The sequence below is a fragment of the Nicotiana tomentosiformis genome, chromosome 12 (genome assembly GCF_000390325.3).
Source record: "Nicotiana tomentosiformis chromosome 12, ASM39032v3, whole genome shotgun sequence".
NCBI lineage: Eukaryota > Viridiplantae > Streptophyta > Magnoliopsida > Solanales > Solanaceae > Nicotiana > Nicotiana tomentosiformis.
Window position 1 is genome coordinate 121,197,109 of NC_090823.1, and position 72,089 is coordinate 121,269,197.

General features: G+C 38.9%; 2 protein-coding genes across 2 annotated transcripts; one reads left to right on the top strand and one right to left on the bottom strand.

Annotated features, from left to right (window-relative positions):
• Positions 1 to 2,332: 2,332 nt before the first annotated feature.
• Positions 2,333 to 27,523, bottom strand: LOC138903316 (uncharacterized). Its single transcript, XM_070191262.1, has 2 exons — positions 26,708 to 27,523; positions 2,333 to 2,713 (listed from the first exon to the last, which is right to left on the bottom strand). The coding sequence occupies exons 1-2, from the start codon at positions 27,521 to 27,523 to the stop codon at positions 2,333 to 2,335; spliced, it is 1,197 nt and encodes a 398-aa protein (XP_070047363.1).
• A 31,246-nt stretch (positions 27,524 to 58,769) lies between these two features.
• Positions 58,770 to 64,119, top strand: LOC104117438 (factor of DNA methylation 1-like). The gene is made up of 7 exons (XM_009628493.4): positions 58,770 to 58,934; positions 60,267 to 61,158; positions 61,533 to 61,714; positions 61,958 to 62,047; positions 62,311 to 62,598; positions 62,745 to 62,963; positions 63,538 to 64,119. Exons 2-7 carry the CDS (start codon positions 60,267 to 60,269, stop codon positions 63,763 to 63,765), a joined length of 1,899 nt encoding a protein of 632 aa, XP_009626788.1. The 5' UTR covers positions 58,770 to 58,934; the 3' UTR covers positions 63,766 to 64,119.
• The last annotated feature ends 7,970 nt before the right edge of the window (positions 64,120 to 72,089 follow it).

Consider the following 72,089-nt stretch of genomic DNA (forward strand, 5'->3'; position numbering starts at 1 on the left):
CCCGCTCCAGAAGAAAGGAGGACATTTTCTTATGAACATCCGTAATGAGAAGTTATTATAAAGCTAAAAAATAAGGATGTACAATTTCTTTTAACAAATAAATAATTTACACAAAAATTCAAGTATATAAAATTTCGATCTTTTACTATTTCCCCTAACAATTTACAATATAATCCCAATATTTTAATTATCACAAGTATTTCATAATTTTAGTCCTAAACTACCCGAACATAGCATACTTAGTAGCTACGCACGGACTCTCATCACCTCGTACGTACGTAGCCCCCACAATTAACAATAATTTTTAATTAAAATCACCTATGGGGTAAATTCTCTCTTACAAGGTTAGACCAGAGACTTACCCTGTCTCAAGGCCCACTTCCCGATCACAATGTCGCGTTAAAATCAAAAATCGATGCCGAAAAATCCGAAACTATCCAAAAGTTATATAAAATAATTAATACATGCTCAATAATTCGAAATTAGACTATTAAATAAATTATCCGACCCAAAATGGAAAAATTCCTAAAATTCACCTCGGGCCCACGTGCTCGAATTCCGAAAATTATCAGAGGAAAACATTACCCATAATCTCAAGAACTCAAATATACAATTTCCATTTAATTCCATAACCTTTTTCGTGGTTAAAATCTCATTTTTGTCAAAATCTAGGTTTTTCATCTAAACCCTTGATTTCCACGATTTACAGGTTATAATCTACCCATAATCTATATTTTTAACTCAAAATGTGTTGAATTAACTCACCTTCAAGTTGCTAGTTGAAATCCCCTCTCAAAAAGCTCCAAAATCGCAAAAATATGAAAGAATTATGGGCTAAAATGGCTGAGTCCCGCCCCTTTAAAACGTTCTACCCAGCAGTGTTTTCGCACCTGCGGACAAAGGGACCACTTCTGCGAAACCGCATCTGCACCCCAAGCCTTCGCACCTGCGAAATTTTCCGCTTCTGCGCGCCAAGCTTCGCACATGCGCGCTCACAGGTGCGCCCAAAAATCCCTCTTTTGCGGCTTGTGGCCTGCCCTCCCTTTCTACTTGTGCAAGCTAAATGTCGTGCCTGTGATTCTTGCACCTACAACTGCCCAAGCATTGGTGCGATCGCACCACAAGCAGAAAGCTTCAGCTTTTCTCCCAAGTCCAAAATTGGTCTGAGTCTCATCTTGTTAAGCCTCGAGGCCCCCGGGGGACCGTCCGAATATACCAACAAGTTTCAAATCATAAAACGGACTTGCTCGAACCCTCGGAACGTGTAAAACAACATCAAAACTATGAATCATACCCCAAACCAAATTAATTCAACTTAGAAATTTCAAATTCTTCAAACTTACTCCGAACGCACCGAAAGATACTTTAACTACTCGGAATGACACCAAATTTTGCGTGCAAGTCTTAAATCACCATACGGAGCTATTCCAAGGCTCGAAATTCCAAACGGACCTCATTTACTCCAAAACCTTCTCCAAACCAAATTTTAAGAACCTTAAACCTTTAAATAGTTAATTTTCACTATTAAGCATTGAAATGCTCCCGGGTTGTCCGAAACCCGATTTGAACATATGCCCAAGTACAAAATCATCATATGGACCTATTGGAACCGTCAAATCCCGATTCCGGGGTCATTTTCTATAAATTTTGACCGAAGTCAAACTTGGCCTTTTAAAGCCTAATTAAGGAACTAAGTGTTCCGATTTCAACCCAAACACTTCCAAATCCCGAACCAACTATCCCCGCAAGTCATAAATTATTAAAACCACATACAGGGAGTTTTATTTAGGAAAACAGGGTTCTATAAGTCAAAACGACCGGTTGGGTCGTTACACAACGTCACGGTTTTTGCATGACAGTCCAAAATAGCATGGCATGGGGACAACCAATCAATACCTAGGATTACATCGAAATCAACCATACTAAGCAATAAGAGATCAACTCTAGTCTCCAGTCCCCCAATAGTTACCACACACGATTGATACACATGATCCACCATAATAGTATCGCACATCGGTGTAGATACACGTACATGTGACACTAAGTACTCGCAGGGCATATCCAGATAATGAGTAAAGTATGATTATACATACGAATAAGTAAAACCATGGTCAAATAATATAGAAGCTTCTTTGTGGCACACTAAGACAATACATGTGATCACTGTATCTGAAGCAACATCATCTGGCCTGGCAGGAAAAGCATAGAATCGGGCTTGACCGCCACCTGATCGGCCTCCCCCTCTTGGGCGATCCCTAGCTGACTGAGCCCCAGCCCGAGCTGGCTGGGCGGGTGGCGTAACTACTGGTGCTGGTGCCGTCGGTCGATAATTCTACTGTGGATCCCCACTCAACAGCCTAGGACAATCTCTCTTGTAATGATCAAATTTTCCGCACTCGAAACAACCCCTCCTTTGACGAAACTGCTGCTCCTGATAACCCGAGGAATTACCTGTAGAAGCCTGAACGGACGAGGCATGATGAGAACTCTGCGTTAGTAGTGCACTGGATGAAGACTGGCCTGAGTGAGCACTGTAAGAACCGTGGCTAGCTGATGCATCACGATGAGCTGGATGAGTCGTTTGAGCGGGCCTATAAGGGCGACCCCTGTTGTGGTAGGATTGTCCCCCAGAAGGTATCCCACCAAAACTGCCCGAACCTCGAGGCCTCTTAGCCTCCATTTCACCACGCTCCTGGCTACGGACCACCTCTATCTGTTAAGCAATGTCAACCACCTTGTCAAAAGTGGCACCAGATACCCTCTCCCTAGTCATAAGAAACTGTAGCCGATACGTTAGGCCATCAATGAACCTCATAATCCTCTCCCTATCAGTGGGAACCAACCAAAATGTGTGATGAGCCAATTCAGAAGGCCTCATCTCATACTGGGTCATAGATATGCCATCATGCCGAAGTTTCTCAAACTGTCTGCGTAGCTCCTCCCTACGAGACTACGGCACGAACTTCTCCAAAAAGAGAATAGATAATTCCGGCCACCAATTGGCCATGCACCGACCGTCCTGCACCTCTCATAAGCCTCCCACTAATTGAAGGCAGCTCCAAAAAATTAAAAAGTAGTTAACGAGACCCCACTGGTCTCCAGAATACCTGTTGTCTGAAGCATCCACTGGCACTTATCTAGAAAACCCTAAGCATCCTCTAACTCAGCACCGCTAAATGATGGAGTTCGAAGCCTCCAAAATCTCTCAAGTCTCATTTGCTCATCATCTGCTATAACAGGGACTACCGGGGCCTGAGCAGCCGCAACTAGCTGGGCTGGTAGTGCCCCCGGTATCTAAAGTCTTTGCACTACCTGATCTTGAGTACGGGCAACAGGGGTATGAGTACCTCCCTCGGCCTGAGAGGTGGCTGGTGCGGCCTGAGCCGAAACCACCTGAGCAAGGCCAGTGCAAAATGTCAATATCTGGGCCAAAGCCTCCTGAAGGACTGGAATCACAATGGGCACAGCCGGTGCCTGAGCTGGTCCCGCCGGCTCAACTATCTCTGGAATCTTCTCCTGAGCTGGAACAACTGGTGGTGCTACAGGTGCTGCTCTAACTGTTGTACGAGCTACACCTCGACCTCTACCTCGGCCCCGGCCTCTACCACGGCCCCAACCTCTCGCGGCCCTAACTGGTGGCTGACCATCTGATCTTGTAGTACGTGTCCTCACCATCTGTGAGAGAATAGAATAATAGAAATTTAGTTTCCGAAATCAACAAATTCACACGACGGAATACAAGAAGGTGAAATTTTCCTAAGGGTTCGGCAGCCTCTCGAAGATAACTACAGACATCTCTGTACCGATCCGCAAGACTCTACTAAACCTGCTCATGACACGTGAGACCTATGTAACCTAAGCTCTGATACCAACTTATCACGACCCAAAATCTCACCCGTCGTGATGGCGCCTATCTCAATACTAGGCAAGCAGACAATCTCAATAAACCATATATCTTTTAAATTTGAAAACATAATAATTAAATTCAGCAGAAGAAATCTCATAAGTACAAATATAAACACTCCCAAAACCTGGTGTCACTGAGCACATGAGTATATAATATGAATACAAGCCTAAAAAACACGGTCTATAATAGTTTGAGACCAAATACAGTAAACAAGGAGATAGGTAAGGAGAGACAAGGTCTGCGAAACACAGCAGCTACCTCTGAATCTCCGAAAAATCAAATATGCAAAAGAATCAACACCCACTATGTCCGGGAACACCTAGATCTGTACACGAAGTGCAGGGTGTAGTATGAGTACAACCAACTCGGCAAGTAGCAATACTAAATAAAGAACTGAAAGTAGTGACGTGCTTTACAGCTGAGTCCAATTACAGTAATTTCCAACATAATAAGATAGGCATGCCTTCAAGTTTAACATTTAAGGCCCAAAACAGTAATTTCATGTCAAGTTCAACTGAAACATAATATAATATCTCTCAGAAATATCCAAAAGAGTGATATATTATAGCTGAAGTGCAACAGTAATGAAATCAAATGCATCCTCTCAGGACCATAGTCACTTAGCCAGTCCATTCACTCAGCACTCGGCACTCAGCACTCGCACTCAGTAGGTACATGTGCTCACTGGGGGTATGTACAGACTCCGGAGGGGCTCCTACAACCCAAGTGCTATAATCTGCATGAACAACTTATGTGTTGCACGGACAACTCACGTGCTGCACGAATAACTCATGTGCTGCACGGACAACTCACGTGCTATAGTATCAATATCTGGATCTGCACGGACAACTCACGTGCTGCACAGACAACTCACGTGCTATAGAATAATATTTGGATCTGCACGGACAACTCGCGTGCTGCACGGACAACTCACGTACTATAGTATAATATCTGGATCCGCACGGACAACTCACGTGCTATAGTATAATATCTCACAATCAAGCCATCGGCCTCACTCAGTCATAAATCTCTCCAGTCTCTCGGGCTCTCAATAATCATGAAAATCAGCCCAAGCAACAATGATATGATGCATCAATAATGGACAATAGAGACTGAGATAAAATAAATAAGTAAATTATGACTGAGTACAAAACAACAATTTAGCATATAGTTCAACATGTACATGACCTTTGTGGGTCCCTACAGTGCCAACATATAATCTAAACATGATTTGTGGTTCAATTACTATACTACATGGAGAATATACAGATAACAACAGATTATTCAACTATACAGTTCCATGTAATTTGACCAAGTCACAATTCCTACGGTGCACGCCCACACGCCCGTCATCTAGCATGTGTGTCACCTCAAAACCGATCACATAATACATAATTCGGGGTTTCATACCCTCAGAACAAAATTTAGAACTGCTACTTACCTCAGACCATGTAATTCTTTATTCTGCTATTCCTTTGCCTCGTGAATTGGCCTCTAAACACCTCGAATCTAGCCAAAAATAATTTGATTCGGTCAATAAAATTTATTAGGATTACTTCTATATGAAAATACAAATTTTCCAACAAAATCCGAAATTTAGCTAAACTAACTCGCCTTTGGGGCCCACATCTCGGAACCCGACAAAAGTTATAAAATCTGAAAACCCATTCAACCACGAGTCTAACCATATCAATTTTACCAAATTCCGACATCAACTCGACCTCCAAATCATCAAATCTTATTTCCAAATCCCTAGGCCCAAATTCCCGATTTAAACCTCAAAAATACATAATCTAGTCGGATTATTCGATGATAATTCAATATTATGGAGTAGAAATGATCACAAGTGACTTACCTCAAGATTCCTCGTGATTTCTCGCTCAAACATCGCCTCAACCCGTGTTTGGAATGTCCTAACAATGAGAAAATCACGGACCCCTTTGTTTTTGTACAATGTCCAAAGGTTCCGCACCTGCAGAATTTTTAACCGCTTCTGCGGATTTTCCCCCGCTTCTGCAATACCCCACGCGCAGGTGCATGTCCGCACCTACGAGATGCCTCATGCATCTGCCCTCCATAGTCACCAACCCAGCCTCCGCTTCTGCGCATCCCAGCTCGCACCTGCGAGCTTGCTTGTGCGAGTTTTCTGTCCGCTGTTGCGGACCTTGCACACCTGCGATGCCCATTGCGCTTCTACGTGCTCGCACCTGCGAGCCAAGTTCCGCAGGTGCGATTGCACCAGAAGGCAGTAACTTCAGGTTTTTCTTCTAAGTCCGAATTCGATCCGTTAACCCTCCGAAACTCACCCGAGGCTCCCGGGACCTCAACCAAATATACCAACAAGTCCTAAAATATCATACGAAGTTAGTCGAATCTCAAAATCACATTAAACAACGCTAAAATCACGAATCACACCCTAATTCAAGCCTTATGAACTTTGAAACTTTCAATTTCTACAAACGATGCCAGAACCTATCAATTCACATCTGATTGACCTCAAATTTTGCACACAAGTCATAAATGAAATAACGGACCTATTCAAATTTCCAGAATTGGATTCCGACCTCAATATCAAAAAGTCAACCCCCCGGTCAAACTTCCTAAAATTCGGTTTTCGCCATTTCAAGCCTAATTCCACTACGGACCTCAAACTACTTTTCCGCACACGTTCCTAAGTCCAAAATCACCATACGGAGCTATTGGAATCATAAGAATTCAAATCTGAGGCCGTTTACATATAATTCAACGTCTGGTCAACTTTTCCAACTTAAGTTTTAAATTATGAGACTAAGTGTCTCATTTCACTCCGAAATCCTTCCGGACCCGAGCCAACTAACCTGGTAAGTCATAAAATAACTGTAAAGCATAACTTGAGTAGTAAATGAGAGAACGGGATTATAATACTCAAAGCGACCGACCGGTTCGTACAGAATCCTTCTGGGTTAGACTGGAATTTAGTTGTGGAATTTAAGGCTTTATCATTAGTAAACTTCTGTTGCACTGACCCGACTTTGGAAGCTTATATCTCGCAATCTATAAGGAACTTGGAGATTATCTAAAAATGAAAGTTGTAGCTCTTTGTATCTAGTTTTCATAAAAGTAAACCATTTGGAATTTAAAGTTGTGTACAAAATGTTATGATTGGTACACTACAGGCTGTCCGGGAAGATATTTGGAAATCGTGAAGAATAAATTTGTGTTACACAGGTCTGACTTTGACATCTTATATCTCAAAATCTATAAGGAATTGGGAGATGACCAAAACATGAAAGTTGTATATCTTGGTGTCTAGTATTCATAAAGATAAACCATTTGTTAATTAGAGTTTTGTACAAAAAGTTATGACTATTATACTAGAGGCTTTTCGGAAGAGTTGGAGAAGGTTGTTGGAAAACGTTCTTCTTCGCGATCGTGGGATAATGGCCGCGATCGCATAGAGTAAAACAATGCTAGAAAATTTTTGTGATTCGCGATCATGGGAGTTTGGTCATGATCGCATAGGGTAAATGACTGGGCAACAGAACTTAAGTTCTGGAAATGGGATTTCGCCCCATTTTTCATTATTCACGATTTTGAGCTTGGGTAAGGCGATATTTGGGTGATTTTTACGGTAAAATATTGGGGTAAGTGTTCCTTATCCTATATTGATTATATTTTATGATTCCAAACTCATTTACATCATGAATCCGTAAATTTATGGAAGAAAAATTAGATTTTTATAAAATCTTCCAAAAATGTAAAATGAAGATTTGAAGGTCAATCCGACGTCGGAATTCGATAATTTTTGTATAGTTGAACTCATATCGGAATAGGTGTTTGGATTTCGTGAGTTTTTTTGGGATTTGAGATGTGGGTCCCTCTGTCAATCTTTAAAATGAATTTTGGATTTTAATCAGGAAAATTAGTAAATTCATATGGAATTAATTCCTACAATTCGTGTTGAGTATATTGAATTGTTTGTGACTAGACTTGAAGCTTTCGGACACGAATTCGCGAGGTAAAGGCTTATTAAAATCTTGAAATTGGTTGCGAAGCGAGTTAAGTGTCGTGGTTAACCTTGACTTGAGGGAATAGAACCCTTGAATTATTTGTTATGTGAAACTCATGTGGACGACGTATAGGCGAGGTGACGAGTGTCTATACGTCATCAAATTAGTTGTTTGCATAATTATTTAAAAATCATAACTTGTTTTAAGACACGAATAAATTGTTAGAATAATTGTTTCTCTCATATTCCTTGTCAAATATTAATTCTTGAATTCATGCAATAATTGTTACATGCTTATTTGATTTATGTGTCTTAATTGTTACTTGACATTTAGTATATTAAATATGAAATTACCTATCCTCTCCCTGATCTTTCCACAATTAATTGCTACTTGTCATTACTTGTTTCCTGAATAAATTATAATCATTGTATGCTTTGTAGCCTAATAATTTCTTATTGAATGTGGTAGTTATTGGAGTATTTTTATTACATTTAAGAGTTCTTAATTTATATTGTTGGAGCGGGTCGCATGCCGCAACGGAAATGAAAAGGAATATATTGGGGGATCGGGTTGCACGCCACAACAGATTATAGTTAAAAGTTTATATTGTTGGAGCGGGTTGCACGCCGCAACGGAAATTTATTGAAGAATTATATTGTTGGAGCGGGTTGCACGCCGCAACGGAAATTGATTGAAATAATAATTGGTTATGACTGCGGAGTTGGCTTCAACTATTGAAATGAGTTACCTGTTTTATTTTTATTATTGTTGTTATTACTATTATTGCGTACAGGTTAATGTAAGTGACCTACCTTAGCGTCGTCACTACTTCGTCAAGGTTAGGCTCGGCACTTATATAGTACATGGGGTCGGTTGTACTCATACTACACTCTGCACTTCTTGTGCAGATTTTGGAGTTGGTCCCAGCAGCGTACCATAGACTTGCTCGAATTTCAGCTACCCAGAGGAGACTTGAGGTATAACTGCACAGCGTCCGCATTTCCGAAGTCCTCTTCTACTTTATTTTTTTGATGTGTGCATTCTTTCATACAGCTTTATTTTATTCAGACCCTTATTTGTATTATTTTGGAAGCTCATGCACTTGTGACACCATATTCGGGGATGTATTTGGATAGTTCGTTTGTTATGGTCTCCCACGCTTTATTTCAGTAATGAACTTCTGTTTAATTTAATTTGTTTAAAAATGGTTAAAATTATTCAAATGTTGGTTTGCCTAGCAAGTGAAATGTTAGGCGCCATCACGGTCCTAAGGGTGAAAATTTCTGATCGTGACAAGTTGGTATTAGAGCACTAGGTTACATAGGTCTCACGAGTCACGAGCAAACTTAGTAGAGTCTGAAGGATCGGTACGGAGATGTCTGTACTTATCTTCCAGAGGCTATAGAGTTTAGGAATAATTCCATTTCTTTCATTCCATACCATGCGATATTGATTTAGCTTGAAACATATATCTCATATTCCTTTGTATCCACTCGTGTATGACATTGCGCACTCGGTATCAGTTGTGCGTCGACGGTTCGTGATGCCGCAGATGGACTACGAGGGAGCCAGAGATGCTCATACATTGCCTCAACGTGTGGTTCCGACTGAAGATGCGGACGTATTAATAGATCACCCAGTGAATCATGTGGGGGTGCAACGGACCTTGGCATCTGGTTGATTTACACGAGCTGTGAAGGTTAATATTGTGGATCATCGGACGTTGTGACCTATGACTTCGCACTGAGTGGGGGAGTCCACTATCAATGGATGGATTGCGGGGTCATGTGTTATATCAGTTTTGGCCTGAAATGTATATATGTGGTACTGAAAGGTTCCCCAAAATTTACACATGTTTAATGCCTGAGATTTTGTAGAGGATAAGGTTGGGACTTGCGGTATGTCCGCTTCCTTAATAATCCTATACTTCAGTACCAAAGGAGTTAGAGAAACAACTTTAAATTTATAAAGGGTCTACTCAGCGTGGACGTCACGGTTGCGAATTTCTAGGTGCTTCGGAGGAAGTACAGTGGTTGACGAGATTCTGGACTATGTGGTTCGTGCCAAGATTTGTCTGTATGAAGCTCTAATTTTGTGATCGTTGTGTATAAATAGGGGTAAGGGTTACCCCAAAGAAGAATCGAAGAGTGTGTTAATAAATGGGCCAGCTCAGCAGTGTTGAGTCAGCATAACAAAAAACAACTGGCCTTGGGAGAGATAATTCTCCACCGGTGTTCGTGGCAAGCTCATGAAGAGGGCAGACCATCCAATGCAACACTGCCCACTTGGCTTAGTTCTCAAAAACGCTTGAAAGAGTTTGTTTCCTAGACTCTCTGTAATGCGTGGCACATAGGGTTTGAACGATTGCGTCAGGTCACCATGACGGTGTTAGAATATGCCATCAGGTTCAATAAGTTAGCCCGTCATACTCCTACTTTGCTTCCTACAACCAGAGAGGGAGTCTACAGACTCATTAAAGGACTCAATTATGATCGTAAAATTTTGCATGACTCGGGAGCTACAGGCTGATACTTCATTTCCACTAGTGGTAGAAATTTCAAGGATATTAGAACGCGTTCGGGGTGAGGAAAAAGGAAACTAAGGAGACCAAGAGGTCTCGAGGTTTTGGAGAATTCAGTAGATTCTACTCTGCAAGTATAAATCATTATGGCGGGGGCTCGGGTAGTCGGCTAGCCTAGTCCGCACATCGGATAACTCGGGGTGCTCCAGTAAGTTCTTTTAATGCACCACCGACATGAGTTTCCTATAATGGTTATTCCAGTAATCTGACACAGACTCAGTATGAGTAGCCAAACCCACAAATGGGTTGTTATAAATACGGTGATACTAGGCACATCATGAGAAAATTATCCCAGACTTGGGAGAGACATATTTCATCAAAGCACTCAGGTTACGTCCCCCGTTGCAGTTACTACACCACCCACATGACCAGTTAGGGGTGGAGGACGGGCGGGTAGAGGGCGTCTTAGAGGTGGAGGCCCAGCCGTTGATATATTTTTTTATGGTTTGGCTGAGGTCGCTACATCAGATGGTGTCGTTACAGGTACGACCTCGATTTAATATAAAGGAATAATTTTCTTAACTTGATTCGGTTATGAGTATCGAGACGAGTCCTCCTATTGTGCTCCACTTATGAGTGAGCTTCGTAATTCTATAATCTACTTATGTGTTTACTCCTGTTGGAAGGTTCTATAGAGATAATTATGCCTATCATTCTGTGTTGGTCACTAATAAGAGCTGTGAGGCTAAAGGTGGCTTTTTATTACTCATTTCGGTAAGTTTTGATGTAATTTCCAGATAATTAATTACAAATTGTGAATTATATGCTCTACTGGTGTGGGGTTCATTATGTGTTGTGATTTTGTTTAACAAAAATTATTTAAAAGGAGAAAATGGAAATTTTCAATTGGCACAATGTGCGTATTACTTGTGATTCAGAACTGAGGATGAGATCCTCGCATTTTAATATAAATTGATATGTTTAAATCGGGCTACGAGCTGCGGTGGAAGTTATATAAGGACGAGATCCTTGTAAGGAAAATTTGTGTGTTTAAGTTTTCCCTTGTGAAATTAAATGTGTACTATAGTACTAATAGGGAGTCATGCATGTTAGGCTTATTTGAAAATTCTTGTATGAAATTCTCTGTGCATACTTTCCAAATTCGTGTTGTAATTATTGAGTTTTAACCTACGAGGTAGGTGCCCGCCCAGGTGGCGTTAAATGTGACTCGTTAATTCGGGTAAATAATAATGAGATCTCCATGCCTCGCATCTCGTTATCAGTATTATGAAGGTTTGAAATGAGATTTTTGTTAACATGAAGTTAATTGACGATTCTATAATTGATTATGAACAAGTATTAAGACCAGATTGACCCAGAAGGGTGCTCCGTTTAGGTGGACTGAAGAGTGTGAGGAGATCTTTCAAAATCTCAAAATAGTTTTGACTACAGCCCCAGTATTGGTATTACTTACAGGTTCAGGGTCTTACACAGTGTATTGTGATGCATCTCGTATTGGACTGGGTGCAATATTGATGCAGGATGGCAGGGTGACTGCATATGCGTCGTGGCAGTTGAAAGTTCACGAGAAGAATTACCATGTTCATGACTTAGAATTGGCAGCCATTGTTCATGCGCTGAAGATTTGGAGGCAGTACCTTTACGGTGTCTCGTGTGAGGTATTTACTGATCATTGTAGTCTACAGTATCTGTTCAAACAAAAATATCTCAATTTGAGGCAGCGAAGATGGTTGGAGATGTTGAAGGACTATGATATCTCCATTTTGTATCACCCCAGAAAGGCCAATGTGGTGGCTGATGTTTTAAGTAGAAAGGTCGTGAGTATAGGCAGCCTTGCGTATATTTTGGTTAGTGAGAGGTCGTTAGCTGCAGATGTTCAGACTTTGGCCAATCAATTCGTGAGGTTAGATATTTTAGAACCCAATCTGGTTCTAGCCTACACAGTCACTCAGTCTTCTTTATATGAGCGCATGAGAGAGCGACAGTTTGATGATCCTCATTTGCTTGTCCTTAAGGACATGGTGCAGCACGGTGGTGCCAAGCAGGTTGATGTGGGAGATGATGGAGTTCTGCGGATGTAGGGTCGTATTTGTGTTCCTAATGTGGATGGGCTTCATGAATTAATTCTTGAAGAGGCCTAAAGTTCCCGGTATTCTATTCATCTGGGTGCCGCCAAAATGTATCAAGATTTGCGGAAATATTATTGGTGGAGGAGAATGAAAAAGTATATAGTTGCATATGTAGCTCGGTTTCTGAATTGTCAGCAAGTTAAGTACGAGCATCAGAGACCTGGTGGTTTGCTTCAGAAGTTAGAAATTCCTGAGTGGAAATGGGAGCGTATCACTATGGATTTTTTGTTGGACTCCCACGAACTCAGAGAACGTTTGACGCAGTATGGGTCATTGTGACAGGTTGACCAAGTCATCATATTTCATTCCAGTGGCAATTACCTATTCTTCAGAGCGGTTAGCTGAGATTTATATCCGCGAGATTATCCGCTTTCACGGTGTGCCCGTGTCTATCATTTCTGATCGAGGTATACAGTTCACCTCGCACTTCTTGAGGGTTGTACAGCACGAGTTAGGCACGCGGGTTAAGTTGAGTACAATATTTCATCCACAGACAAACGGACAGTCAGAATGCACTATTTAAATATCGAGCATAGAGGGGGCTCCATATGAAGCATTATACAGGAGACAGTGTCATTCGCCCGTTGGCTGGTTTGAACTGGGAGAGGCTAGGTTGTTGGGTACCGATTTGGTGCAGGATGCCTTAGATAAGGTCAAGATTATTCAGGATCGTCTTCACACAGCTCAGTCTAGGCAAAAGAGTTATGCCGACCGTACAGTTCGTGATATTGCATTCATGGTGGGAGAAAGAGTATTGCTCCGGGTTTCACCTCTGAAGGGTGTAATGAGATTTGGAAAGAAGGGAAAATTGAGCCCTAGGTATATTGGATCCTTTGAAATTCTTGAAAGGGTAGGGGAAGTAGCCTACAGGTTTGCATTACCACCTAGTTTATCAGCAGTTCATCCGATGTTCCATGTGTCCATGCTCCGAAAGCATCACAGTGATCCGTCTCATGTGTTAGACTTCTGCTCAGTCCAATTGGACAAAGATTTGACTTATAAGGAGGAGCCGGTAGCTATTTTAGCTGGGCAGGTTCGACAGTTGAGATCTAAGAATTATCCTTCAGTTCGGGTGCAATGGAGAGGTCAGTCGATTGAGTGAGCTACCTAGGAGTCCGAGTAGGACACGCAGAGTAGATATCCACACTTTTTCACCAGTTCAGGTAATTTTCCAATTTCGTTCGAGGACGGACGTATATTTTAGAGGTGAAGAATGTGATGACCCGATAGGTCATCTTTAAATTTAATAAATTATTTCTGTATTCTGAGACCTCAAAAAGCACTATTCATTATTCCTCGACTTGCATGCACAGTCCGTATAATTTTTCGGAAAGCTTTTATGTGAAAAATGGATTAAAATGTGAAATAGATCTTTAAAACTCACTTAAGTTGACTTCGATCAACATTTTTAGCAAACGGACCAGGATCAGTGTTTTGACAGGTCTGGTAGGTCCATATCGTGATTTGTGACTTGGGCGTATGCCCAGAATTGAATTCAGGGGTCCCTAGCTCAAATTATCGACATTTAACAAAAAACTAGAAATATAAAGGCTAAAGATTTCCAAAGTTTTACCGCGGAGTTGACTTTATTGATATTGGACTCGGATTGAGATTCTGAAAATTGGAATAGATCCGTTATGTCATTTATGACTTGTGTGCCAAATTTGAAGTCATTCCGGATTTATTTAACAGTTTCGGCACAAGTTTTGTAAATTGAAAATTTGAAACTCATAAGTCTGAATCGAGGTGTGAATTGTAATTTCGATATTGTTTGACGTGATTTGAAACCCCGAGTAAGCCTGTATTATGTTTCGGGACTTGTTGGAATATTCTGACGGGGTCCCAAGGGGATCGGGTGAGTTTCGGAGTGATTTCGGACCATTTCTAAGCCCTTTTTAGGTGCTGGTTTTTTGCTACAGCAGTGTGATATACGATAACGGGTAATTGTCCGCGATCACGATGTGCAAAATGGGAGAAATTGACCAGTGCTTCGCGATCGCGGATGACCTTTCTTGATCGCATAGAGGAAACTTCTGTTGCACTATCCCGTCTTTGGAAGCTTATATCTCGCAATCTATAAAGAACTTAGAGATGATCCAAAAATGAAAGTTGTAGCTCTTTGTATCTAGTTTTCATAAAAGTAAACCATTTAGAATTTGGAGTTGTGTACAAAACGTTATAGTTAGTACACTACAGGTTGTCCGAGAAGATGTTTGGAAATGGCGAAGAAGAAATTTGTATTGCACAGGTCTGACTTTGACAGCTTATATCTCAAACTCTATAAGGAATTGGGAGATGACCAAAACATGAAAGTTGTAGATCTTGGTGTCTAGTATTCAAAAAGATAAACCATTTGTTATTTGGAGTTTTGTAAAAAAAGTTATGACTATTATACTAGAGGCTTTACGGAAGAGTTGGAGAAGGCTGTTGGAAAATTTTGTTCTTCGCGATCGCGGGAGAATGGCCGCGCGATCGCATATAGTAAAAGAATGCTGGAAAAATTTTGTGCTTCGCAATCGTGGTAGATTGGCTGCAATCCCATAGGGTAAATGACTGGGCAACAGAACTTAAGTTCTGGAAATGGGATTTCGCCCCATTTTTCATTATTCACGATTTTGAGCTCGGGTAATGCAATTTTTGGGCGATTTTCACGGGAAAATATTGGGGTAAGTGTTTCTTATCATATATTGATTATATTTCATGATTTCATACTCATTTACATCATGAATCCATAAATATATGGAAGAAAAATCAGATTTTTATAAAATCTTCCAAAAATATAAAATAAAGATTTGAAGGTCAATCCGATGTCGGGATTCAATAATTTTTATATGGTTGAACTTGTATCGGAACTGGAGTTTGGATTTCATGAGTTTTTCTGGGATTAGAGACGTGGGTCCCACTATCGATTTTTAAAATAAATTTCGGATTTTAATCCGAAAAATTAGTAAATTCATATGGAATTATTTCCTACGATTCGTGTTGAGTATATTGAATTGTTTGTGACAAGATTTGAAGCTTTCAGACACGAATTCGTGAGGCAAAGGCTTATTGAAATCTTGAAATTGGTTGCGAAGCGAGGTAAATATCGTGGTTAACCTTGACTTGAGGGAATAGAACCCTTGAATTATTTGTTATGTGAAACTCATGTGGACGACGTATAGGCGAGGTGACGAGTGTCTATACGTCATCAAATTAGTTGTTTGCATAATTATTTAAAAATCATAACTTGTTTTAAGACACGAATAAATTGTTATAATAATTGTTTCTCTCATATTCCTTGTCAAATATTAATTCTTGAATTCATGCAATAATTGTTACATACTTATTTGATTTATGTGTCTTAATTGTTACTTGACATTTAGCATATTAAATATGAAATTGCCTATCTTCTCCCTGATCTTTCCACAATTAATTGCTACTTGTCATTACTTGTTTCCTGAATAAATTATAATCATTGTATGCTTTGTTGCCTAATATTTTCTTATTAAATGTGGTATTTATTGGAGTATTTTTATTACATTTAAGAGTTCTTAATTTATATTGTTGGAGCGGGTTGCACGCTGCAATGGAAATGAAAAGGAATATATTGGGGGATCGGGTTGCACGCCGCAACAGATTATATTTTTAAGTTTATATTATTGGAGCGGGTTGCACGCCGCAACGAAAATGTATTGAAGAATTATATTGTTGGAGCGGGTTGCACGCCGCAACGAAAATTGATTGAAATAATAATTGGTTATGACTGCGGAGTTGGCTTCAACTATTGAAATGAGTTACCTGTTTTATTTCTATTATTGTTGTTATTACTATTATTGCGTACATGTTAATGTAAGTGACCTACCTTAGCCTCGTCAATACTTCGTTGAGGTTAGGCTCGGCACTTACATAGTACATGGGTCGGTTGTACTCATACTACACTTTGCACTTCTTGTGCAGATTTTGGAGTTGGTCCCAGCGGCGTACCATAGACTTACTCGAATTTCAGCTACCCAGAGGAGACTTGAGGTATAACTGCACAACGTCAGCAGTTCTGTAGTCCCCTTCTACTTTATTTTTTTGCTGTGTGCTTTCTTTCTAACAGCTTTATTTTATTCAGACCCTTGTTTGTATTATTTTAGAAGCTCGTGCACTTGTGACACCGGATTCGGGGATGTATTTGGATGGTTCGTTTGTTATGGTCTTCCGTACTTTATTTCAGTAATTGAACTTCTATTTAATTTAATTTGTTTTAAAATGATTAAAATTATTCTAATGTTGGCTTGCCTAGCAAGTGAAATGTTAGGCGTCATCATGGTCCTGAAGGTGAAAATTCTGGGTCGTGACAATCATATACTAGGTCTATGTCTAAGTCGTTCATGAAAGAGAGATTTCTTTTAGTGTTTCTATCATTTCTTTTAATGTGCCTATATCACTTTTTAGTGATTCTAATTTATCAATTATCTTTTCTATTTACTTAGTCATTTGAATTTCTAAATCTTTAGGTCTTTATGTATTAGTTCTGACTAATTTTTCTATCTCGCTTTTTGTAGGTATTTTTTCTAGGTTAAATTTATTATTTTAAAACTCTATTTTTCTATCTATCTCTATTTCTTGTGACTTTAGGAAGTCAAAATTATGTTCTAATTTTTCCAAGACTTTTCTTTGTTTGTTTTGTAGAGATTCTATTATATCTAGTGTTTTGGTTATGTTTTTATTATTCTCTTGTGATTCTTTACTAAGATTAATTATTAAATCTACCAAAGTATTATATTGCTTGTCTTCTATGTGTAATATATGTTCTCCGTTGCTAAAATTACACTTTATGATTGAATTATCTTTTAATACTCTATATTTCTTTTCTGGATATTGTAACGACCTGACCGGTCATTTTGAGACCTAGCCCGTTGTTCGGCAGTTTGAGGCCATAAGTAGTTTCACTTCAGTTATTATGACTTATACATATGGTCGGAATTGAATTTCCGGAAGTCCGAAGTTGATATAGAAAAAATATTCTAATTTCAGAAGCTTTAAGCTGGAGGAGTTGGCTAAGGGTTGATTTTTGAGTAAATGACCTCGGAATCGGGATTGGAAGGTTCCAACAGGTTCATATGATGATCTTGGACTTGGGCGTATATCCGAATCGGGTTTTGGATGACCCGGGTGCATTTCGGCGCCTATTGTGGAAGGTTGGCATTTTGGAAGAATTTCATAAATTTGGGTTGAAGTGCATTTCATTGTTATTGATGTCCGTTTGGGATTCCATGTTTGGGAATAGCTCTGTATGGTGATTCTGGTATTGGGAGCACATCCGGATGTGAATTTGGAGGTCCGTAGGTCATGTCGGGGTCATTTGGCGAAAATTGTAAATTTGAATGTTTTTGAGAAGTTTGACCAGGAGTGGACTTTTGATATCGGGGTCGGATTCTGATTCTGGAAGTGGAAGTAGGTCTGCAATGTCAATGATGACTTGTGTGCAAAATTTGAGGTCAATCGGACGTGATTTGATAGGTTTCGGCATCGATTGTAGAAGTTGAAGTTTCAAAGTTCATTAACTTTGAATTGGAGGGTGATTCGTGTTTTTAGCATTGTATGATGTGATTTAAAGGCTCTACTAAGTTTGTATGATATTTTAGGATGTGTTGGTATCATTGGTTGAGGTCCCAAGGGCCTCGGGTGGATTCCGGATGGTAAACGGATAGAGTTAGGGTTTGGAAGAATGTTGGAGCTGTTGTCATCTGGTGTAACCGCACCTGCGAGGTTTTGGCCGCAGGTACGGAGCCCCAAAAGCGGCCGGGGTCGCAGAAATGGTAGCTGGGCTGAGGGGGAATTCCGCAGAAACGGCATGTCTGTGCGCAGAAGCACTTGTTGCCCGCAGGAGCGGGAGCGCAGGTGCGCTACCTTGGGCGCAGAAGCGAGGGATGTTGGTTTGAGCTGGAGCCGCATCTGCGATGGAACTTCCACATATGCAGAGCCGCGGGAGCGGCTAGAAGGCCGCAGAAGCGGAAGGTCGTCTAGGCAGAAGGTTTTTATAAAAATGGGATTTGGCCCATTATTTACTTGGTTGGGCGATTTTTGGAGAGCTTCAAGAGAAGATTTTCATCATCTATGTCAAGGTAAGTGATCCCCACCTATTGAAAGTTAAATACTTAGTTTATATTTGGATTTAAGCATGGAAAGTTGTAGAAATTTGTGGTTTTGGTAGAAAACCTAGAAATTGGTATTTTTGGATTTTGACAACGAATTTGGGCATGGAATTGAGAATAAATCATATATTTGAGTTCGTAATGTTATGGGTAATGTTTATCTTTGAAGATTTTCGGAATCCGGGCACGTAGGCCCGAGGGTTGCTTTATCGGCTTTTCGAGCGAAGTTGGGAATTTGTCTAAATTGATTTTTTATGAGTATTAGAGTATATTATTATTGGTTTGCACATTATTTGACTAGTTTTGGAGCGACGGGCATCGATTTGAGGTATTAGAGAGGCTTTGGAGCCGGTTATGGAATTTCAGAGCGAGGTAGGTCTCCTGTCCAACTCTATGAGGGGGAAATTACCCCTAGGTGTTGTATATTAATGTGTGCTACATGTTGTGGGGGCCTACGTACGCACGAGGTGACGAGAGCCCCTACATAGCTACATTCATGTTATTGTTCGGGTAAACTTAGGTTCACATCATGCTATAGTTGTACTATTTGAGAAGTCTCTCGCCTATTAAATTTCTCTGTTTTGCATTACTACTTGAGACTAGACTTGCTATTGTAGAGACTACACGAGTTCATGATTAGTCACCGAATAATTTTACTCCTCTTACGGAATGTTTTTGTGGTATATATGTTTCATTGAAAGGTTTTTGTTAAAGAAATTACAACTCACATGTTTATTCGTGAGTGGGGTCAAGGGCCCGGCAAAGCTTCTTACTCTTATGGGATCGGGTCGTTCGCCTCGGCAGGAATTTGTATTTCACTCTTATGGGATTGGAGCGTTCGCCACGGTAGGATTTATGTACCACACTCTCATGGGAGCGGGTCGTTCGCCTCGGCAGTTTAATAGATGTATCTATGGTTCGGGCCGTTCGACCCTCGGCGGTGTACAGTTTAAATTTTTTTATGTTGGATCGGGTCATACGCCTCGGCATTTTCAATATCATATCCTCATGGATTCGTGCGTAATATTTGGCAAAAGGCTAGTGTATCTATGAGTTTTGCCGATTTGAGTTATGACGATCTATCTAATAAGATCCATTATATATGTATATACATGCTCCGGTCAAGGAGGGAATTTCTAATGGAGAGCTTGAGTTCCTCGTAAAGAGGGGGGATTTGAACCACGTGATTTATTACTTGTTTACCTCATTTATTTACTCTGCCTCATATTTACTTATCTCTTTACTGTACCTGATATTATTGGACCACTAGTGAGTGTCTATGTCGAACCCTCGTCACTACTCCTCCGGGGTTAGGCTAGATACTTACTGGGTACACGTTGATTTCGTACTCATGCTACACTTTCTGCACATTTTTTGTGCAGGTACATATGTGACTAATGGCCTTGTGAGAGCAGAGGCATGTATGCATGCGAGGACCTACGTGAGTTGTAGTCCACATTACGACCCGCAGACGGCAGAGTCCCCTTCAGAGTATTTATATTTCTCCTGTCCAAATTGGTATTCTGGACAGAGGCTGTATTTTATTTTACATTCCTAGTTGATGCTCATGCACTTGTGACACCGGGTTTTGGGGTGATTATGGATTTTTCAGTATTGAAATTGTTAAAAACATTATTATTCACTTGGTAAAGTTCATCTTTTATTATTTAATTGAAGGAAATTATGATTTCAAAAATATTAAATGAGAACTAAATTAAGTATTTAGTGCTGGCTTGCCTGACAATGGTGTCCGGCGCCATCACGACCTTTAATGAATTTTGGGTCGTGACAGATATATTCTTAAGTCTAAATATTCTAGATTCTTTAAATTATCTACTTTTAAATTAGCCTAGTGGTATACAAATTTTTCTATGTTTAAAGAATTTTATCTGTTGTTCTTGATAATTTATATCACCTTCTAATCCTTGTATTTCCCAGTCTAATGCGGATATATTTTCTTCACTAATAATATTTTCTATTATTTGACTTGATGTTAGATGAATTTTTGATTCTGATTCTTTTCTTTGTTGGGCGAATTCTAAAGTTGCTTTTAAGAGTTTTTTAACTTTTTTAAGTACTTTTATCAATTCTAATTTTCTTGTTATTTCTCTATTTAAAAACCAATAATTATTAGCTATTTGCTTAGTCAAAGGATGTTGTTTCATATAGTTTATCCTAACGGAATGGGTTCTACTTTACTTTTCAGTGTTCTAATATATTCTTTTTCTTGTATAATGTCTTTATTAACTCGTTGAATTTCCCTAATAAGATAATCAAATCTATTATCTGTATTTACTACACCTAGAACAACTTCTTCTGGACTATTCAAATATTCTTTTAATTCTGTTCTATAGTCTATAAAATTTTGAATTCTGTCTAGAGTAAGATATATCAAATGCTGGTAATAACTTATATATTTAGCAAAATAATGTTGTTTCATAAATGTATGGTCTTGGTCCTAAAATCTTCCAGCTCTGATACCAAAATAAGGGGGTAAAATCTTCCAGCTCTGATACCAGACTTATGTAAAATATTCCTCCATTATTTGTCATGTCTACTTCTGTTAAACCTATAATAGATTTTTTCAAATCCGGCCATCTATCATCATATACTACTACTAATACTTTAGTTCCTAAATTCTTTCTAGTTAGTCCTTTTATGTCATTTTCGTCTCTTGTATTATTGTCCTTCATATCAGCTTCCAGATCTTTTCTTAATATCTCTTTCTTTAATCTCACCTTAGACACAGTTAAACACATTTGCCCATTCTAACAACTTTTATGGCAATATTCTGGGCTATTTTTAATCGGTCTCTCCTAGGAATTTACAGGTTAATCCATTAGAGTTATTAAGAAATTGGAAAGATAACCATATACTTAGAGTGATTTTTTGATTATATACAGCTAAGAGAACATAAACTAAAGCTTAAAATATATTCACATAATATAAAACTGAAAATAAGTCGGGGTAATGAACAGAAATATAATTTATAAAATAGTAACTTACATATTTACATGAGAGAGATTTTGTAACGACCCGACTGATCGTTTTGATTATTATAACCTTGTTTCCCCATTTACTGCTCAATTTATGCTTTACAGTTATTTTATTACTTTCCAGGTTAGTTGGTTTGGGTCCGGAAGGATTTCAAAGTGAAATGAGACACGTAGTCTCATAATTAAAAATTTTAAGTTAGGAAAGTTGACCGGATGTGGACTTATGTGTAAACAACCTCGGATTTGAATTTTGATGATTTCAATAGCTCCGTATGGTGATTTTGGACTTAGGAGCATGTCCGAAAAATAATTTAGAGGTCCGTAGTGGAAGTAGGCTTGAATTGGCGAAAGTCGATTTTTTTGCAAGTTTGACCAGTGGGTTGACTTTTTGATATCGCGGCCGGAATACAATTCTGGAAATTTGAATAGGCCTGTTATGTCATTTATGACTTGTGTGCAAAATTTGAGGTCAATCGGACATGATTTGATATGTTTCGACGTTGTTTGTAGGATTTGGAAATTTCAAAGTTTATTAGGCTTGAATCCCGGTGCAATTTGTGTTTTTGATGTTATTTGATGTGATTTGAGGCTTCGACTAAGTTCGTATGATATTTTAGGACTTATTGGTGTATTTGGTTGAGGTCCCGGGGGCCTCGAGTGAGTTTTGGACGGCTAACGGATCAATTTTGGACTTTGCATTCCAGCTAAAGCATCCTGGTTTTCTGTTACTAGTTTCCTTCTATGCGATCGCGTGAGAAGGTGTCACGACCTGATTTTCCCTCCGTGTGACGTCGTGACGGCACCTAGTCTATACAAATAGGTAAGCCTAACATTAATTGAAACAACATTATTTAATTAACATCTAACAAAATAAATAGAAATCTCTTACAATTCCCAAAACCGGTAGTACAAGTCATAAGCTCTACAGAGTATTTGCTAGAAAACTTCTAAATACAACTGTCTAGAAATAAGAATAAACAGTGCAAAACGAAAACTTGAAGGTGACTCCGAAACCTACGAACGCAGCGGCACGTTTACCTTGAGTCTCCGCAGCGACAGTCCACACAGCTAGCTAACGAATAAATACCTGGGTCTGCACAAAAACAAAAATTGTGCAGAAGAGTAGCATGAGTACACCACAACGGTGCCCAGTAAGTATCAAGACTAACCTCGGTGAAGTTGTGACGAGGACTAGTCAAGACACCCACTGGTCTAATAAACTGAACAAGCATAAGTATAGGGATGACAGAACATGACATCTATCTAAGGACCCCACGATATGGCTAATGACATAGCAACTGCAATAAGGAAGGAAAAATATAGGAAGTAACAGCGTAACACCAGAATAAGACACAGAAGAATGAACGATAACACAACCCAAATCCAAAACTCACAATACAATAAAGGCAATTAGCAACTCAGCAGCTGCAATAGTTCTCACATCAGGTCTCAGCCAACAACCCCAATAAATTAGTCAAATCCTTCAAGTGTAAACTTTAACAAATTGAGTTCTTTAGAATATAATCCTTTCCAATAAGAAATTATTTTTGAAATATACTTCCTTCAAATAAATATCTTTCAAACATAGTTCTTTCAAGATAAAACCTTTCAAATATAAACTTTTCAAATAATTAACCTTCAAATATAGTTCTTTCAAGATAAATACTTTTCAAGTATAACCCTTTCAAATAAATATCTTCAAACATAGTTCCTTCAAGATAAATACTTTTCAAATATAAACTTTTCAAGTAATATCCTTCGAGTATAAGTCACCCTGTGACACCTAAGCATGGAAGATTAGCTGCTCCGAACACAGATATAACTACAGGGGAAATCTACCGGGATACCGTCCCGTAGTTCCGAATTAATTATGCAGTACGGGAGGGGGGGATCTCCCGGAATACGTCCGTAGTCCCAAAGTAAATATGCAAGATAGGGGGATCTCTCGGAATACGTCTATAGTCCCAATTTAAATATGCAGTGCTGGGGGATCTCTCGAAATACGTCCGTAGTCCCAAAATAAATATGCAGTGCTGGGGGATCTCCCGGAATACGTCTGTAGTCCCAAAATAAATATGCAGTGCTGGGGGATCTCCCAGAATACGTCTGTAGTCCCAATTTAAATATGCAGCGCAAACAATAGAGATAACAACTATAACATGACAGAAACCTCGTACATCACCACAACGAGTAAAAAGCAACAATGACAGAAACGCAAAATACGACGAGCAAATCAACTCAAGAATTTAAATCACAAGAACGGTAGAACTCATTCACAAGGAATAACCACAGTAAAGAATGCTAGGCAGAAGGAGAACAGCTTAACAAGGGAAAACAAAACAAAAATGTAGCAACGATTCCACAAAGTCCAAAATCACCCAACGGAGCCAACGGAACCAGCGAAATTCTATTCCGGAGTCGTCTTCACACAGTTCCGACTACGGTCAAAATCCTAAGACTTAAGCTTCTATTTTAGGGACTAAGTGTCCCAAATCAATTCGAATCACCCCATAATTGAATTCAACCACGCAAGGCACATAATACGAAGATGCTCAGGGAATTATGCCGCAGGACGAGATTTAAATTCTCAAAACGATCGGTCGGGTCGTTACATCCTTCCCCTCAAACATGCTAAGAATCGCCTCGAAGTCTTCAATCACTGAGAGCACATATTCAACATACACCCGCGGGGGACCCCACGGGTGTATTCAAAAATTCATAACTCCAATTAAGACTAAGCAATTATAGGATGAGAAAATAATGATTTCAATTTAGATAAGCAGTTATGAAAAATATAGGACTACAGTAGAAGAGGTAAAATCTTTGGTTAAGTCGAATAAGGGTCAAATAGACAGTAAGAGTGAATCCTAAAGCAATTATCTCTAATAAAAGCGTGTAAAGGTGAAACTAGCAAATAGGAATGCAAACGTATCAAAAACAACATCATACACGGTGAATATAAGGACATAATAACCCTAAAAGGCCAACTTTCCACAAATAAGTCCGAGCACGCACTCGTCACCTCGCGTACATAGACTACAATCAACATAGATAACTCAAATCCTAAGGGGTAGTTCCCCCACATAAGGTTAGACAAGATACTTACCTCGAGTCAAGCTCAATCAATCCGTAAGAATGCCCTTTCCACGAATATCCGGCTCTGAATGGCCCAAATCTAGCCAAAAGAAATTACGTATCATAAATAGAACAATGATAGACTCATCTAATCAACGAAATCAACATTTAATGAAAATTCTGAAATTTAACTCAAAAAGCGCCTGTGGGGCCCACTTCTCGAAATCGGGTAAAAGTTGTAAAATATGAAAGCTCATTCACCCACGAATCTAACCATATCGAATTTACTAAAATCTGACACCAAAATCTCGGTCAAAACTCCAAAAATTTAACTTCCACCATTTCAAGCCTAAATGAGCTACAGACCTCCAAAACACAATCCGGACATGCCCCTGAGTCTAAAATCACCCAACGGAGCTAACGGAACCGACGAAATTCTATTCCGGAGTCGCCTCCACACAGTTCTGACTACGGTCAAAATCCTAAGACTAAAGCTTCCATTTTAGGGACTAAGTGTCCCAAATCACTTCGAATCATCCGATAATTGAATTCAACCACGCACGGAAGTCAAGGCACATAATACGAAGATGCTCAGGGCCTTATGCCGCTGGACGAGATTTAAATTCTCAAAACGACCGGCCGGGTCATTACATCATTCCCCTCATAAACAAACGTTCGACCTCGAACGTGCTAAGAATCGCCTCGAAGTCTTCAATCACTGAAAGAACATATTCAACATACACCCGCGGGGGACCCCACATCACCCCAATCTTCATAAGCCTAACGACACCATCCCAACTATAAATTATCCTTTCTATCAACACCGATAAGCCTTAGAGTCAAAATTCTCACCTTCCATTTGTCTTCAAAAGACCCGATTCTAAATCCATAACCGATATCAGTCTCAACCAGCTGTAAAAACTCATGCCTACACCCACAAGGTGCGACTACACAACAAGACACACCTCACATAGGCCCATAATAACATCTTTTATCACAATAGTTGCCCGTAATCAAAACCATCACCGGCAATTAGCCTCATATCCGTTAGAACCCTGTTCAAACCTCCACAACACTGACAACGATGCAAGAAACATGAAGACCTCTTAAATATACAACTGAATAAATAAGTCACAACTAACACCACTGGGCACACACCCCGCAAGCTAAAACTCAAGAAGCACCGAACGAAATTGACTGAATATGAAAAGAGAAACACATAAGGAAACTACCAAACAAGCCTGACAGGCACAACTCTCTAACAATACTAACCTACAAAACAATATAACAAGGAAAGAATTAAAGCATATGAACAATCACAAGGGTCCCATCCTGATATAACTTCCACCGCGGTACTCAGCCATGTTCAAACATATCAAATCACATGGAATCGTGAGGGTCTCACTCTCAACTCTGAATTACAAGTCGAATACACATCATACCAATGGAAATCTTCCACTAATTCAATTCTGCCAATAAAATCACAAAACTTACTAAACCCTCACCCCAGTAGAGTATCAAATCACAAATCGTAACCAATTTACTCAGGAATCACATCAAACCTACCATAATGGACAACATGAATTCACTCCTAGTCTCGAAACTTTCGATAATGAATAGAAACAAACGATAGGCACGGGCTACAACTCGTAGAGTCTCCCAACAGGGGTAAATGCCTAAACATAATACTAAGTCATGAAATCACCTATAGGTGGGACAACAAATAGGGGAACTCGCCCCTATAAGCAGAACCGAATAAAAATACGAATGGTGCCCCTCTGTAACAAATCAAAAGCATACTTGTATGACATCATCTGGCGCATTGGTCTCAAGCCTATTATATGAAACACATCAACGGGTCGAGCATTCCCCTCTTGGGCGCCCTCTACTGGCCTGAATACTCCGCTGTGACACACTTGTCCGGAGTCTAGGACAATCTCTCACCTTGTGGTTGGTATCTCCACACTTGAAGAAACCTCTCTGCTGATGTGGCTGTAGGAACTGTGTGGTGTGGGTACTCTGAGACCCATGAGCACCTGACACACTGTGCGAAGCCTGAAGTGCAAACCGAACTGGATGACCCATAAAACCTCTATCATGTCGTACCCTGCCTCCAAAATAAGGACCAGTTGATCTCTCTAGTCTACGAGGCTTCCCCACCTCCCTGTCCTCTCTCTCCTGATCTTGCATGTACTCTCTCTCATGGCCCCACATATCCTCTACACGGCGAGCGATCCCTACCACCTGCTTAAATGAAACATCTGACTCTAACTCACAAGCCATACTGAACCAAATATCATGCATGAGTCCCTCAATGAATCTACGGACACGCTCTCTAACTGTGGAGACCAAAGCAGGTGCATGCCCGGCCAAATCATCGAATCTCATGGCATACTCTAATACTGACATAGTACCCTGGCGCAACTGCTCAAACTCCGCGCGCCATGCATCTCGACGGGACTGAGGTACAAACTCTCTCAGGAACATCTCTAAAAACTGAACCCATGTAAGTGAAGCTAACTCGGCTGGGCTACCCATCTCATATAGCCGCCACCATTGATAAGCCGCTCCCTTAAGTTGGAACGTAGTAAAATCAACCCCACTCGTCTCAACAATATCCATAGTACGAAGGATGTTATGGAACTCCTCCAGAAAACCATGTTCACTCCATGAAGCCAAACCGCTGAATGTATAAGGGTTATATCTCTTGAACCTTGCAAATCTAAGTTGCCATTCCTCGGATGCTGCTGCTCTGACCATAAGCTAAACTAGAACCATGGCATGTGTTACCATGACACCTGGAACATGACCAACGTGAACTCGCTGCTCTGGAATGTGGGTGGCGGGAGTCTGGGCTCCTCCCCCGGTCTGTGAAGTAACTGGTAGAACCGAAATATCCCCGCCTGAGCTAATATACCAAACATGCTCAGGAACTGTGCTAAAGTCTCCTGAAGTCTGGGGGTCATAGCAGGCGCCTACAGTACTTGCCCCCAACTGGAACTACTGGCGGCTCCCCAACTGCTTCTCTGGTAGGTGCCCTAACTGCGGCACGTGCTCCTCGTCGGCCTCTACCTCTGACCATAGCGGCATCTATTCCGGTGGTAACATCATCGGGAACCGCAGCTCGTGTCCTTAACATTTGTGAGAGAATGGAAATGGAAAATTTCAAACTTCAAGATCAATGAACTCGCACGATAGGAATGAAGGAAGTGAAATTGTCCTAATAGTTCAGTAGCCTCTCGAAGATAAGTACATACGTCTCCGTACCGATCCGCAAGACTCTACTAAACGCGCTTATGACTCGTAGCACCTATGAACCTAGGGCTTTGATACCAACTTATCACGACCCAATTTCCCCTCCGTGTGACGTCATGACGGCACCTAGTCTCTACAACTAGTTAAGCCTAACATTAATTAAAACAACATTATTTAATTAACATCTAACAAAATAAATAAAAATCTCTTACAATTCCCAAATTCGGTAGTACAAGCCATAAGCTCTACAGAGTGCTTGCTAGAATACTTCTAAATACAACTGTCCAGAAATAAGAATAAACAGTACAAAACAAAAACTTGAAGGTGACTCCGAAACCTGCGAACGCAGCGGCAGGTTTACCTTGAGTCTCTGCAGCGACAGTCCATACAGCTAGCTAACGAACAAATACCTGGGTCTGCACAAAAACAAAAATTGTGCAGAAGAGTAGCATGAGCACACCACAGCGGTGCCCAGTAAGTATCAAGACTAACCTCGGTGAAGTAGTGACGAGGACTAGTCAAGATACCCACTGGTCTAATAAACTGAACAAGCATAAGTATAGGGATGACAGAACATGACATCTATCTAAGGACCCCGCGATATGGCTAACGACATTGCAACTGCAATAAGGAAGGAAAAAAATAGGAAGTAACAGCGGAACACCAGAATAAGACACAGAAGAATGAACGATAACACAACCTAAATCCAAAAATCACAATATAATAAAGGCAAGTAGTAACTCAGCAGCTGCAATAGTTCTCACATCAGGTCTCAGCCAACAACCCCAATAAATTAGTCAAATCTTTCAAGTGTAAACTTTCACTCGTAAGTTTTTAAATTGAGTTTTTTAGAATATAATCCTTTCCAATAAGAACTTATTTTTGAAATATACTTCCTTCAAATAAATATATTTCAAACATAGTTCTTTCAAGATAAAACCTTTCAAATATAAACTTTTCAAATAATTAGCCTTCAAACATAGTTCTTTCAAGATAAATACTTTTCAAGTATAACCCTTTCAAATAAATATCTTCAAACATAGTTCCTTCAAGATAAATACTTTTCAAATATAAACTTTTCAAGTAATATCCTTTGAGTATAAGTCACCCTGTGACACCAAAGCATGGAAGATTAGCAGTTTCGAACACAGATATAACCACAGGGGAAATCTACCAGGATACCGTTCCGTAGTCCCGAATTAATTATGCAATATGGGGAGGGGGGCTGGGATCTCCCGGAATACGTCCGAAGTCCCAAAATAAATATGCAGTGCTAGGGGATCTCCCAGAATACGTCCGTAGTCCCAAAGTAAATATTCAAGACAGGGGGATCTCCCGCAATACGTCTGTAGTCCCAATTTAAATATGCAGTGCTAGGGGATATCCCGGAATTCGTCTGTAGTCCCAAAATAAATATGCAGTGTTGGGGGATCTCCCGGAATACGTCTGTAGTCCCAAAATAAATATGCAGTGCTGGGGTATCTCCCGGAATACGTCTGTAGTCCCAATTTAAATATGCAGTGCAAACAACAGAGACAACAACTATAACACGACAGAAACCTCGTACATCACCACAACGAGTACAAAAGCAACTATGACAGAAATGCAAAGTACGACGAGCAAATCAACTCAAGAATTTAAATCACAAGAACGGTAGAACTCATTCACAAGGAATAACCACAGTAAAGAATGCTAGGCACAAGGAGAACAGCTTAACAAGGGAAAACAAAACAAAAATATAGCAACGATTCCACAATATTCAAGTCAACAATAAGAAACCAACACGAGTCAAATAGTTCCAAATAATGGCAAGTCAACTAAGATATAGGTTATCTAAACTCCTTTTGAGGTTGAGCAATTACGAGGAATATTCAACAATTCAAGTAAGGATATGCAGCGGAAGATAATCATAACTCCAATTACGACTAAACAATTATAGGATGAAAAAATAATGATTTCAATTAAGATAAGCAGTTATGAAAAATATAGCACGACGATAGAAGAGGCAAAATCTTTGGTTAAGTCGAATAAGGGTCAAATAGACAGTAAGAGTAAATCCTAAAGTAATTATCTCTAATCAAAGCATGTAGAGGTGAAACTAGCAAATAGGAATTCAAACGTATCAAAAAAAATCATACACGGTGAATATAAGGACATAAGAACCCTAAAAGGCCAACTTTCCACAAATAAGTCCGAGCACGCACTCGTCACCTCACGTACACAGACTACAATCAACATAGATGACTCAAATCCTAAGGGGGAGTTCCCCCACACAAGGTTAGGCAAGATACTTACCTCGAGTCAAGCTCAATTAATCCGTAAGAATGCCCTTTCCACGAATAGCCGGCTCTGAATGGCCCAAATCTAGTCAAAAGAAATTACGTATCATAAATTCAACAATAATAGACTCATCTAATCAACGAAATCAACATTTAACGAAAATTCTGAAATTTAACTCAAAAATCGCATGTGGGGCCCACTTCTCGAAATTGGGTAAAAGTTGTAAAATATGAAAGCCCATTCACTCACAAATCTAATCATATCAAATTTACTAAAATCTGACACCAAAATCTCGGTCAAAACTCCAAAAATTCGACTTCCACCATTTCAAGCCTAAATGAGCTACAGACCTCCAAAACACAATTCGGACATGCCCCTAAGTCTAAAATCACCCAACGGAGCTAACGGAATCGATGAAATTCTATTCTGAAGTCGCCTCCACACAGTTCCGACTACGGTCAAAATCCTAAGACTTAAGCTTCCATTTTAGGGACTAAGTGTCCCAAATCACTTCGAATCACCCGATAATTGAATTCAACCACGCACGCAAGTCAAGGCACATAATATGAAGATGCTCAGGCCCTTATTCCGCTGGGCGAGATTTAAATTCTCAAAACAACCGGCCGGGTCGTTACATCCTTTCCCTCTTAAACAAACGTTCATCCTCGAACATGCTAAGAATCGCCTCGAAGTCTTCAATCACTGAAAGCACATATTCAACATACACCCGAGGGGGACCCCACGTCGCCCCAATCCACATAAGCCTAACAACACCATCCCAACTGTAAATTATCCTTTCTATCAATACCGATAAGCCTTAGAGTCAAAATTCTCACCTTCCATTTGTCTTCAAAAGACCCGATTCTAAATCCATAACTGATATCAGTCTCAACCAGCTGTAACAACTCATGCCTACACCCACAAGGTGCGACCACACAACAAGACACATCACACATAGGCGTATAATAACATTTCTGATCACAATAGTTGCCCATAATCAAAACCATCACAAGCAATTAGCCTCATATCCGTTAGAACCCTATTCAAACCTCCACAACACTGACAACGATGCAAGAAACATGAAGACCTCTTAACTATACACCCGAATCAACAAGTCACAACTAACACCACCGGGCACACACCCCGCAGGCTAAAACTCAAGAAGCACCGAACGAAATTGACTGAATATGAAAAGAGAAACACATAAGGAAACTACCAAACAAGCCCGACAGGCATAACTCTCTATCAATACTAACCTACAAAACAACATAACAAGGAAAGAATTAAAGCATATGAACAATCACAAGGGTCCCATCCTGATATAACTTCCACCGCGGTACTCAGCCATCAAATCACATGGAATCGCGAGGGTCTCACCCTCAACTCTGAATCACAAGTCGAATGCACATCATAGCAATGGAAATCTTCCACTAATTCAATTCTGCCAATAAAATCACAACACTTACTAAACCTTCACCCCAGTAGAGTATCAAATCACAAATCGTAACCAATTTACTCAGGAATCACATCAAACCTACCATAATGGACAACATGAATTCACTCCTACTCTCGAAACTTTCGATAATGAATAGAAACAAATGATAGGCACGGGCTACCACTCATAGAGTCTTCCAACAGGGGTAAATAACTAAACATAATACTAAGTCATGAAATCACCCATAGGTGGAACAACAAATAGGGGAACTCACCCAGATAAGCAGAACCGAATAAAAATACAAACGGTGCCCCTCTGTAACAAATCAAAAGCCTATTATATGAAATCTAATATAATAGGCAGAACCGAATAAAAATACGAATGGCCTCAAGCCTATTATATGAAACACATCAACGAGACGAGCCTTCCCCTCTTGGGCGCCCTCTACACGCCTGAATACTCTGCTGTGACACACCTGTTCGGAGTCTAGGACATTCTCTCACCTTGTGGCTGGTATCTCTGCACTCGAAGCAACCTCTCTGCTGACGTGGCTGTAGGAACTGTGCGGTACTGGTACTCTGAGACCCATGAGCACCTGACATACTGTGCGAAGCCTGAAGTGCAAACCGAACTGGATGACCACAAAACCTCTATCATGTCGCACCCTACCTCCAAAATATGGACCAGTAGAACTCTCTAGTCTACGAGGCCTCCTCACCTCCCTGTCCTCTCTCTCTTGATCTTGCATGTACTCTCTCTCATGGCCCCGCATGTCCTCTACACGGCGAGTGATCCCAACCACCTGCTAAAACGAAACATCTAACTCTAACTCCCAAGCCATACTGAACCGAATATCATGCCTGAGTCCCTCAATGAATCTACAAACACACTCTCTAACTGTGGCGACCAAAGCAGGTGCATGCCCGGCCAAATCGCTGAATCTCACGGCATACTCTGACACTGACATAGTGCCCTAGAGCAGCTGCTCAAACTCCACACGCCATGCGTCTCGACGGGACTGAGGTACAAACTCTCTCAGGAATATCTCTGAAAACTGAACCCATGAAGTAGTGACGGGACCTCAGTACCTCACGGGACTGAGGTACAAATACCTGGGTCTGCACAAAAATAAAAATTGTGCAGAAGAGTAGCATGAGTACACCACAACGGTATCCAGTAAGTATCAAGACTAACCTCGGTGAAGTAGTGACGAGGACTAGTCAAGACACCCACTGGTCTAATAAACTGAACAAGCATAAGTATAGGGATGACTAAAAACACGGCATCTATCTAAGAACCCCGCGATATGGCTAATGACATAGTAACTGCAATAAGGAAGGGAAAAAATAGGAACTAACAGCGGAACACCAGAATAAGACACAGAAGAATGAACGATAACACAACCCAAATCCAAAAATCACAATACAATAAAGGCAATTAGCAACTCAGCAGCTGCAATAGTTCTCACATCAGGTCTCAGCCAACAACCCCAATAAATTAGTCAAATCCTTCAAGTGTAAACTTTCACTCGTAAGTTTTTAAATTGAGTTCTTTAGAATATAATCCTTTCCAATAAGAAATTATTTTTGAAATATACTTCCTTCAAATAAATATCTTTCAAACATAGTTCTTTCAAGATAAAACCTTTCAAATAATTAGCCTTCAAACATAGTTCTTTCAAGATAAATACTTTTCAAGTATAACCCTTTCAAATAAATATCTTCAAACATAGTTCCTTCAAGATAAATACTTTTCAAATATAAACTTTTCAAGTAATATCCTTCGAGTATAAGTCACCATGTGACACCTAAGCATGGAAGATTATCAGCTCCGAACACAGATATAACTACAGGGGAAATCTACCGGGATACCGTCCCGTAGTCCCGAATTAATTATGCAGTACAGGGGGGATCTCCCGGAATACATCCGTAGTCCTAAAATAAATATGCAGTGTCGGGGGATCTCCCGGAATACATCCGTAGTCCCAAAGTAAATATGCAAGATATGGGGATCTCCTAGAATACGTCTGTATTCCCAAAATAAATATGTAGTGCTGGAGGATCTCCCGGAATACGTCCGTAGTCCCAAAATAAATATGCAGTGCTAGGGGATCTCCCGGAATACATCTGTAGTCCCAATTTAAATATGCAGCGCAAACAATAGAGGTAACAACTATAACACGACAGAAACCTCGTACATCACCACAACGAGTACAAAAGCAACAATGACATAAATGCAAAGTACGACGAGCAAATCAACTCAAGAATTTAAATCACAAGAACGGTAGAACTCATTCACAAGGAATAACCACAGTAAAGAATGCTAGGCACAAGGAGAACAGCTTAACAAGGGAAAACAAAACAAAAATGTAGCAACGATTCCACAATATTCAAGTTAACAATAAGAAACCAACACGAGTCAAATAGTTCCAAATAATGGCAAGTCAATTAAGATATAGGTTATCTAAACTCCTTTTGAGGTTGAGCAATTACGAGGAATATTCAACAATTCAAGTAAGGATATACAGCGGAAGATAATCATAACTCCAATTACGACTAAACAATTATAGGATGAAAAAATAATGATTTCAATTAAGATAAGCAGTTATGAAAAATATAGCACGACGATAGAAGAGGCAAAATCTTTTGTTAAGTCGAATAAGGGTCAAATAGACAGTAAGAGTAAATCCTAAAGCAATTATCTCTAATCAAAGCATGTAGAGGTGAAACTAGCAAATAGGAATTCAAACGTATCAAAAAAACATCATACACGGTGAATATAAGGACATAAGAACCCTAAAAGGCCAACTTTCCACAAATAAGTCTGAGCACGCACTCGTCACCTCGCGTACACAGACTACAATCAACATAGATGACTCAAATCCTAAGGGGTAGTTCCCCCACACAAGGTTAGGCAAGATACTTACCTCGAGTCAAGCTCAATCAATCCATAAGAATGCCCTTTCCAGGAATATCCGGCTCAGAATGGCCCAAATCTAGCCAAAAGAAATTACGTATCATAAATACAACAATAATAGACTCATCTAATTAATGAAATCAACATTTAACGAAAATTCTGAAATTTAACTCAAAAATCGCTCGTGGGGCCCACTTCTCGAAATCGGGTAAAAGTCATAAAATACGAAAGCTCATTCACTCACGAATCTAACCATATCAAATTTACTAAAATCCGACACAAAAATCTCGATCAAAACCCCAAAATTCGGCCTAAGAACATTTCTCAATTTTTCACCCCATATTCGAATTTAAACGATGAATTCAAGCATAGATTAGTGGAATATAACCATAACGGAGTTAAGAATCATTACCCAACAACTTCCTCAGAAAATCTCTCCAAATTCCGCCTTCTACCGAGGTCTCAATCAAATTTGTGAAGTGAACTTCAAACCCTCGAATCTGCCCTTTTTCTGCCCAGTTATTCCGCATCTACGGACCTTGGGTCGCACCTGCGGAATTTCCTTCGCAGGTGCAGAAATGACTTAGGAGGGCTGGGTCCACTTCTTCGGAAAAAGGGTCGCACCTGCATGTGCGCGCCTGCGGACTATTGTCCGCTTCTGCAATCTCCTCCGTGCCTGCGGGTCCTTTAGCGCATCTGCGGGCATCGTAGATGCGGCATTTCCCTTCGCACCTGCGACCCCTGACCACACATCCTAAATTCGCTTCTGCGCTTGCCTCTCCGCACGTGCGATCACGCACCTGCGGTCTCTCCACCGCAGGTGCGAAAATGATAGATGCCTGAAGACTTCAACAGCAACACAAATCCAACTTTTGATCCGTTAAGCATTCAAAACTCACCTAAGGCCCCCGAGACCTCAACCAAACCTATAACACCATACGAACTTAGTCGAGTCTTCAATCCACATCGAACAACTCCAAAAATCAGGAATCACCCTCCAATTCAAACTTAAAGAACTTGAAACTTCAAATTCCTACAATCGATGTCGAAACCTATCAAACCACGTCCTAATGATCTCAAATTTTGCACACAAGTCATATTCAACATTTCGGACCTACTCCAACTTCCGTAATCGCATTCCGACCCCGATATCAAAAAGTCCACTACCGGTCAAAATCTCTAAAAATTTAACTTCCACCATTTCAAGCCTAAATGAGCTACAGACCTCCAAAACACAATCCGGACATGCCCCAAAGTCCAAAATCACCCAACGGAGCTAACGGAACCGACAAAATTCTATTCCGGAGTCGTTTTCACACAGTTCCAACTACAGTCAAAATTCTAAGACTTAAGCTTCCGTTTTAGGGACTAAGTGTCCCAAATCACTTCGAATCACCCGATAATTGAATTCAACTACGCACACAAGTCAAGGCACATAATGCGAAGCTGCTCAGGGCCTTATGCCACCGGACGAGATTTAAATTCTCAAAACGACCAGCTGGGTCATTACAGAAGGCCTGCGATCGCATAGGCTTTTTTTGGCAGAGGTGAGATTGTTCTATGCGATCGCGTGAAAGCAACCGCGATCGCGTTGTTTTGGACAGACTATGCTTTACAAACGGGTGGCTAAATCCGCGTTCACGTAGAAGAAATAAGGCAGTCGGTGGTCACGCGCTTAATTCTTCGCGATCATGTGGGCAAGTCCGCGATCACGTAGGCCTTAGAGTGTTGTGCTTCGCGATCGCGTAGGATAACAATTTTGAGGCAGTTTGGTTGTTCTTTGCGATCGCGTAGAGGATTCTGCAATCGCATAAGGTGAATTCTGGGCAGTCGAGTTTGTGCTTCGCGAATGCGAGGCTCCTTCCGTTTTCTCGATGAAGGCAGATCTGGGCAGAATTAAAAGTCCCAAAATAGGGGTTTTGAGTTCATAACACAAAATTGAATTGGGAGCTCGGTGGAAGGTGATTTTTGGAGAGATTCTTGCGTGGGTGTTTGGGGTAAGTGATTTTTATCCAGTTTTGGTTAATTTCCATGATTATGCCTTTAAATCCATCATTTAATGGGTGAATTAAGTTGAAACTTTTACAAAACCCTCTTGGTTTAATTTGAAGATTTGAGGGTCGAGTTGAGGTTGGATTTTGGTAAAATTAGTATGGTTAGACTCGTGGTTGAATGGGCTTTAGGATTTTGTAACTTTTGTCGGGTTCCGAGACGTGGGTCCCATGGGCGATTTTTGAGTTAATTTTTGGATTTTTATGGAAAATTTGTATTTTCATATGAAATTAATTCCAATAATTTTTATTGACTGAATCAGATTATTTGTGACTAGATACGAGGCGTTTGGAGGCCAATTCACGAGGCAAAGACATTGCAGAATAAAGAATTACACGGTTTGAGGTAAGTAACAGTTCTAAATTTGGTCCTGAGGGTATGAAACCCTGGATTATATTTTATGTGATTGGTTTTGAGGTGACACACATGTTAGGTGATGGGCCTGTGGGCGTGCACCGTAGAAATTGTGACTTGGTCAAATTCCATGGAACTGTATAGTTGAATAATCTGTTGATACAGTACATTCTCTATGTGTTAGAAAAAATTGAGTTGAGACTCGTATTAAAAATCATGCTTAGACATATGATGTTATTATTGGTACCCACTGGGGCCATTTCTGTGGTTGAATTATATGTTCAAATTGTAATTTCACACTCAGTCATGTTTATTCATTTTATATCATATCTCAGTCTCTGTTGCTATTTATTAATACATCATATTATCGATTTTGGGCTGATTATCATGATTTCTGAGAGCCCGAGAGACTAGAGAGGTTGAGGACTGAGTGAGGCCGAGGGCCTAATTGTGAGGATATTTATGGATCGGGTTGCACGTCGCAGCATGTTTCATTGATTTATGCAATGATTGGCTTGATATAGCGCTTGGTCTGAAGGAGCCCCTCCGGAGTCTGCACACACCCCCAGTGAGCACAGGTACCTACTGAGTGCGAGTGCCGAGTGCGAGTGTCGAGTGCCAAGTGCTAAGTGACTGTGAGATTTGAGTAAATGGGAGGACTGAGTGACTGTTACTCTAAGAGGATGCATTGATTTAATTATTTGCTGCATTTCAGCTGTCATATATCACTATTTTGGAAATTTCAAAAAAAAACACTATTTTCTATTTCAGTCAAATTTGATATGAAATTTCTGTGAAATTTTAAATGATTAACTTGAGAGCATGCCTACCCTTTTATGTTGAAAAGTACTATATTTGGACTTAGCTGAGAAGCTCGTCACTACTTTCAGTTCCTTATTTATTATTGTTACTTATTGAGTTGGTTGTACTCATACTACACCCTGCACTTCGTGTGCAGATCCAGGTGATCCCGGACACAATGGGTGCTGATTCTTTCACATAGTTGATTTTCCGGAGATTCAGAGATAGCTGCTATGTTTCGCATACCTTGTCTCTCCTTCCCTATCCTTTTGTTTATTGTATTTGGTCTTGAATTATTATAGACCGGGTTTCCTAGACTTGTAATATATAGATGCTCATGTACTCAGTGACACCGGATTTTGGGAGTGTGTTTATTTCCAATGTTTGTGGGATTTACTCTTAAACTTAATTGTTATGTTTTCAATATTTAAAATAAATTGTGGGTTATTGGTGTTGTCGGCTTGCCTAGTATTGAGATAGGCGCCATCACGACAGGTTATGATTTTTGGGTCGTGACAAGTTGGTATCAGAGCTTAGGTTACATAGGTCTCACGAGTCATGAGCAAGTTTAGTAGAGTCTTGCGGATCGGTACGGAGACGTCTGTACTTATCTTCGAGAGGCTGCCGAACCCTTAGGAAAATTTTACTTTCTTGTATTCTGTCGTGCGAATTTGTTGAACTTGAACAGCCAATATACTATGAACCAATAAGAACAAGTAAATACAGTAAAGGAAAAATGCACGACATCACCCTTCGTGCTTTTACTCTCAACCTCACCATCAAATTAATAGAAATGGCACGGCATCACCCTTCGTGCATTAACTCTCATAACATGGCACGGCATCACCCTTCGTGCATTAACACTCACAATGTGGCAAGGCATCACCCTCTGTGCATTAACACTCACGATATGGAACGACATCACCCTTCGTGCATTAACACTCACAATATGGCACGACATCACCCTTCGTGTATTAACGCTCTCCCTTACCATAATGTAATGAACAAATAACAACAGGGAGATAGAATAACAAGTACAAGCCTTACTTCAACAATTGATTCCAATATATCAACCTCAACTTTGTAATCAATACTCAATTATCACCAGAAGATCCGTAAACATGATAAGAATGATCAATTTAACAATACTAGTCTAAACACGAAAAACATGAACAAAGGAAGCTATAATTGCAAGAACCAAGCCCCACCCGCATGCTTTAACCTGACTAAAATGCATAAGTACTCGTCACCTCACATATACGTTGTTCCCCAACATTTAAACATGTAGCAAATAGATAAAACTATCCTATTGACACAAGTCAAGATTAACCACGACACTTACCTCGCTCTAAAGACCAAACTCAAAGCTCAACCACGGTTTTTCCTTTAGAATCCACCTCCAAACCACTCATATCTATCCACAAACGACTCAACAATATCAATTATTGCTAAAGGAATCAATTATAATGCATAAATTTATATTCCCCAAACTTTTTCCCAAAAAAGTCAAAAATCGACTTGGGCCCGCTTGGTCAAAACTCGAGGTTCGGACCAAAATTAATTTACCCGTTCACCCCCCGAGCCTTATATAATTAGTTTCGGAATCCGACCCCAAATTGAGGTCTAAATCCTCAAATTTGCAAAACCAACCCCAAATCTTCCTCAATCCCAAGTTTTCTACCATGAAAGAACAAAGATTAGGGCTAGAAATTAAATGGGTGATGATAGAAATGGAAGAAAATGAGTTAAAGAGTACAAACCTATGAATTGATGTTGAGTTTTCTCTTCAAAATTGCCGAGATCTAATGGAGAATTTATGAAAAATGGGTAAAATCCCCTTTTTGAAATGTTTTAAGGTCTGGGCGTCAGGACTTCTTTGCATTCGCAAAGGGCATGCCGCGTTCGCGATGAGCAGCAGCCCAAATGGCTTTCATGTTTGCGAGTTCCTCTTTGCGTTCGCGAAGCCTGTTCTGCCCTGGCCTTCGCATTCGCGAGCCAGTGCTCGCGTTCGTGAAGAAGAACGAATGTCCCCTCCCTCAGGTCCCTCAATCTTCGCGTTCGCGAGAAGCCGGTCTCGTTCGCGAAGGGTAATGCCTATATTGCTTCGCGTTCGCAACCCGTCTACCGCGTTCGCGATGAAGAAAATCTTCCCCAGCCCAGTTCACTCTTCGCGTTCGCGAGAGTACCTTCGCGAACGCGAAGAAGAACACACCAGATATCAGCTGAAGCAAAACATCATATTTTTCTAAGTCCAATTCACCCTGTAGCCTATGCGAAACTCACCCGAGCCCTCGGGGCTCCGAACCAAACATGCACACAAGTCCTAAAATATCGTACGAACTAGCTCGCATGATAAAAACACTAAAATAACGCCTAGAACTATGAATCGGACACCAAATCAAATGCAAATTTTCAAAAAAACTTTAAAACTTCTATTTTCACAACTGAACGTTTGAATCATGTCAAACTAACTTTGTTTCTCACCAAATTTCACAGACAAGTCATAAATATAATAATGGACCTGTACCGGGATACGAAACCAAAATATGGACCCGGTATCAACAAGACCAAACATCAGTATATTCTATTAATCATTAAACTTTCAAACTTTTAATGTTTCAAAAAAATTCCATATCTCGAGCTAGGGACCTCGGAATTTGATTCTGGGCATACGCACAGGTTCCAAATTATGATACGAACCTACCGGGATCGTCAAAATACGAATTCGTGTCTGTTTACTCAAAATATTGACCAAAGTCAACTTTAATTAATTTTTAGGGCAGAAATTCTTATTTTTCTCAGTTTTTAACATAAAAGCTTTTCGAAAGAACACCCGGACTGTGTACGCAAATCGAGAAAGGCCAAAATGAGGTTTTTGAGACCTTGAAACACAGAATTTGGTTCTAAAATATAAGATGACCTATCTAGTCATCACATTCTCCACCTCTAAAATAATTGTTCGCCCTCGAACGGACATAGAAAAGTACCTGAGCTGGTGAAAAGATGTGGATATCCACTCCGCATATCTTACTCGGACTCCCAAGTAGCTTCCTCAACGGGCTAACCTCTCCACTGCACTCGAACTGAAGGGTAACTCTTAGACCTCAGTTGTCGAACCTGCCGGGCTAGAATAGCCATCGGCTCCTCCTCATAATTCAAATCCTTGTCCAACTGGACAGAGTTGAAATCTAACACGTGGGACGGATCGTCGTGATACTTCCGTAGCATGGACACATGGAAACCGGATGAACTGTTGATAAGCCTGGTGGCAACGTAAGCCTGTAAGCCACCTCTCCCACTCTCTCCAGAATCTCAAAAGGTCTGATATACCTAGGGCTCAACTTGCCCTTCTTTCTGAACCTCATTACACCCTTCATGGGTGATACCCGAAGCAACACTCTCTCTCTGACCATGAATGCAACATCATGAACTCTACGGTCAGCATAACTCTTCTGCCTGGTCTGAGCTGTGCGAAGTCAATCCTGAATAATCTTGACCTTATCCAAGGCATCGTATACTAGATCTGTACCCAACAACTGAGCATCTCCCGGCTCGAACCACCCAACTGGCGACCGACACTACCTACCGTATAATGCCTCATAGGGAGCCATCTGAATGCTCGACTAGTAGTTGTTGTTGTACGCGAACTCTGCAAGAGGCAAGAATTGATCCCACAATCCTCCAAAGTCTATAACACATGCGCGGAGCATATCCTCCAAGATCTGAATAGTGCGCTTGGACTGTCCATCCGTCTAAGGATGAAACACTATTCTCAACTCAACCCGCGTACCCAACTCACGTTGTACTGCCCTCCATAAGTGCGAGGTGAACTGCGTACCTCGATCAGAAATGATAGACACGGGCACACCAAGAAGACGCACGATCTCGCAGATGTAAATCTCTGCCAACCGCTCCGAAGAATAGGTAACTGCCACAGGAATGAAATGTGCTGACTTAGTCAGCCTGTCCACAATGACCCAAACAGCATCGAACTTCCTCTGAGTCCGTGGGAGTCCAACAACGAAGTCCATAGTGATACGCTCCCACTTCCACTGAGGAATCTCTATCTGCTGAAGCAAACCACCGAGTCTCTAATGCTCATACTTTACTTGCTGACAATTTAGACACCGAGCTACATAAGCAACTATATCCTTCTTCATCCTCCTCCACCAATAATGTTGCCGCAAGTCCTGATACATCTTGGCGGCGCCCGGATGAATAGAATACCGGGAACTATGGGCCTCCTCAAGAATCAACTCACGAAGTCGATCACATTAGGCACACAAACACGACCCTGCATCCTCAAAACTTCGTCATCTCCATCAATAACCTACTTGGCACCACCATGCCACACTGTGTCCCTAAGGACCAACAAATGAGGGTCACCATACTGCCAATCTCTGATGCGCTCAAACAAAGAAGACCGGGCGACTGTACAAGCTAGAACACGGTTGGGATCTGAAATATCCAACCTTACAAACTGGTTGGCTAAAGTCTAAACATCTGATGCAAGTGACCTCTCACCGACTGGAATGAACGCAAGGCTACCCATACTCGTTGCCTTTCTACTCAAGGCGTCGGCTACCACATTTGCCTTCCCGGGTGGTACAAAATAGTGATATCATAGTCTTTAAATAGTTCCAACCACCTCCTCTGCCTCAAATTGAGATCCTTTTGCTTGAACAAATACTGAAGGCTCTAATGATCCGTGAAAACCTCACATGACACACCGTAAAGATAGTGCCTCCAAATCTTCAGCGCATGAACAATGGTTGCCAACTCTAAGTCATGGACATGGTAATTTTTCTCATGAACCTTCAATTGTCGTGACGCATATGCAATCATCCTGCCCTCCTGCATCAATACCGCACCGAGCCCAACACGAGACGCATCACAATAAACCGTATAAGATCTTGAACCTGTGGGCAACACCAACACCGGCGCTGTAGTCAAAGCAGTCTTGAGCTTCTGAAAGCTCGCCTCACACTCATCTGACCATCTGAACGGGGCACCCTTCTGGGTTAACCTGGTCAACGGGGCTATTATAGATGAAAACCCCTTCACAAATCAACGGTAATAGCCCGCCAAACCCAAGAAACTCCTGATCTCCGTAGCTGAAATGGGTCTATGCTAGTTCTGAACTGCCTCAATCTTCTTAGGATCTACCTAAATGCCCTTTGCTGATACAACGTGCCCCAAGAAATCGAGTGAATCCAGCCAAAACTCACACTTTGAAAATTTAGCATATAACTGGCTGGCTCTTAGAGTCTGAAGTACAATCCTAAGATGCTACTCATGCTCCTCTCGACTACGGGAGTAGATCAAGATATCATCAATAAACACGATCACAAAGGAGTCCAAATGAGGCTTGAACACTCGGTTCATCAAATCCATGAATGCTGCTGGGGCATTTGTCAACCTAAAGGACATTACAAGAAATTCATAATGCCTATACCGAGTCCGAAAAGCTTCTTAGGGACATCAGATGCTCTAATCCTCAACTGATGGTAGCCATATCTCAAATCAATCTTCGAAAACACCTTGGTACCCAAGCTGATCAAACAAGTCATCAATCCTCGGTAATGGATACTTGTTCTTGATGGTGACTTTGTTCAACTGTCGATAATCTATGCGCATCCTCATCGATCCATCCTTCTTCTTCACAAACAACACAGGTGCACCCCAGGGCGAGACATTAGGTCTAATGAAGCCCTTATCAAGCAAATCTTGCAACTGTTCCTTCAATTCTTTCAACTCTAGCAGGGCCATACGGTATGGTGTAATGGAAATGGGCTGAGTGCCCAGAGCCAAATCAATATAAAAATCAATATCCCTGTCGGGTGGCATCCCCGGCAGGTCTGCAAGAAACACCTCTGGAAACTCACGAACAACTGGTACTGAATCCATGGAAGGAACCTCCGCACTAGAATCGCGAACATAAGTCAAATAAGCTAGACACCCCTTCTCGACCATACGTCGAGCCTTCATATAAGAGATAGCACTGCCGATAGAATGGCTAGGAGTCCCCCTCCACTCTAATCGAGGCAACCCCGGCAAGGCTAAGGTCACCGTCTTGGCGTGACAATCCAATATAGAGTGATAAGGTGACAGCCAATCCATACCTAAGATAACATAAAAATCAACAATATCTAGAAGTAGAAGATCTACACTAGTCTCAAGACTCCCTGTCAATGCGGAATAATAATAGATATCTGAAATAAATAAACTACAAATCAAATAATTACAACTCCGAAAACTCGGTAGAAATAAGTCACAATCTTCTAAGAATTTATCCTCAATGTCTCTATATATATCAAGGTCTAAAGAAAATAAGGAAGCAGCATGATAAAGATAGAAGGGAACTACAGAGTCTGCGGACGCTGGCAGATATACCTCGAAGTCTCCGTACACCGGTAACTCACTGATGTCTGGGCTGGTAAGATGTACCTGGATATACACAAAAAGATGTGCAGAAGTAGTATGAGTACACCACAGCGGTACCCAGTAAGTGCCAAGCCTAACTTCGGTAGAGTAGTGACGAGATCAGGTCAGGCCCTACTGGAAAAAAACAAATAATGGCATGGTAAAATGTTTAACAATATAATAAGATAAAATGACAATGGAAATGAGTCAAGTAGTATGTCACCATTTAATTACACCAAATAATGGAAATTAATACATCGCGGAAACAAAACAGAATTCTTTTCAACTTTAAGAAAATCACAACAATAATCAAAGGCAACTGCGGCCATGAATCAATATCAACAAGGGCACTCCTGAGGAATCGCCTCGTAGTCCCAAATCATAAATAAATTCACAATATCTCATTTCCTTATATCACCGCGGGATCCTTCACAATTTATTTAAATAAAACATTTTTTTTTCGAAATAGCATCCCGCGTTTTTAGCCACCCTTATCACATTGCATGACTTCTAGTATTTTCTCCTACTAGCCACGCGTATCAAGCCACCCTTATCTCACCGCATGTGCTTCAATACCCAGACCTTATACCACTGCATGCGTATCAATTTCACAATATATCACAATTTGCACCTCAAGTGTCCAATATTTCAATTTGCCCAAATAAATCAACAACAATATTTTTTCATAATAAAGAGCTCACGGCTCATGCCAAAATAATCCAACAATAATATTTTTCCACAATAAAGAGCTCACGGCTCCATTACAATGAGCACGAAAATCTCACAAAATATTCGTGAATAAATAACTCAACAAAATAATATTTCAAAATTTTAATACGTTGGTTCAATATCAAATTTAAAATGTCAAATAATTCATATTAATAATATTTAATTTAAAGAAAATCACCCTTCAAATAATGCACAGAATAAAAGAAACCAAGTTTCAACTAAACAGGTAAAAGAATTAGCAGAAAAAGGTCAAGCAAATTTAAAGTATAAACATTTTAATCAATGATGAAGAATATAACAAGGTAAAATTATTTAATTAATATGCAACAACGATATATACAATTTAAAGATATAATCTTTCACATTTAGCCTATGTACACAATTGTAACCTCGTATACATGACTTTCAACATATTTCAATTTATCACTTTAATATTAATCCTAGGGAAAATTTCCCCCACACAAGGTTAGACAAGTCACTTACCTCGACTTGCTCCAATTTAACCAAGTAGTATGCCTTTTCCTCGATTTTTCGACTCCGATCGACTCGAATCTAGTCATAATTAATTCGACACAGTCAACAAAAATTATAGAATCAATTCCATAAGAAAATACTACACTATTCGAAAACAATCCGAAATTAATTCAAAAATTGCCCGTGGGACCCTCAAATCCTCAAATCTATCCAAGAGGGTTTTCAAATTTTTCCAACTTAAATCACCAATTAATTGTTAAAAACAGTGATGGATTCGGGTAATCTAACCAAGATTGACTTAAGAATACTTACCTCAATGTTTTCTCCGAAAAGCTCCCAAATATCGCCTCAATCTGAGCTCCAAATCGTTAAAAATGGGAACTTAAACTTTCTGCCCAGGCTTTTTCTTCTATGGGATCGCGGCCAAAGGCACGCGATCGCGAAGAACAAAATAAGGTTGCCCAGAATTAAGCTTATGCAATCGCGGATAACTCTACGCAATCGTGAAACACAACATTCCTAGACCTACGCGATCGCAGACTCATCCATGCGATCGCGAAGGGTTAAGCGCGTGGACCAGGTTCTGCCTCGTTTCCTCTTCGCGAACGCGGTCTTAGCCACGCGTTCGCATAACACAGCTTGCCAAACCTACGCGATCGCGGACTCGCCCATGCGATTGCATAGAAAAAAATTACAGCTGCCCAATTAACTCTACGCGATCGCATACCTTCTCACGGGATCGCGTAGAAGGAAACCAGAACCTGTAGAAACCAGAACTTCATCTATCAAGCCAAGTCCAACAATGATCCGTTAGGTATCCGAAACTCACCTGATCCCCTCGGGACCTCAAACAAATATACCAACAAGGCCTAATACATCATATGAACTTAGTCGAGTCTATAAATCACATCAAACAACACTAAAAACAGGAATCCCGCATAGATTTAAGCCTAATGAACTGTGAAATTTTCAATTTCTACAAACAACGCCAGAACCTATCAAATCAAGTCTGATTGACCTCAAATATTGCACGCAAGTCATAAATGACATAACGGGGCTATAAAAATTTCCGAAACTGGATTCCAACCCCGATATCAAAAAATTAACTCCCCGGTCAAACTTCCAAACTTAAATTCCTATTTTAGCCATTTCAAGCCTAGTTTAACTACGGACTTCCAAATAAAATTCCGAACACGCTCCTAAGTCCAGAATCACCATACGGAGCTATTGGAGTCATCAAAATTCTATCCAGGGTCATTTTCTCAAAATTTCGACCGAAGTCAAACTTAGCATTTTAAAGCCAACTTAAGGAACCAAGTGTTCCGATTTCAACCCGAACACTTCCAAATCCCGAACCAACCATTCCCGCAAGTCATAATTTATAAAAGCACATACAGGGAGTTTTATTTAGGGGAACGGGTTTCTAAAAGTCAAAATGATCGGTTGGGTCATTATACTCCCAATGGTGACCGCACACGAATGATAAACATGATCTACAATAATAGCATCTCCCACAAGTGTGGACACATACACAGGAGCACTCAAAGTATCATGAGGCACAACCAAATATTAAGAAAAATAATATGACACGTAGGAATAAGTAGAACCCGGATCAAATAGAACTGAAGCATCTCTACTACAAACTGAAACAGTACCTGTGATAACAACGTCAGATAACTCAGCCTCAGGCCTGGCTTGCAAAGCATAACACCGGGGATGGTCCCCATCACCTTGAACTATGTCTTTGGGATGGCCTCTAGCTGGCTGGCCTCTACCTTTAGCTTCATGGCCCCTACCTTTGGCTGGCTAAGCATGTGGTGCAGCAACTGGTGCCGGAACCATGGCACGAGAACCCTGATGCTGTGAGTTGCCTGATGCCCGAGGGCAAAATCTAGCAATGTGCCTCGGATCACCACAAGTATAACAGGACCCCGGTTGTTGTGACTGCTGACCCTGAAACTGACCATGTCGACCTGATTAACCACCCTGAAAACTCTGGAGCAGAGGTTCACTAATAGGAGCTGGTGGTGCACTCTAGGCTAGCTGGTCGGAATAAGGCATATGAGGGCGACGACCACCTGAGGCACTGTGGGATGCCTGGAGTGCTGAATGAAACGGCCTGGGAGGATGGCCTCTACCAAAAGTACCCCTGCCTCCAGATGAGGCACCGCTGAACCCCCCGGAATGACGTGGTCTCTTGTCAGACCCCTGACCTCCATGAGCAAGAACTATCTCAACTCGCCTGGCGACATTGGCAACCGCCTGGAAAGACATCTCACTCCCGGTTTCCTTAGCCATCTGCAATCTGATAGGCTGAGCAAGTACGTCAATAAACCTCCTCACCCTCTCTCTCTCTCTCTCGGTAGGAAGTAGAAGAAGGGCATGATGGGCCAAATCCACAAAACGGATCTCATACTAAGTAACAGTCATACTGCCATGCTGGAGATGCTCGAACTGATGGCGATGTTCCTCTCTCAATGTGATAGGGAGAAACTTCTCTAGGAAGAGCTGAGAGAACCGGTCCCAAGTAAGAGCAGGCGATCCAGCTGGTCTGGTCAACAAATAATCTCTCCACCATTTCTAGGCGAAACCAGTCATCTGAAATCCAGCAAAGTCGATCCCATTGGTCTCCACTATACCCATGTTTCGTAGCACCTCATGGCAGTTGTCAAGATACTCCTGGGGATCCTCTGAAGGAGCACCCCTGAAGTGAATTGGGAAAAGCTTGGTAAACCTATCCAATATCCATAAAGCCTCAGAAGACATAACTGACCCATCGCCGGCCTGTGCCGCAACAACCGGCTGAACTACTCTGGCTAGCTGAGCTGCTGGAGTCTGATACTGGGGAGCCATCTGCTCCGGAGTGTGAGTAGCAGGAGTCTGTGCTCCTTCTCCCACCTTAGAGACGGCTGGTTCCATGGGAAATGTACCAGTCTGGGCCACACTCTCCATAAGGACCACCAAATGGACCAAAGCATCCTAAAGCACAGGGGTGGCAATGAACCCCTCTGGTACCTGAGCTGGCCTGCAAGGAACAGTCTGGGCTGGAACCTCCTCATAAAACTCTACCTGAGGCTCCACCGCTGGTGCTGCTGCTCGAGCTCTAGGCTGAGCTCTGCCCTTGCCTCGGCCTCTAGCATGACCTCGGTCTTGACCTCTGCCCCTCGTAGGAGCTTTTACTTGAGGCTCTGGTTGCTGCTCAGCAGAAGATGCGGTACGTGTTCTCGCCATCTACGGAAGGACAAGAATAGAAGAGTTCAATCAGCAATGATAGAATAAAATCACACGACAGAGAAGAATAGAAGTGAAATTTATTCCTAAACTTCATAGCCTCTAGAAGATAAGTACAGATGTCTCCGTACCGATCCTCCAGACTCTACTAAGCCAGCTCGTGAATTGTGAGACCTAGGCAACCCAGTGCTCTGATACCAACTTGTCACGACCCGAAATTCTCACCGTTGGGACCGTGATAGTGTCTAACATTCCACTTGCTAGGCAAGCCGATGTTAGAGAATTATTAAGTCAATCCTTATTCAATTCAGTAAATAACACCAAACAAGCAAAAATGAAATACAGCGAATGCGAAATAATATAAAAACTTCATTAATTACTACCACCCGGATCTGGAGTCACAATTCACGAACTTCTAGGATTTACCACAAGTATAAGTCTGAAAGAAAATACAATTGTTTGAACGAAAGAAACAGTAAAGAAAAACAAAGAAAAGATAGATGGGGACTTCAAGGTCTGCGAACGCCAACAGATCTACCTTGAGTCTCCGATGAACCAGTCCGAGCTGCTACGCCTCTCGATCAGCTGGGACTAATACCAAAATCTGCACAGGAAGTGCAGAGTGCAGTATCAGTACAACCGACCCTATGTACTTTTAAGTGTCGAGCCTAATCTCGACGAAGTAGTGGAGTGTCTATGACAAGACACCTACATAACAAACTTGTGCAATTTAACAGTATATGCACAAATAACAGTTAAACATGTACATTTTGGAGGGGGAACATGCTGAGGGGAATACGATATACAGAACTACAGCAGAATGATAACTTGAACAGCCAATATATTATGAACCAATAAGAACAAGTAAATACATTAGAGGAAAAATTCACGGCATCACCCTTCATGCTTTTACTCTCAACCTCACCATAAAATCAATAGAATTGGCACGGCATCACCCTTCGTGCATTAACTCTCATAACATGGCACGGCATCACCCTTCATGCATTAATACTCACAATGTGGCACGGCATCACCCTTCGTGCATTAATACTCACGATATGGCACGGCATCACCCTTCGTGCATTAACACTCACAATATGGCACGGCATCACCCTTCGTACATTAACACTCTCCCTTACCATAATACAATGAACAGATAACAGCAGGGAGATAGAATAACAAGTACAAGCCTTACTTCAATATTTGGTTCCACAATATCAGCCTCAACTTCGTAATCAATACTCAATTATCACCAGAAGATCTGTAAACATGATAAGAACAATCAATTTAACAATACTAGTCTAAACACGGATAACATGAACAAAGGAAGCTATAATTGCAAGAAACCAAGCCCCACCTGCATGCTTTAACCCGACTACAATGCATAAGTACTCGTCACCTCACATATACATTGTTCCCCAATATTTAAACATGTAGCAAATAGACAAAATTATCCTATTCCCTCAAGTTAAGGTTAACCACGACACTTACCTCGCTCTGAAGACCAAACTCAAAGCTCAACCACGGTTTTTCCTTTAGAATCCACCTCTAAACCACTCGTATCTATCTACAAACGACTCAACAATATCAATTATTGCTAAAGGAATTAATTACAATGCATAAATTTAGATTTCCCAAACTATCTCCCAAAAAGTCAAAAATCGACCCCGGGCCCGCTTGGTCAAAATTCGAGGCTCAGACCAAAATCCATTTACCCGTTTATCCCCGATCCCGATTATATAATTAGTTTCAGAATCCGACCACAAATTGAGGCCTAAATCCCCAAATTTGCAAAAAAAATCCAATTCTTCCTCAATCCCTAGTTTTCTACCATGAAAGAACAAAGATTAGGGCTAGGAATTTAATGGGTGATGATAGAAATGGAAGAAAATGAGTTAAAGAGTACAAACCTATGAATTGATGTTGAATTTTCTCTTCAAAATCTCACCTAGGCTGAGCTCTAATGGAGAGTTTATGAAAAATGGGTAAAATCCCATTTTTGAAATATTTTAAGGTCTGGGCGTCATGCCTTCTTCGCGTTCGCGAAGGGCCTGCCGCGTTCGCGATGAGCAGCAGCCCAAATGGCTTTCGCGTTCACGAGTTCCTCTTCGCGTTCGCGAAGGCTGTTCCCCCCTGGCCTCCGCGTTAGCGAGCTAGTGCTCGCGTTCGCGTAGAAGAACGAGTGTCCCCTCCCCCAGATCCCTCAAGCTTCGCGTTTGCGAGAAGCTGGTCGCGTTCGCGGTGAAGAAAATCTTCCCCAGTCTAATTCACTCTTTGCGTTCGCGAGAGTACCTTCGCGAACGCGAAGAAGAACACACCAGATATCAGCTGAAGCAAAACATCAGATTTTTCTAAGTTCAATTCACCCCGTAGCCTATCCGAAACTCACCCGAGCCCTCGGGGCTCTGAACCAAACATTCACACAAGTCCTAAAATATCATACGAACTCGCTCGCGCGATCAAAATACCAAAATAACGCCTAGAACTATGAATCGTATACCAAATCAAATGAAATTTTCAAGAAAACTTTAAAACTTCTATTTTCACAACAGAACGTCTGAATCACGTTAAACTAACTCCGTTTCTCATAAAATTTCACAGACAAGTCATAAATATAATAATGGACTTGTACCGGGTTTCGAAACTAAAATACGGACTCGGTATCAACAAGACCAAATATCAGTAAATTCAAAAAATCATTAAACTTTTAATTTTTCATCAAAATTCCATATCTCGAGCTAGGGATCTCGGAATTCGATTCCGGGCATACGCCCAGGTCCCAAATTATGATACAGACCTATCGGAACCGTCAAAATATGGATCTGGGTCCGTTTACTCAAAACGTTGATCGAAATTAACTCAAATTAATTTTTAGGGCAGAAATTCTTATTTTTCTCAGTTTTTAACATAAAAGCTTTCCAGAAGAATACCCGAACTGCGCATGTAAATCGAGGAAGGCAAAAATGAGGTTTTTGAGACTTCAAAACATAGAATTTGGTTCTAAAATATAAGATGACCTATCGGGTCATCATAGTAAGACAAATGGTATTTTTCAGACTTGGATAGAAGTTTTAGACTCCATTAAAGATTTGGAAAAACCTCTCTTTAAAGATTTTAATGATTTCACTGAAGCATTAGATTACGCAAGGAGAATATTAGGACCAAATTACTATATTTCTCCAGCACTAAGACAAAACCCAGAAAAAACCCCTCAATACAATATCCAAAAAGACACATACAAGATATTTTTTTGTGACCATTGTTCATTAATGACTGAAGCTTTCAAAAGACTTAACCAAAAGAATGAGTCCTTGGAACAAGAAAAAGCGAGACTAATGGAACAGGTAAACATATTAGAACAGAGACTGCAGGCAATAAAGTTTGAATTAATACAATCACAGACGCAAGTTATCTCCCAGCCAAGGTACAATTCACAACAATTGAGTTCATGGTACAATTCACAACAATTGAGTTCCCCATCTCAATCTCAAAATAAAATGGATGAGAAGGGTGTGCATTCCCCATTGAATATAATAAAATTAACTGTATCAGATAAAGATACAACTAGTCTTGTTCAAACGGTAGCCGATAAAGACTCATCAAATCTGTTTACGGCTGTCACTTTGCCAAAAAGTGAAGATGAAGGCTCATCAAACCAACTGAGAAGGAGACTACCTAAAACACTGCTACAAGGAGAAGTCTCAAGAAAGAAAGGGATAATTACAAAAAAAAAAATTGATAAAATAGAAAGTATAGCTAAGAAGACATTAGAAAGATTCTTTCAAGACAAAGAAAAATAAGACAAACATGTTATCAGAAATCCCAATTCAAATCCTAGTCCAGAAATGTTCCAAAGAAATTCTAGTCCAAATCATAGTCAAAAAATAAATCCTAGTCCATAAATGTCCCAAAGATCAGGAGAAGATGTGAATTATGAAGATGAAAATTACCCGAAGAACTACCTAAATTATCAAGATACTCAAGATCCAAATGATGACTCGGGATGAGCTTCGACTCAATAGCTCTACATAATCTCGACACATAAAAAAAAAAATAAACAAACCCCAGTCAACAATAATTAAAAGAAAAAGATAGAGATGAAAAGCAGTAGAAAAAGCTGATATGAAGGAAGCTGATATAAAGGACAATAATACAAGAGACGAAAATGACATAAAGGAAAGAAGACAAAAAGTTCAAAGACAATAATGCAAAAGAAGAAAACAATGCAAAAGATAAAAATGACATAAAGAAAGATTCATAAAACGGATGGCAAATAAAAGAAGGAATCTTTCTTTAAGCTATATATATATATATATATATATATATAGTTTCTTCTTATCCCAAAATGAAAAAGTGGTAGGGCATAAAGTGAGAGAATTGATGAATCGAAGTTCTCAACTTACTTTTCCTATTCAAGGGAACGATGGTTTTCAACTATAAGTTCCAAGTCTTTGAGTATTGAACATTTCTGATTTCGTTACCTTTTTTCTAACGTCATAATAATCTTTTTAATATCATAATTTTCATGAGGGCCCCTACAATTTTTACATTGGCTCAAGAGGCTGAGTTAAATTTAGTTCCACGAATTCCTGAATACAGAATTCCATAAAGCCCCAGCGATTTGGAGCATTGAAGTTCCATCTCTCGGTTCAACTACCTTGTGCGGAAAAATTAGGTAAAAACGTATAATCTGTTGAATATAGTATGTACATGTTACTTTGATATCCTGTCTAAATAACAGGAAGGGGATAAATACAAGACATCAAACCCAAAGGATAAAGGATATGCAGCCAGCAAAACACATAATGAAAGTAAATGAATGATAATAAAAATAAAAAGATTCTAAAAGAAGATGTTTACTAGAAGAAAATGGAGAAATGTATGAAAATGTAATGGAAATAACAAATTAGTGGGTTTCAAACAAACAAAAATGAAATGTGAGAGCAACAACTTGTGTAACAAAAATCAAACAATAGCCAAGGTAGCTGTTTCATAAAGAAAAGCAGCAGCGGCCAATGATGAATGCTAAATATGGCAAAAATCTATACTTTGTAAATATGAGATGATTTCCACTATACAGGATGTTTATTAAGAAAGTGCTGATTTTGTTCAAAAAATATTTTTAGTTATTTAATTATTTTCAATCAAATACTATTAGAGAAAAGCTTTTGGTTTTTATTAAATATTACAACAACAATAACAACATACCCAGTATAATCCCACTAAATTTTTATTATATATTAAAGGTTAAAATAGCTTTCGGGCTCTTCACATAACTAAGCAATATTAAAAAAGATAATACATCTTGATAGCAGCAAACTTAATATATCAATAGTAGCAATAAAAATATTTCTTCTATAGCATATCCTAACCAAAACCGAAACCCCAACAATATGCCTAAGATCTCGCACATTTGTAACATAAGGATTTGTCTTATTTATCTCCTAAGCTTCCTTAATCCCCAACCCTATCGATTCCATTCCTTTTTATATTTTTATATAATACATATATTATTTAACATTTATTTGACTAATTATATATTTTTTGATGGGAAAAGGTCCAAAATTGTCTCTCTACTATTGTATAATGTTTATATTTGTCCCATGTTATATTTTTCGTCTATTTTTGCCCCTACCGTTAACAAACTCTTCAAATTTGCCCCTAACCCTAACGACCCTACACTGTGGCAGCTGACCCCTCCAATTTTTGTCCATGTCCAATGCCAAGTCATATTTAAAAAAATAATAATAATAATAAAAAGCTACAAAGTCAAATGGCCCTAGGGAGGGGAACTATTGATTTGTCTTAGTTAATTCATTAACGGGAAAATGGCCAGATTTGTCCCTCTACTTTAGTAAATTGTCCACATTTATACCTAGCTCTACTATCGATCCAAATAAGTCTCTACCGTTAAGAAAGTAGACAAAAACACCCCTAACCCTAACGGCTGTCCACTATGACAAAGGACCCCACAATAAAAATGCCACGTAATTAAATAACTCACCCTTACCTTTTGTTGTTAATATTTCTTTTTCATTTTAAATTCTTTTTTTTCCTTTTCTTTTTTTCTTTATCTCTTTCCCTACCATCGGAATCCCTTCCCTTTCTCTCCCTCCCCAGTTGTCGTCCACCATTATAGTGAAAAATTTTATCAGGAAAAATGGTCCCTCTCTCCTATAGCAGTTGCTTGTGCCGGCAATATCAACCGCCCGGCTAACCTCTAGAAACAATCTCTCTCTCCCTCCTACTATATCCGCCTGTCACCTACCAAAACATATTCACCACCACTATAAATCAGATCCGTCTGAACACTACCAGAAGCTACCAGACTCAAAAACTCTTTGACCACGATTCACCTTCTTTGCCTACCCATATTCAGATCCTGGTCAAAAAATCAAAATGCCGGCGAGCACCATTGGCCCCAAAAATAGTAGATTGGAAAAACACAAACACACACATAGATCTGTACAAAAATCATAAAGATACGATGGAAGTGGCTCTACCATTATTATATTGCCGGAAGTTGCTCTGGCATCTATCGTTATTGGTAACAGCATCTTGATATCTTCCCCTTTGACTTTGTCTTGTTTCGGTTGCGGCCCCCTGTCGTTGTGCATTTTGGCCTGTAATTTTTGGTCAACTTTTTTTTCCTTGATACTATACATTATGGTTGAAAAGTTGTTATCTACTTTACGTTGGTTTGCAATATTTTCTTTCACACTATTTTGTTGGTTCATTTCTTTAATAGATATTCCTGATTTAAATAAAACTACACAGTTTATTAACCAAACCAACGGAAAGAGCAAGCAATTTCAGTTTTTGAGTTCTTTTTGTTTTAAGAAACAGTGAAGACTAGCAATTTTAACAAATGAAGACTAGCGATTTTTTGAAATGTGAGAGAAAGACGATAGAGGTTGAAAGTGGTGGTGGAAGGTTAGTGGTTCAAGGTGGAGGACGATGGTTCAAGGTGCTGCCGCAAAATTTTAGATATCTAATTCTTTCATGGGTTTAGTGGTTAAGGCTGCTCTAATGGTGGAGGGCAAGAGATTCATATGTTCGAGAAAATAAGAGAGAAAAAGAAGAAAAGGAAAAAGAATAAAAATTTAGAATTAATTATGTGGCATTTTTTTTATTGTGGGGTCCTTTGCCACAGTGGACAGCCATTAGAGTTGGGATATTTTTGTCTACTTTCTTAACGATAAAGACTTATTTGGACCGATAGTAAAACTAGGTATAAACGTGGATAATTTACTAAAGTAGAGGGACAAATCTGGCATTTTTCCCTTCATTAACTGATTCACACTCATAGAAACAAACAAGCCAAAAAGATGGGACAAAACTTTAAAATTGGGGTTCAACGGGATCTCATTAATCAGCCTTAGTGCTCACCCCCTCCCACCACACGCGTCGTCCTCATCACCATCAACACACTTCATCTCCCCCATAATTTTTTATTTATTTTTAACCATTTTCTTTTTATTCCTTTTTTAATTTTACTTTTTTCCCTTAATTCAAAAAATGATTCTCACATGATTGATACAAATTATTTTCAAACCTACCACCATTCAATATTAGAACACTACTTCCAAAAGAAATTTTCAAATCTCAAAATCTTCAAGTTCAACAATGGTGAAGCCGATGAACCGCGTTTAAAGTTGATTTTCAACTGGGTTTTAAAAAATTTCAGTCCCATAACAGTTACCAAATCAATCCTCAAAGTTTAATTCAACCTCATATGTAGAAAATCCCAACCCAAGATAGGGCTTTAAATTTTCGATAATGTGCTTTCAAATCTCTTACATGAATTTGATCCAGCACTAACGAACGCATGAATTTAATTCAAAATCTAAAAATTTAATTATTATCATGTTAATTTATTTTGGCTAGATTGTTTGCTCGATTTTTTAGTTTTGAGTGAAATTAGTCCGAAGGAGGTGACATGGTGTTTTGATGAGGAAGAAAGAGATGTAAAGTAAAAGAGAAAGAAAATAGAATAAAAATGGAACTAAAAATGGAAAATAAACAGATTTGGAGGGGAATGGGTCTGGTGTGGATTAAAAATTGGTGGATTTTAAGTTGAAAATGGATATTAAAATTAGGTGTGAGTGAATGGCTCCATAAACTTGACCCATTCTATGGTGAATGACATGGTGTCATCTTACTTGGCATCTGACATGGACAAAAATTAGAAGGGACCAGCTGCCACAGTGTAGGGGCGTTAGGGATAGGGATAAATTTGAAGAGTTTGTTAACGGTAGGGACGGAAAAGGACGAAAAGTATAACGGGTGACAAATGTAAATAATATACAATAGTAGAGGGACAAATCTGGACCTTTCCCCTTTTTTGATTTATGATTCTTTCAGGTTTGTATATTCAAATCTTAATGATATATATATATATATATATATATATATATATATATTGACATTGTAAATATTACACAAATATATTAAATATACAGAGTGTTTATTTAGAGTGATTGTTTTATACCGTAAATATTCTACAAATATACTAGATATATGAATAGGTTTTTTCTTGAAGATTTTCATATTTATGGTTTATTTCTAGTTTAAACATTTTATATCTTAAACATATCATGAACATCCCATAAAAAAAATTCCAGCTAAATACATTAATTATATACAAGATATAAACAAAAAATGTATGCATATTTTAGTTGAAAAAATATAAGGTATATTTGTCGTATAACTCAAAACATCTAGTGATCACACTATCCTTTAGAAGGGTGAAATATCACTTAGATTAATCCGTAACCAAAAGCAATATCGGCAGTGATAGTAAACCTATATCGTTTGGTACGAGTTATACGAAGGTATATTGCTAGTATAAAAATTTAATATAATCTTAATACTTTATTTTGTTAGCAAATTTGGTATAAGTTATCCTGGAATTATAATTAGTACCGGAATAATTTATACCTTATAGAGGGTGGGGTAATTAGTGTCGGAATTATACCTTCTTTTTATAAATTATGTAATTGTCATTTTTAATACAACATACCAAACAGTCGATAAAAAATAATATTAGGATAACTAATCCCAACATAACTAATTATAGTATAATTTATCCTGGCATAAGTCGTATTCAAACCAAACGACCCCAAGGTTGTTAATAGCACCCCCTCCCTCACCATCCATGTAATATGCAACCAAGCCATATTACGACAAGCTTTCAGGGCAGCCGCAGTCAAAACCTTATATTTAGTTGAAAAAATATAAGGTATATATATTATTACTTATATAAAAATAAGCAAAAATATTTAAATTTATTTATGATATGTAAGAATGGAGATGGAAGGTGGAAAAAACAAGGGGGGGGGGGGGGTTGCCGTTACAAAGGAGTGAAAATTGAAAAGTTTTACTATAATGATGAGAGAGAAAGGATAATATTATTAGGATAAAACTGACTCCTTAATTTGAGGGTCAGTTTATTTTTAAAATATTTGAAGGATGCTAGAATTGTAAAAGAAATTGCCATTAATGGAATAGATGAAGAATAATATTATTAATGAAAATAATATTAAATAAATGATTGTGCATGTAAAATCTCCTCTTATATTTAGGAATAAGTTTAAAGTAGCTTTTTCAATATATTTCTGAGCAGTTTTGGTCTTTTAAGATTGTAAAATATGAATATTTTTTGTCTTTATCAAATATTTAGCAAATTATATTTGCTAGATTTGACAGAAATGGAAAAAAAAAAGTATTTCACGAGAACTCACATGTGTAATTTTTATAGTTTTTATTTATTTCTAGAATTTGGTACACTTTGGTGCAATTCTTTTTGTCTATCTTTGGCGTCTGATGTAATTTTTTCTATTGCAGTTTCTAGAATTTTTCATAGTTCTCGCTTTATCAAACAAAAAGAGTTTCTTAATATTTTTCGGAGACCAAAAATGTTCATATTTGAGAAACATAATGATCAAAAACTACTTAAGAATATAATTTAGGTACTATTTTGAATCTATCCCAAACATAAGGGACCATTTTTGTTATTTTCTCCAATAATATCATGCCATGCCTCGGAAATTACACACAGCAAACTCTCCCTGTCCATTTTATAGGGTTTCCTCTTACTCCTCGGGAGAATACTGCCGGAGCTCCGGTGATCACCACTGTCACCGGCGAAGGAAAGTTCATTTCCATCCTGAAACTCAGTCATTTCCTTGACGGAGGTTTCCCAATCGATTTGGTAAAAAGGTATGAAAATGTAGAAAAAGTGGACTTCTTTTCTCTCAATTTTGTTACTTTTTTACTTGCAGTGTCTGTTTTTTGCAACGAATTTGTTGTAATTGTTTCTTGCTTCCTGCTCATCTGAAACAGTGACAGTTCTCTCTTCTTCTTTTTTTTTGCTTCCTTTTGGGTTATATCTAACTACTCAAGCTAGCTAGGGTTGACTATATGAATCCTTATTCCGCATTATTGTGTTTATTTCATCCAAATTATAAATAATTCATCTTAAAGGACAAATTAGGGATCCTCAAAATTAGATAGATGCTTGAACTGTGAGTTGATGTTGAAAACAATAAGAGTATTTGAAGTTAAAGTTGGAAAGAAGTCTATGGAAGTTTGAAATTGTGTTTACACATGAACTTATGTTTATCAAAGCTGTAGATTTGTCGTCAAAGCTCGTATCTCACTTGAAATGCACATTCAAACCAGTATTCTGATACAGTCAAAGCATGAATTTTGATATTATTTTTTGATAAGAAACTGAGATATCTTTTTGATGTAAAAACCAGCAATAAGGGATGCTGGAGAAATGTACATTCAAAAGGAGAGAACTTTACAAAGTGTGTAGAGAGTAAAGAAAATCAATCATGGCTTCAGATTCTAAAACATCGACCCTATCCATATTTATGCCAAAAGTTGAGCAAAGATAAACACTTGTATATAAGGTTAATAACATTGCTCTTCTTCACTTCTAAACTCTAGCATTTCTTTCCTTCCAAATCACCCACCAAAGTACTGCCAGTATAATGTTCCAGATTCGAAATGATTCTTTAGACAAAACCCTTTTATGCCATGCATGAAGAATGTCCAAAGCAGAATTTGAAGAACGCCACCGGATGCCCAAGCATTTAAAAAAGAAATTCCAGATTTGATTGGAATTAAGGGTGCTTCTTACTCAAGATAATGTGTGCAATAGATGCTACTTATCCCTGGCAGAAGACAAAAATGTAGATCATTTATTTATGCACTTTCCAGTAACTAACAGTGTTTGGGAAATGTTTTTATGAGTTTGGAATTGTTTGGGGGAAGCTTATGTTAGTCGGGGAAGGTGGAGAGTTATGGACTCTTATGTACACTAATCTACACCATCCCTGATGGTTATTAACTCCTTTATCTCTAGTTTTCTGTGCTTGTCAGTCTTTTGCCTGTGTGTATTTGTATCCTCTGCCACCATGTGCTGCTCATCTTCTGGTATATATTTTCCTGAAGTTGCTTGTTGGCTTTTAACTTAATTTGCTTGTTATTTGTCTGTATTATGTTCTTCTCTGAAAATTGACTCTTGCTTTGTGTTTCAATCAGATGAGCAGCTCAGATGAGGAATCAGATTTCAGTGATTCTGAGATTAATGATTATATAGAGAAACCTTATCAAGAACTGAGAACTGGAAAATACAAAGTGAAGGGTCCAAATGGGTCTCTCAGATGCCCCTTTTGTGCTGGGAGGAAGAAGCAAGATTACAAATACAATGAACTGCTTCAACATGCTTCTGGTGCAGGTAAAGGTGCTCGTTTAGGTGCAAAACAAAAAGCAAACCACTTGGCTCTTGCAAAGTACTTGGAATCTGACCTAGCTAATGAGGCTGAGCCAGTACCCCCACGTGCTGTCACACCAGAGCGCACAGAAGCTGAGCAAACAGAAGTATTTTGCTGGCCTTGGACTGCAGTTGTTGTCAATATATCAAAAGAAACAGCAGATGGAGAATCTGTGGACGACAAGGAGTATTGGTTGAAAAAATTTTCCTTGTATAAGCCCTTGGAAATTGTGCTTTTCCATGATAACCAAGCGCTGGTGTCTGAAGCTATTGTGACTTTTGATAGGAATTGGACTGGTTTCAATAATGCAATGGAATTTGAGAAATCCTTTGAAGCCAGGCGCTGCAGTAAAAAAGAATGGTGTGCCCATAAAAGTTGCCCCAGTTCAAATATTTATGGATGGGTTACTCGGGAAGATGATTTTAGAGCAGAAGGGGCAATAGGAGAATATCTCCGTGGAAAGGGGGAGTTAAAGACTATATCTGACCTGATCAAGGAAGAAACCCAGGATAGGAATAAGGTCGTAGCTACTCTAGCTAACGAGATTGATATGGAAAATGAAAATCTGGATGAGCTGCAGATACAGTTTAATTTAAAGACGTTGTCTCTTAGGCAGATGCTTGAGGAGAAAGACATACTACATCGTTCTTTCTTTGAAGGTTCCCAGTCATAAACCCATCCATTTTACTATTTTCATTTGACTTTGCAATTATATGTGATAATTATGTTCCTTCTTTTATGTGTTAGGAAATTGACATTTTCCACTGATATGATGAGAGTATTTGGACTTGAAATTATACATCACACATGTTCTCTATTGACGTGTTTCCTTTGTTTCTACATGTCAATTACTTTTAAATGTCTCCAGGATTGCTTTAAAAGAATTCTAAGGAATTCTAGGCCATCGGTTTGATATAAATCAGGAATTCAAGAAAGTCTTATTCTGGAGAAAGAAATGGGACTAGTATTTTTGTATTTTGTGGTTAAAGAAACTGCTATCGTGCCTCCTGTATAACTGATATCTAAAATACAGAAACAAGGAAGATGCAACGCCTTGCTCGGGAGCATGTACAGAAGGTCCTACATGAGCAGGAGATGTTAAGTGTAGAGCTGGAGAGGAAGAAGAAGCAGCTAGATATTTGGAGCAGAGAATTGAACAAACGTGAGACCTTAACTGAAAGAGAAAAGCAAAAGCTGGATGAGGAGAAGCAAAAGGTGATCAAAGTTCTAATATCAGTCAAAGTTGTCTGATATTTTACATTATTATAATGTAGGTAGTTACACTCTTCTGGATTTTGGTTGTCAGCTTACGTACGGCTGTATATTGTGTGAAGTAGAATAATATGCTGAAGCTTCCTGTTCTTGTTTAGAAGAATTTGTTCTGGAAAATACATTCAATGCTTTTCAATTCACTTGCTTACATTTGAAGGATCCTGAACATCGTTTGTGGATTTTCAGAATGACGTAAGAAACTCTGCACTTCAAATGGCCTCTGCAGAACAAAGGAAAGCTGATGAGAATGTGTTGAGACTAGTTGAAGAACATAAGGTGCTGCATTTATAACCCCGTCTCCCTCTCTCCCCCCTCCCGTCTGTGTACACGCACACTCGCGCGCGCACACACACACACACACACACACACACATATATATATATATATATATATATATATATATATATATATAAAATTGTGTTATACATTTCCTCCCACAAAAACCTGGCAATGGGGTTTTCTGCTACTGTTCTTTACAAATAGTCTTCACTCGAGTTATTTCAATACTGTTTTAGTCATTAGTGCTTTTACATGTGCAGAGAGAGAAGGAGGAAGCTTTGAGAAAGATACTTGAGCTAGAAAGAGAGAATGATACCAAGCAGAAGCTGGAAATGGAAATTGCAGAACTTAAAGGAAAACTAGAAGTTATGAAGCATCTAGGAGGTGACGACGATGCAGCTGTGCAAAATAAAATCAAGGAGATGAACGAGGAGCTGGTTGGGAAAATGGAAGAAATGGAAGACTTGGAATCCTTGAATCAAACCCTTCTAGCGAAGGAGCGCAGGAGTAATGATGAGCTACAAGATGCTCGGCGCACATTAATTACGGTATGATTCAGTATTAATGGCACTATGACAGTAAGATTTTTATGTTATGAGATGCGGTTAAAAACCTTGTTTGGTGTTGGAGCTTCTTCTTGTTAAAGCACACTGCTTATTGGCTGCTTAATCATTATCAATTATCATCTTTTTAGGGATTGAATGAGCTCTTGACCAGCGGGCGCTCCCATATTGGGATAAGAAGAATGGGGGAAATCGAGTCAAAAGCTTTTCAGAATGCATGCAAGCAAAGGTTCCCAAATGAGGAAGCTGAGATCAAGGCTTTAGAACTGTGTTCTCTTTGGCAGGAAAAAATAAAAGACTCTGATTGGCATCCATTTAAAACTTTCATGGTTGACGAGTCCAAGGCTGAGGTTTGTCCCTTATGCCTGTTTGTTTTATTATGTTATTGCTGCCAATATTATTCCTTTTAGGTTAAGAGCTGTGCATTGCACATAAAGGTATGACGCTTAAAGAAAGGAGGATTTTTTTTGAGAAGGTAAAGCAACTTTTTTAATGTGAGGAAATTCCCATATGCCATATACAAGAAGTATATCAATAGTTAGAGAGCCTACACAAAAATATGTTTCTCTACAACATACACCCAATCTCATGTACAAATATAAACCTCATGGATTTACTAAAAAGAATGAGGGACTTCTCTTGCTGGCTATTAGCTTCATGGTCTTCTCAATGACGGTCATCTTTTATCCTTGGGTAAAGGTGGCAAAACTTAATTAGACCATAATCTTTAGTTACGTAAGGTAGTAGCAAAAAAACAGAAAACCAAACCCCTTTTTGATGCCAGCCAAAAGAGAATAGTTGTGAACCTGTCCCCTAAATTTACTATCCTAACTGCTCCACAACAATCTGAAAGAGAGAGAAGCATATTTCTTGTCATGTTGGCAGCCATATTGAGTATCTAATTAATTTTGCAACTAACTGCAGAAAGTGATCGATGAGGATGATGAAGCGCTAAAAAAGCTCAAGGAGGAATGGGGGGATGAAATTTACAATGCGGTAACTGAAGCTCTAAAGGAGATTGAGGAATACAATCCCAGTGGCAGATATGTGATCCCTGAGATGTGGAATTCCAAGGAACAAAGGAAGGCCACACTAAAGGAAGCAATCAGCTTCATTTTCAAGCAATTGAAGACACATAAGAGGAAGAGATGATAACAAGGTGCTCATATATTGTCTTCCATTTCAAATGGAATATCTGCTTACATCTTCACTTGCTCTGTTTCATGCATTGTAGTGCAGTGTCTTGTTAGTGGTTCATTACATAGTTGCTGATGATGTAGGAGACTCTTTGGCAACAGATGCTATGAGAGTTTACGTGGTGGAAATTGGACATCTCACTATGAAATTAGTACGTTGCTAGCGCTCAAGTATTCTTCGTGGTGGTTGTAAAATCTGTATCTCTGACTAGTAGTGAAAGATGATTTCCCATGTGGTTGGAGTAAGGACGTTCTAAATTGATGATTGCTGAATCTCAGATTAGCAAACGTGTGAAATTGAAAACTAGAAGTCCTTTTTTTTTGTTTGAGTTGATATTATGTTTGCTTGGGGACAAGCTACATACCATGATTGGATCCTAGGGCTTTGGTTCAATAGAAAAGGTAGTACAACCCGAGACGTCATGAGTTTGAATCCGATCTAGTGAATCTAACTGTTTTTCTAAGTGGAAAGAGGGTAGATGGGTGGGTCTATTATCTACCTAGTAAAGTTGGAAAGAATGGAATTCTGTTTTTAACCCAAAAAGAAAAAGGTGCTACATAACATGAAATGTTCAACACCTATTATATTATATATACCCAAAAATAATTCCTCTTGGAATTAAGAGAGGGAATGATGGGAGAAAACAAGACTGCCCGGAGCGTGATTTAAGTTTGTTCCTGGAGTTGCTATTATGTACGCTGATATTGGTCCATGTCAGAAGAATGTGTAGAGTATTCAGTCTCTTAAGAGAAAACTGCCTTTGATATTCTCGCCTGACCGCTCTATATTATAATTTACTTTAGTGTATATGCATCTCTGCACCTAGGGATGGCAATGTTGCGATGCGGGTGCGGGCCGGTGCGAGTTTGGACGTATGCGGGTGCGGGGTGATGTGGGTTAAAATAAAAGAAATTTAATTCTTTGTGGTTGCGGGAGTGAGTTTAAATTTTTTACGAAATTACAGATTTTCAAGTTCTCTGTGTTTGTTGTTATGGAATTTATTCTCACTTTTCCTTCATCTGTTATGGATGAATTAATAGAATCTTTATTGATAAGAACAAAATGTTTTAATTTTTGGGATTTTTTCCTTCCCATACAATATTTGAAATTTATTTACCAAAATTGTCCTAATTTTGTATATTACCCGTCCTAAACAAGGATTATTTATAAATTATATACATTTCACTTTAAAAGGCTCTCAATCCATTATTAGTGCCATAAATTGGGGAATATTTTGCTTGAAAAAAAGGCATAACTATATTGGAGGAGTATAGTTTCACACTTTTCCCTTTCCTGATCAACTATATTTTTTAAAAAAGAAAAGAAAAGAAAGCAAACAGATGGGAGAGTACAAAATAAGCAATACTTGTAAGCAAATGTCACCCTAATTGTATTTCTGGGGTGTCTTGTTATTTAGCCGTGTACATGGAGTTTTCTATTTTTATCCTTATATTTTTCCAATTTTTCGTAGTCTCATTGGTCTTTTTTTATTGCATTCTCAATTTCTCAGATTTATCATCTTCCCAAGTTTCACAATTTCACATGCATGATTAATCATTTCTCTTTATATATTTTATATCATCAAACGAGGTGCGCAAATTTGTTGCATTTTAAACTTTAATCGACAGCCTTTAGCTCTAAGTTAAAAGGCACACATAAAAAAAGACGATGCACAAAATTTCAACAATTTTTTTAACTTCAACTTCAAAATATTCTTTTTCTTTCTTCAACTGAAAAATCTGAAAAAACTTGAGCATTGCTACTATTTCACCTCTGCCTCCAGAAAAGGAGGACCTATTAATTTACCAACAAAAGAAATCAACTGACATCTATAAGTTGGGGCAAAAGTGAGCACAAAGTTAATCAGAAAAAGAAAGAAAAGAAATCTAAAACACAACTTATTCGGCAGGGACTTCTTTCATGACAACACAAGCCCTAGTTTACAAAAATCAATGCCTTTAATCAACACATCCTATTTCGAGAAAAGAATAATGCATGGTACAACATCATACAAATTAAAAATAAATTTCATACAAATTTAGTATAAAATTTGATATATCTACAACAATATACATAATAAAAATAAATTTTATACAACTAATTATACAATATACAACTTATCTACAACTTTCATACATTCTTCTTACCAGTTAAATACAACTACAACATCATACAACTTAAATACAATTTTCATATAAATTTAATACAATATGTCTTTTGTATATTTTGTATATATTTTGTATCTGATTTGTATATATTTTGTATGTGCTGTGTGCTTCTTCCTCTCTAAGATTCCAATCAAAACTTACTCTCTTAATATAATTTTGATACATATCAATAACTTTATATAAAAAAAGATAGTATTGATAACTTAAATACAAATTTTATACAACGATTCATACACTATACAACTATTTTTCAACTTTTATACAATATTTAAATAATAAAAAATATATTACCACTAAATACAATTTACATACAATTATACTATAACTTTACTACAATTTCGTAAATATATGGTATGTGATGTGTTATTCTTCTCCTTCTTCGAGTTTCAATATGAAATTCAGCCAAAATCAAGTCTAATCTTCACCAAACAACCTCAAAATTGAGATATAAACTCCAAACAATATTCTCAATTATTTGCAATAACACTCAGTACAAACAAATAATGGTTTTTGAAAACCCAAATTCGAATTCAAAGCTTCAAAGTTTTTTAATGGCCGTCAATGGTGGAGAGTCAAACATCTTCAAAATTTACTAATTGACAATTTCAATTTGAACACCAATTGTGCAACATGAAAGGAAATTGCTAAGTTAAAACTCTATAGTAAAACGATTGAAATTCATTGATGAATTTCATTAAAAATATATACAACATGAAAGGATAAAAAATAGAGAACATAAGAGGAAGAAAAATTGGGGAAAGAACAGAGAATGAGAGATTGAGAGACAGAGAGAGACGGAGAGAGAGATAGCGCAGGAGGGAGAGAGAATAAGGATGAGAAATAATTGATTCCTTATTCAATTTCTAATATAAAGGGATACTCATTTAATTCCTAAAATGTATATAATTGGTAAATTGTATATGCTTATGTAATTAAATTGAAACTTAAGTAGGGAGGGTAATAAAGTTTCAAATAGTGTATAGGAAGGTAAAAATTCCTTAATTTTTTCTGACAAGTTGAAATTTTAGTAAATAGCTTTTGTAATTTATTGTTAGTATCTCCCTTCTGCACAGGTTCTGAAAGTTTATAGAATTGGTATTTCAAGTGTCAGATCTTGAATTGAAGATTGGGATGTGGATAGCATCCCAGTGGGGAACTTTTAGCTTAAAATTTTGATTGTACTCAATGATCTGGAAATATTATCTTTTTGCCCTACTACATGCTTCATCTGTTGCTATTGTATACTAGTATTTTTTTTTTCTTTATAAAATTATGTCTTTTTATAATTTAATCGGTGAAAAGATTGGTTATTTAACATTTAAGGATAGAAAAACTAAAGTTTGACTGAGGAATTTCTCATGTTAGCCCTCATTTTTTTCACCTGAAATAAAATGAGATTGACAGTATCATAGTTAAATTATGATGCTCAATACTCACTTTGAATGCTTGATTCTAAATTGAAATGATTATTGTTTAGCTTATGCATGCTTAGAATTGATAAGCAAAAATTTTTTTTTTTTTAAAAAAAAGACGTTCTGAAAAGGAAAAGAAAAATGTTGCGCGGGTGCGGGGGCGGTTTAAAAGAGATAAGCGAGGCGGATTAAAATTTTGCGGGTTAAGATAAAACCCGCCCGTACCGTTTGCCATCCCTATCTGCACCGAACTCAAATATTGGCTGCCTCAGTTTCTCATGAAAGTTGGAATCGATTCAAAGGTTTGAGGTTTTGAACATTTACATTTGATAGGATTTCTAGCTTAAGTAACCAATCAAAGATTTGACGATTATTTGAATTTAAAGTGGTTTTGGAGTTCCCTTTCCCCAAAGAGAGTGACAACGTGACTTTTTAAATGATACTAAAACAAGAAAGATGAAGAAACAGTCACTCAAAAAGTGCTGAAAATGGTTCTTTCTAATAGAATTACAAAGAACCACATGTGCCATCAATATATCATTAGAGAAGTCCTAATCTAACTTCCATTGTTAATTGCTCCCTGCAGATGATATCAGAACCCTAAAATTTTCTCCAGCTTGGAGATAAATTACACACAAGTAACAACTAACGTTCTAATTCCAAACTAGTCAGGCTCCACAATGTGACTCCTCAATAACCACTCCCATCCATTTAGACCCCATATAAAACAATATTTGGAGTTAAATTCTCATGCAAATAAATGACAATAATAAATTAAGCATCCTTATAATCTAAAAATAAAAAAATTACTACATCAGGAGTCAACATTCGAACTGGACGATAGTGAAAATGATCAGATTAGACTAAATCATACGTCAGAGAATTAAATAACTTTCAACACATACTTTGTTAGTTGGTGCAAGAAATTTTATTTATGATTTTAGTTTGTTTTGCAGTTCTATGGTTTTGTTTGGTTAGAGGCGTTTGGACTATAACTTACTCTTCGCTGAATTATTTTCACCCAAACAACTTTTGGACATTTTGAAAAAAAGGAAGATTTACATAGATATACCTAATAAGACCCCTAATTACAAAAAAAAAAAAAAAAAAAAAATACGGTACTATTTCACTTTCAAAATATAGCAACAAAATCTTCACATAATATATACCACCTTCAACAAAACCTACAAAATTAGGGATTTTAAAGATATTTTCTTTCTTCTTATCTTCTCTCTCGGTTTTTTCACAAAATCTAATTCGAGATTACAAATTGATTTGGAAGCTATAACGCTTGAGAACTTCAAAGTTCTTCACAAATTTCAGCTTCGTATTTTTCTTATATCAAAATCAATTCGAATTAGTTTTAAATGCACTCAAACTTCAAATCCACTTCTCCAAGCTATCTCCAATAAGCTCGAGCAACACTCAATTGATTTTTAACACAAAGATTTTGAGTTTGATTGAAATTCAATTTGAAGCTTCAACTTGACAATGGTGGAACCAAATCTTTTTTTTCTCCAATTTGGCTTCCATACCTAATAGAATTGTTGGGAATAAACCTCCTTTAGAAATAATATTCACAGTAATAAAAGCGGAATAATAACGTAGCACCGAGATACGGTAATTAACAAGAATAAAAGAGTGACTATGACGCCAAGATTTTTACGTGGAAAACCCTTTTGAATAAGGGAAAAAACCACGGCCCTGAGACGAGCAACTGATATCACTATAGCAAAGAATTTTACACTTTGTAGGTCCGAGTCAAATACTCCAAAGACCACCACAACACTCAAAAGAAATAACCCTCTTTTGATATTCTCACATCACTACAATATCGCTCACTCTCTATTTTTCTCACAGACTATTTTTTTATACCTTGTCTGTGAAACCTCACTCTTTCTTTCTCTCTTTGTTGGTGTGTAGAAATGAGAGTTGAAGCTCTCCTTTTATAACCGAAGCCTTACTCTCTAAAGCCTACTATATTTGATAATTTGCACACATTTTTCCTTCTTTTTCTTCAATGTTGACAATTCAACAAAGTTGGCTACCAAACCAAAGAAATTCAACAAAGCTGGCTACCAAACCAAAGAAATTCAACAAAATTGGCTACCAAATCAAATAATTTTCCTTAGGCACATGCCTATTACTTTGGCTATTGAATGAGATGGACCCCATCAATCTCCCCCTCCAGTCTCATTCATCTAGAGGTGGTAGTATTGTCTTCTAGTTTGAGTGCATGCCGACAAGTTCTTTGCATAGCTCGAACTTGTCTCTTGGTACCACCCTGGTCAGCATATCTGCAGGATTCTCACTTGTAGAAATCTTCAACATTTTTAGAGATTCATTCTCTACCATTTCTCGAATCCAATGATATCCCACGTCGATATGTTTGGTCCTTGCATGGTACATGGAGTTCTTGCTAAGGTGTATTGCACTTTGACTGTCACAATAGACGACATACTCCTTCTAATGCAATCCAAGCTCTTGAAGGAACCGTTTCAACCATATCATCTCCTTGCCAACTTCAGTAGCGACAATATACTCCGCTTCAGTTGTAGAGAGTGCGACACACTTCTGCAACTTCGACTGTCACGACCCAATTTCCTATAGGTCGTGATGGCGCCCAACATCTCAGCTAGGCAAGCCAACTAGTGATTTAAACATATAGTTATTTCTTTAAAAATTATCCGATTAATTAAACTCTTCTTACTTGCAAGAATTAAGAATAATATGAAAGATCTAATAAATTGAAACCAAGAAAAATAATTAAGTCCAAAATTTTACTAGTGTGTGTGCCAAGACCTGGTGTCACAAGTGTATGAGCATCTAGTAGATTATACAAAAATTTTTAGATATTGTCTAAAATAAAATAGACACTGTACAAATACAAGAAGAGGTACTAGTTGCTGCAGAACGGCTCAGAAAGGCAGCTCACCACTAAGCCCCTGGGTAACGTGGGTACACGTTGGTAGGTCCTCCTATAGCACATGTCTCAGGTCCTGCACAAAAAGTTCAGCAAGCGTAGCATGAGTACGTAAACAACGTGTACCCAGTAAGTATCAAGCCTAATCTCGAAGAAGTTGTGGCGAGAGGTCGACTTTGACACTCACTATGGGTCAATAAATTTTAAAAATAAAGACATTTAATTAAACATGATTTATATGAACAACACTAATTTCCTTAACAAGCAGAAATAATTAATTCTTCAATTTCAATAATTTCTAATTTATCCATTAGCTTCACAAGCTGCAATAAAATGTCAAAGTATCGTGTAATTATTATTATTAGGCACGATTTTTGTCGAGGTCGTACGGCCCGATCCAGAGTGCCGTGTACACTGCCGAGGGATATGCGACACGATCCATAGATGCATCTATACTGCCGAGGCGTTTGGCCCGCTCCATAAGAAAGGAGGACATTTTCTTATGAACCTCTCGAATGAGAAGTCATTATTATATGGCTAATATATAAGGATGTATAATTTCTATTAATAGTCAAATATTTTGTACAAAAATTTAAGTATACGAAACTTCAGTCTTTTACTATTTTTTCTAACAATTCACAATATAATTCCAGTAATTTAATTAAATAAAAGATGTAATTATCACAAGTAATTCATGATTTGAGTACTAAACTACCCGGACATATAAACTACCGGACATAGCATAATTAGTAGCTACGCACGGACTCTCATAACCTCGTGCGTACGTAACCCCCACAATTAACAACAATTATTAATTAAAACCACATATGGGGTAAATTCGCTCTTACAAGGTTAGACAAGAGACTTACCTTGTCTCAAAGCCCACTTTCCGATTACAATGTCGCGTAAAAATCTCAATTCGATGCCGAAAAATCTGAAACTATCCAAAAGTTATAGCATAAAATAATCAATACATGCTCAATAATTCGAAATTAGACTATTATATAAATTACCCAACCCAAAATGGTAAAATTCTTAAAATTCACCCAGGGCTCACGTGTCCGAATTCCGGAAATTTTCGGAGAAAAACATTACCCATAATCTCAAGAACTCAAATATACAATTTTCATCCAATTCCATAACCATTTTCTTGGTGGAAATCTCATTTTTATAAAAATCTAGGTTTTTCATCTAAACCCTTGATTTTCACGATTTACATGTTATCATCTACCCATAATCTATGTATTTAACTCAAAGTGTGTAGAATTAACTTACCTTCAAGTTGCTAGTTGAAATCTCCTCTCAAAAAGCTCCAAAATTGCCCAAAAATGGAGGAATTACGGGCTAAAATGGCTGAGCTCCGATTTTATTACATTCTGCCAAACATCCCTTTCGCATCTGCGGCTTGCAAGCCGCTTTTGCGGCGAAGCGGCTCCGCATATGCGTAAAAGGCATCGGAGATGCGGCTTCCCCCTAAGCCGGCCCCGTTCGCTTCTGCGGTCAGCGGCTCGCATCTGCGAGTCCGCTTCTGCTACTTGTACGTCGCATCTGCACCCCGCTTCTGCGGCTTGTACCATCGCATCTACGCCCAGTCCACTTCTGCAGTCTCTTCCGCGCACCTGCGGCTCGCACATGCGGCTTCCCTTGTGCAGGTGCGATCGTACCAGAAGCAGAAGGCTTCAGCTTTTCTCCCAAGTTCAAAATTAGTCTGATCCTCGTCTGGTTAACCCCGGGCCCCCGCTCGAATATACCAACAAGTTTAAAATTATAAAACGG

What these genes read in the sequence shown, in the direction of transcription:
- LOC138903316 (XM_070191262.1), bottom strand. Translation starts at nt 27,523, where the DNA reads ATGGTCAGAGCAGCAGCATCCGAGGAATGGCAACTTAGATTTGCAAGG. An exon ending in GTGGAGATACCAACCACAAG is followed by an intron (nt 2,714 to 26,707) that starts GTGAGAGATTGT and finishes ATTGCTTAACAG; the next exon opens with ATAGAGGTGGTCCGTAGCCA.
- LOC104117438 (XM_009628493.4), top strand. Translation starts at nt 60,267, where the DNA reads ATGAGCAGCTCAGATGAGGAATCAGATTTCAGTGATTCTGAGATTAAT. An exon ending in GACTAGTTGAAGAACATAAG is followed by an intron (nt 62,048 to 62,310) that starts GTGCTGCATTTA and finishes TTACATGTGCAG; the next exon opens with AGAGAGAAGGAGGAAGCTTT. An exon ending in CTCGGCGCACATTAATTACG is followed by an intron (nt 62,599 to 62,744) that starts GTATGATTCAGT and finishes TCATCTTTTTAG; the next exon opens with GGATTGAATGAGCTCTTGAC.